Here is a 68,561-nt window from a genome sequence, read left to right on the forward strand (position 1 = left end):
GCCCTGGAACAGGACAGGAGAGCCTTTTTGCTTCTAGCCCCAGGTGTCTCCAGGCCCCCAGGGCAGCGGCAGTGGGAGAGGCTGGCTCGGGCACCCTGGTCTGAGCCCCTTGCGTTGCTGGCCCAAGAGATTTGGGGGTGGAGAGGCAGGGCAGGCACTTGGGAATGTACTCGAGGGTCCCTGACTCCTGAGACCCTGAGGCTCAGGGGGACATTTCCAGGGGTCCCTTTGGTTCTGCCTCGGAGGCTTGCATATTGGGACCTCAGCTGCCCCACGTCTCCCGGGCAGCCTCCAGAGGCACCCCCTCCAGCCACACCCGCCTTCCCGCCAGCCCCTCAGCCCCACGGACCCCAGCAGGCATGTTGGGAGGAATGCAGTCGTGTCTGGGGCTGCCTGACACGTCCCATCTCCCCAGACAGGCCCCAACAGCCCCCGCTGCAGGCTCCAACGCTCTTCCTGGGATCAACAGCTCCCAGGAGGGAAGCAAAGCCTCCCTCTCCCCGCCACTCTGGCTGCCACCAAAGCACATGCCAAGGGAGCACCCCCTCTCCGGGGCTTAGGAGCTCAGAAGACAATGCTGAGACAGACACTTGAGGCTGTGGGCTCCCCAAATCTGCCGCCCAAGGACTTGCAAGGATGAGTAAGCAAGGGCCCCGCCTTGCCCCACCCACCCCTGACGGACACTCTAATCTCCTTCCAGGGAATGGTCCCCCACCCGGCCCAGCCCTACAACTACCCCAGTGAGAGGCAGCAGGGATTTTGGCTGAGGGACAGATGCATTTGTTAGGAGGCATACTGCCCTTGGGTGGGGCAGGGGGGTACCTACCAGAGAAAAATGCAGCCTCCACAGAGACCTGTGGGACAGGAGTGGGTGCAGAGCCCAACACCAGCTTTCTCTGTGCTGCCCACCACCCTGTCTCCCTCCACGGCAGGAAGCCACGGATAAAATCCCTAGAGCACAGGACGTGGGCAAAGCTCTCCTCCCCCAACCTTCCACCTGATTCGGTGGAACCCAAAAGAGGCTCCTTCCTTGTCCACCTCCAAGGGAAATCCAAAAGTAAAGAGCACAGGGAACCAGCGACATGTACACTCACCCACACAATCTAGGAAGAGACTTTTGCCAGCCCTCCTTGTCCCTCCGGACCCCGGAACCCCAGCCTGGAACACAAGTCTGAGGTCCCCCACCCCTTTCCGGCCAGCGCCCAGGATTAGACCCCTGGCCTCGATCCTGGGACTGATCTCTGCAGACATGGAACTAGGCACAAATGGTCCAGTCTGGTGCTCATGACATTGGAGGAGAGACAGCTTTCTGGACAACAGGGATTAAAGGGATGAGGGCTTGTCCGCTGGGCCCCAGACTCTTAAACAAGCTTTAAGTGGGCACGATGACCTGGCCCTCACTCCACCTATCCCAAAGAGGAGGGGGCCAAAATGAGCCTAGGGTGGTGTCTCTTGTGGTTGGTGAGCCTTCCTGCCAGCCTATGGAGGGGAGGATCAATGCCAACCCAAACAGGTGAGGCGGAAGGGCCAAGCAGCCCCCCACAGAGCCTGCATTGTGTGCTGAGGATGGGCTGGGCACCAGGGGATGGGTTCCTAAGGAAGGAGGGGACCTAGTGACAGCCCAGTCTGAGGAGAGAGGCACAGCCCCTTGTCTTCAGAGCCCCATCTAATGGAAGAGACTGCCCCTGCCCTTAAGAAGCCCCCAGCCTGAAAGGGAAGAGAAGTACGCATCAAAAGTACTTAAGACATGGACAAGCATAAGAAAAGCACAATTCATATGTATTCGTTTCCTGGGACCGCCGTGATAAATTACCCCAAGCTTTGTGGGTTAAAACAACAGAAGTGTATTCTCTCACTGTTCTGGAAGTCCAAAATCAAGTTGTCGGCAGGGTCACACTCCGTCTGAAGGCTCCAGGGGAGAACCCTTTCTTACCTCTTCCAGCTCCCAGTGGCTCCTTGCAATCCTTGGTTTGTGGTGACACAACTCCAATCTCCGCCTCCGGCTTCACGTGGCTCTTTGTGTCTGTGTCTCTCTCTGTGTCCTTTTCTGTCTCTTCTAAGGACACGCATTGGGTTTGGTGCTCACCCTCACCCAGTGTGATCTCATCTCAATTCTTACCATAATGGCATCTGCAAAGACCTTGTTTCCCAATCAGGTCACATTCTGAGGTTCCAGTGGATGTGAATTGGCGGGGGAGCGGGGGGCACTGTCCAACCCACTACATGTGTAACGGACCAGGAACTGTCCACATCACAGCAAGAGTGGTGAAAACGTGGTGGATGAATGACTGTGATAAGATGCGGGCAGGGCCGATCTGGAAGGCTTCTGGGGGCAGCTGTTAGCTCAACATAGAAGGGTGCTGAGGAGTGGGCAGCAGAGAGACAGAATTCTCAGGTGTCCGGGCCACGGTTCCCACCACCTAGTTTCTCTGGGTCCTTTACGTATAGACAGCTGCTCTGGAGAAGAGCTTTTTTTTATTTTTGTTTTAAAATTTTTATTTTGAGATAATAAAAAGTTGTGAAAGTAATACAGAGAGTTCATATGCGCCCTTCACCCAACTTCCCCAATACAATCATGTTACATAAACATTGTACCATGATTCAAACAAGTAAATTAACATTGACCCAATGCTATTAATTAACTACAGAGTTTACTTGAATTTCACTGGTTTTTCTACTAATGTCCCTTCTCTGTTGCAAGATCCCACCCAGGACCCCACATTCCATTGGTTGTCACGTCTCCTTGGTCTCTCTCAATCTATGACAGCTCCTCAGTCCGTCCTTATCTTTCACGACCTTGACAGTTTGGAAGGCGACTAGTAGAATATCCCCCAGGTTGGGTTCTCCTGATATTTCCTCATGATCAGATTGAGGTTATGCATTTTGGCAAGATAACCACAGAAATGGTGTGTCCTTCTCAGTGCCTCAGCTCAGGTATGGAAGACATTAATTGAATGGGTCTTACTGCTGTCCATTGGCTAAGGTAGTGTTTGCTGGATTTCTCCATTGTAGCGTTACTGTTTTTCCCATTGAAATTAATAAATACCTTCAAGAAGATACTTTGAGACTATTCAACCATACTGTTTCTCCTTCAACTCCTTTTTTTTTTTTTTTTGGACTAATTCTGCATCCATTTGTGGTGGGAAAGAGCTCTTGATACCCAAGAGCTCTTCACCTTAAACTTAAGTGAGCTTAAGACCCTCATTCGCCCTGGACTCCTTGAAGGAATGTGGCTTTTAAGAAACACATTGGAGAAGGAAATCCAGCCCCAAGAAAGAACTCTTTCTTCCTTTCTAATCCAGCCCCCAAAGCCAGACTCTGTACCCTAAGATGCTCCCAGGCTACTTCCCTGGAAGACCTACCAACTATTTCTGTAGTTGTTAATGTCTAGAGTCATTCCTTAAGCCCCCACCAGCCTGGAGGAAAAAATAGGACAATCAGTGTCCTCCCCATGTCACAGGTAGGAAGTCTGAGGTCCATAGAGGCTCATAGTCAAGTGACTAATTAGAACCCCCCCCTCGTTGGTATTCTCAGACCTCTGCCAGAGGCTGGGCTCCTCCTCTCCTCCCAGCAGAGTCCTATATCCCTTGCCCTTCCTTCCCTGTCCCTCCACACCATTCCCTGCCCACCCTTCTCACTTTTGCCCATCTTTTTCTCCACCAAGTCCCAGCTAGCTGCTTGCCTGTAGCACGGGTAAAAGTCTCCTAGAGCTGAGGGCTGTCACTTCTAGAAGTGACAGACTGAGGCCTGAGCTGACCTAGAGCTCGATTTCTGCCTCCAGGAATGCTGGGCTAGCATGGGGGCAGGGAGCAGGCTGGCAGGCAGGATTGCAAACACAGGAGGCAATCGGGAGCCTAGAGTACCTCCTCGAGGCCCTGAGTCCTCTTTCCTCTAGAAAGGTCTGCCACCCACTGGTTTCCCAGGCCAGCCTGCCCATCTGGGCCTTGTCCTTGTGAGAGCCTTCACTGACACAACAGATGGGCTCAGCCAAGTGTTTCAGTGTCCATGGCCTTGTCTGTACCTGCCAGCTGCTAAGGATGACAGGACAGAAATCGACTGTCCCACATTATAGATGCAAAAGGCTCAGAGGTTGAGGAAATTTGCAAGGTCCACAGTGAGGAAGCTGCTCAGCCAGGATTCATTTCCAGCTCTTCCTGGCTGTGAGCCTCGCTTTTCAAACACAGAGAACGGTCCTTGAAAGTCAGAGCCAAAAAGGGGATCAGGGGTCATCTAAACCAACCTCTTAACTTTGCAGATGGGAAAACTAAGGCCCTGAGATGGAAAAGGTCATGTCCAAAGTCACTCATCAGAGCTTGCTTTGCAGAAATGGCAGAGGTCTGAGAATCCCAAGGGGGGACCCTAACTAGTCACCTGACTATGAAATGTGTGACAAGTGCCTCCCAGAAATCTGAGCTAGGCAGGCTGAGAATGTGTGGGCTGAAAAAAGCTGTGCCTGCACCCCAGAATCACATTTAGGTTGTTAAGAACATGAAGAGTTAGATAGCCAAAGCCCAGCAACACATGGGTTCACTAACCATCTATGAGCTACCTACTCAGGGAAAGTAAGGCTTATATTCTCTAGCCAATTACCCATAATGCTCACTGAAAACTGAACTCCACCCCCAACAACCCAGTCCCCTCACTGACCCTTACATCACCTTCCATCTTCCAGCCTCTGCCTGAATTTCCGCTTCTGTCCTCTCTTCCTGCCCCAATTTTTCATGTTCCTTAAGGCCAAGCTTCAGTTCAACACACAGATTTAATATACGATCTTCTGCAGACTGTGTGGCATAAAGTAGATGGAAAATGAACAAAAGGGAAGGAGGAGTGGGAGGAAGGAAGAGAGGAATGGGAAGATGATAAGGGAATGTGAAAGGATACTCGGGATGGATGAATGGATGGATGGATCGATGGATGGGCAGGTGGATGGACGGATGAATGAAAGGAAGGATAATGGATGGAAATAGAAGAATAGAAGGTGGATAGATGGTGGGCGGGAAGCTGGGAAAGGATGGATGGAAGACAGAGAAAGGGCGGTCATTACACCTGTCCCAGGGAGGACAAGCATCCACCTTGACTGGGGAAGGACCAGAGCCACAGGAGTTCTCAACTTAGCTGAACCTTGACAGTGAATAGATGCTGAGCAACAAAGGAAGTGAAGAGGGACATCCCATTTGCTCACCTTAGCAAAGACTCAGTAACATGCAACCCTGGTCTGAGGACAATGCAGCACCTAAGCGTCGTTAGAACACAGAGCTGAACTGCCTGGCAGAACTGAGAACAGAGGCCGGATCATACACGTGGAGCTAAGGAGCCCAGACTTTATCCTAACAACACAGGGAGGACCGAAGATTCTACACACGGGAGTTACGCTGTCAGCTGTGTTTCACAAAGGCCACTCCGGCATCCACCTGGAACGTACTTCGGGAGAAGGGACAAGAAAGGCAAAGCCAGGAAGATGTTGCCTTAGCAAGAGATGGGGTTGGCTCAGACCTCTCCTCTGCCGGGAAGCCCCCACCCCAACACCTTGGATCACCTGACCTTCCCCTTCTCAGCCTTCCTACTGCCTCTGTGATACGTGCCACCCCCCCAGGAGAGCTTACCACAGTGCCTGAGAGGGCCACAAAGTGTCTCTCACATAGTAGGTGGTCAGCACATTAAGTTGGTATAATTACCCCAGCCTGTTTGGGGAGACACAGTCCCTGTCCTTGGGGATGCCCAGTCTGATGGGGGAGGGCAAAAATGAGGGTAGAGCCTACTCTGCTCTCTGAGGGGAGCCAGGAGCCAAGAAGTCACCAGGTGGGGTGGGTAGTACACAGAAGGCTTCTTGGAAAGGGTGCGTTTGACTCAGGTTTTGAAAGAAGGAAGAGCCCTCCATGGGTGGAGTGGGGAGAGGGCATTCCCAGGCAGGGGCGTGGCTGTGGGAACTGCAGCACCAGCGGTGAGTCGAGAGGAAAGTCAGCGCCTGAGTTGGAATGGCTGTGTCAGGAGTCCCAAGCTCCGGGCCCGCAGGACAAAGGGCAGGGGCGAGATGGGAAAGAGGTCCCGGGGTGTCTTCAGCCTCACGGGCGGAAAGGAAAAGACCCCCACCAGCCAGAGGTTAGGAAGTGGTCTCAGTGCTGTGCTGCCCCAGACTGAGCCATCACGTTGGACTGGGGAAGGACCAGGGCCTCCCAAGTCAGTCAGGCCAGGGCTCTAGGCCAGGCACCCCTCAATGACGAGCCACGTGACCTTGGACAAGTCACTGCGGCCCTCCCAGCCCCGTTTCCTTTCAAATGGGCATCATAACAGTTCCTACCTTGCAGGATTATCGAAAGGACTAGATAATTCATGGCAAGCAGCCAGCAGGGTGCTCGGCACAGAGTTGACGTGTGGCAAAAAGTTATCTTAAAGTAAGCCCCAGAGTTTGACCAATGGGGGGACAGTGGGTGAGCTCAAATGGAGACCAAGTGTCACAATTCAGGCAAAGACAGAGACAAAGAACAAAGAGGGTCCAGGATAGTGGTGGGCAGTGGTGGAAGGAATGGGGAGGCCTTGGGAGGGCTGCTGAGGCCAGCAGGCCGAGGTGATGAACTGCTGAGTCTGACGGCCCGGCCAGGGCGGAGTCTATGGGAATGGGCAGGCCCGGAAGCCCCGCTGGGGAAGAGTCAGCAGGACAGTTTGGGTGTGAGGAGAGAGGGCCTGAGAGCTGGCATGGGGCCCACATTCTGCGGATGGAGGCCCAGCACTGCCTCCCCTGACTGGGAGGGAAGGGGACGAGGAAGCAGCCAGTGCAGGTGTCCCCATGAGGCCCTGAGACCCGGGGAAGCCCCACCAGCCACTCGACATCCAGGGCCTGGTTCTTCTCCCCGCCCTGGCTATCGGTGCAGCGGGGGCGACATCTGCACACACACGCACACACACACACCGATTCTAGGTCACTCACCTGCAAAAGAGGGGGAGCTGGGTCAGCTTATGATAAAAGACATGTGTATAATAAAACTGAAAATATCCAAAAAGGGTTGAAGACAAATCAAAAATTAGGTACTAGGGTATATTGATAAACATGTTTTTTTGATTGCAGGGAGCCCGGATGGCTCAGTCAGTTAAGCGTCCGGCTCTTGATTTCAGCTCAGGTCATGATCTCATGGTTCGTGAGTTCGAGCCCCACGTTGGGTGCTGTGCTGACAGCTCCTGCTTGGGATTCTCTGTATCCCTCTCTCTCTGCCCCTCCCCTGCTCTGCTCGTTCTCTCTCTCTCTTCCTCCCTCTCCTTCTCTCTCCTCTCTCTCTCTCTCTGTCTCTGCCCCTCCTGTGCACTGTCTCAAAATAAATAAATAAACTTCAAAAAAAATACATGTTTTGGTTGCAAGCAATGGAATGGCAACACTTCACAAAGAGGCAATTCATTGACTCATTGTTCTCTCCCTCTCTCCCCCTCCTGCCCCAACACAGGCATGCAAACACCCACATGCACACACACACCCCTCAGCCTTGATCTGCCTCCTGGCTTCACCTGCACAGGCCAGACACCCTCACGAGTCTGGAACCATAACTGAGGGAGCCCTGAACTCACCCTTCAGCCTCATGGCCAGAGAAGATCAGCTCAAATTTGACAAACCCCAGGGAAGGCTGATATGGCCAGTGGCCAAAATCTCATATGACCAACCCAACAGGCACATATGCCCCATGTCCGTGACCAAGGAAGAGGGATCTGGGTATTGGAAGAAGGAGAGCACAGATTTGGCCCCAACCTTTATGAGCTAAGCCCCAGTGTGTGTCTATCGCAAAACTGTACAGAAGAGGTTTCTATACCTGATCTACCTCTGGGCTTCCTGGCAGCCAAGGCAAAAAGGAAAACATGATGGAATATGAAACGTTGCTAAGACGGAGGTATATCTGACTGTCCAGAGACACAAACATCTTCTAAGTTCTGAGGTCTGAGAAGAACCTCTCTTCAGAGATTCTGAAGGTCACCAAGAGGTTCTACTCACTGAGCCCTGCCTCTATCAGACACCATACTAGACATTTCCACCGATACTCTCATTTAATCTTACAAACTCCCTTGGGGAGGGCATTACTGGGTCCATGTTATAGACACAGAGAGGTAAAAGCAAAGAAGTTCCCCACTGGACCTCAGTCTCCAAGGGCCAAGCACCTCCCAGCTGCCACTGAACGTGGAGGTGTCCCAACAGTGCCAAGGTGCTCCATAAAGCCAGATCCCCTAACCCTGGCAGCATCATGGCCTGCCTCCTATGAGCACCAAGCTCTGACCACTTCTCCTGGGCACTTACTGGCCAGACTTCAACTGTCATGACCAGAGACCTCTGCCTGAGGGTCTTCTCTGGCCATCAGAGCCCATTCTGCCTGTGCACAGGACAGGCTGTGGTGCTGGAGAATTAACACCACTCCCCTGACTAAAAGCATCCTCAGCCTATCAGGTTAGGAGGATAAATACCCCAGCTCCCTCGTCCCTTGGGAGAAACTCTGAGGTGCTTGTTCTTCACTGTCCCTAAGGATTACGCTACAGCTGTCCACAGCATTCACTTGCTTGGTCACGCACCCCTTGTTAGCTTCCTCCCCTTCCCCGTCCCAACTACCCACCCCCTAATGGGGTTTCGTGAACTCCACCCAAAAATACTTCTTGCACTCAAGTTTTTGTTGAAGGCTCTGCTTCTGGAACCCAAACCGAAGCACCTGAGATGGGAAGTATATATAATAAATAAGGTATTTTATTAATATATAAAATGTTATATACAGATTATAATAATATAATAATATATAATATATAATATAATAATAATATAAGTATTATAAATGTTACTACTATAAGGGCTATGCAGCACTTAACTCACAAATAATAAGAAGTACTCTTTGTAATAAATGCCACAGAGTCCATCGATCTTCATGGGATGCTTTTGTTGGTTTTTGCCAAGCTCTTGCAACCTGCTTCTGGTGGCAACTGACAAGCAAGTATGGTTCTGACACGAAGGCTAGTTGAAATTTTTGTTTGTGTTGAGGAGGAAGATCAATGGGAAACAGCACAGACGTATGCCCTAACTCGAGCCATTCATCAATGACACAAGTGACTTCTTTGCCGAACCAGATTGTAGATTTCAAATCCAGAAAGCACATTTTCTTGCAGGTTTTGCTATTAACAATGCAATGGCTAGAGACATGACACATTTTTTTTGAAAAAAATTTTTAATGTTTTATTTATTTTTGAGAGACAGAGACAGAGTATGAGTTGGGGAGGGGCAGAGAAAGAGGGAGACAGAGAATCCAAAGCAGCTCCAGGCTCTGAGCGGTCAGCACAGAGCTTGATGTGGAGTTCAAACCCACGAACTGTGAGATTGTGACCTGAGCTGAAGTCAGACGCTTAACCGACTGAGCCACCCAGGCACCCCTAGTCTGCATTATTTTTAACATGTTTCCTTAAAATATTTAAGTCTGGGTTTTCTTAAGTCTAGACAATCAATAAAACACAACAAATCTAGCCCTGATTCGTAGCATTTACCATTTCCATGGTGTAAATGCCCTACCAAATTACTACCTGGGGGAGAAGGGGGGGGGGGGCGGCATCGGCCAAGACAGGGCTGAGGAAGAAGAACTTGGCCACCATAGCACCACCCACCCTGAGCCCAGCACAACTCCTGGCCCAGACCAGCCCCTTTGTGGATCCAGAGCTGAGTTCACTCCTCTCCTGCGAGAACTCGCCCTTTCTGCAAACTTGACCAAGTCCAGCAAAGCCAGGATTCTGCTCATCTGGAAGATCAACACGCAGGTAGCATGAGAGGGCCCTGTTCTGATAGCTTACCTACCAGTCATGCATCCTTAAGTAGGTCGCTCAGCCTCCCTGAGCTTCGGTTTCTGCACCTGTAAGATGGACTGAGTACAGTGCAGGGACATAGCGAGGAGTCTTGGCAGAGAGCAGGCTGGGAGGAGACATTTGCTCAAACTCAACTTTAGGAAGCAGAATGCAACTGCCTTTCCCCAGCTTTGGTGTGAGAATCAAATGTAATAACGGGTCCTCTTCAGGTAAGTACTAATACCCTAAATTCGCAGAAGAAGGAACCAAAATTCAGAGATGAAGGGATCAGCCAAGGTTATGCTCCAAGTTTAACCACAGGTTGGCCTCTTGCCTCCTTCCACTATTCCACATTACCTTCTGCAAGGGACTACAGTCTTGCTTTATGGTTTTTCCCTCCTTTTGGTTATCACTTTTGATTTCTGTAGTCATATTATTATCTAAATACAAAGTTAAGTTAAAATCTATTATATGGTATCACAGGCTACAACGCAGATGAACCCTAAGGACATTATGCTACATGAAATAAGCCCATCACAAAAAGGACTAATACAAAGTATCTAAAGTAGCCAAAGGCATAGAAACAGAAAGTAGAAAGTTTGTTACCAGGAGAAAACAGAATTTGGGGTTTAGTGAGTATAGAGCTTCCATGTTGCAAGATGAAAAAAATTCTAGAGATCCGTTGAACAACATTGTGAATATATTTAACACTACTGAACTCTACACTTAAAAATTCTTAAAATGGTAAAAAAAAAAAATCTATTACAAGGTAATATAAAATTGACAGACCAGGATATTGGTGTGTGCAATCTGTTTTTAACTAGGAAGTTGATGTGGTATTCAAGATGAACTAATTTTATGGTTTTTAAATTTTCTATTTGAAAAATTTCTTTGTTCTGGGGCGCCTAGGTGGCTCAGTCAGTTGAGCGTCCAACTTCAGCTCAGGTCATGATCTCGCAATTGACGAGTTCAAGCCCCGCGTCGGGCTCTGTGCTGACAGCTCAGAGCCTGGAGCCTGCTTCTGATTCTGTGTCTCCCTCTCTCTCTGCCCCTCCCCTGCTCATGCTCTGTCTTTCTCTGCCTCAAAAATAAAGATAAACATTAAAAAATATTTTTTAAATAAAAAATGTCTTTGTTCATACACATACACAATTTTGTGTATAAAAGCAGGTGCACTCTTTTTTTTTTCTTTCCTGTTTTCTTGGATCTCTTCTTTCCCTCTACTATCCCCTACACCCACCTCAGTCTCCCACCCTACCCCCAAGGTAACCCATGTTAATAACATATGTCCCTTTCATATTTCAGGTGTGCGTGTAATTATACACACACATATGCCGTTATTTAGACAAGGGGCTGGGTTTGTTTATCCACACAAGTGATATCAGTACACTGCCTGTGTTTTTCTGCAGCGTGCATTTATTTCCCTTTCCCCGGTGCCTCCAAGAGTCCTCTTGCCATCTGACATAGTTCCAATTTGTTGATTGTAGTGGCTGCTCAATATCGCCTAGTATGAGTGGACCACAATTTACCCAGCTCTATAAGACTGACCAAGAGGTAGTCACTTTGTTTTCCTTTTTCGGTCACTATAAATAATGCACCCTCCTATGTGCAAGGTCTCTTATTTCTATTAATTTATTCTATTCTATTAATATTGAAACCCCTTAGTGATTTGAAAATCATCACTGATGTGTACTCACACATAATGAAGCCAGAAAGGAGCCCAAGAGACTAAAGACTCTGGGGACAGAACGATGGATGAATGTTTTTGGGTTTTATGTTCCTTTTCTTTTTTAATGTTTATTTTTTAATGTTTATTCATTTTTGGCAGAGAGAGAGTGAGAGCCAGGGAGGAGCGGGGTGGGTGGGGGGCGGGGAGACACAGAAACCGAAGCAGGCTCCAGGCTCTGAGCGGTCAGCACAAGACCCAACACGGGCCTTGAACTCACAAACCTTGAGATCATGACCTGAGCCGAAGTCGGACACTCAACTGACTGAGCTACCCAGGCGCCCCTGTTTTGTATATTTCTGTTTATGTTGTCACACTATTCATATGGCAGATAAAAGCTGGAAGGAACAAAACCCACCTGTTTTGTGTGTAACAATCCTATAATCGTAGGAGAGAAAGCGACCCCAGGCCCCAGCAATGTGTTCACAGGGAGTCAAGTCAGAAGAGGACTCTCTTTCTAAATAGCTGACATCTTTGCTGTAACACCCCTTGACCTGCTCAGAGCCCTTCAGGGGTCCTGGACTGTCGGGAAAAGGGGGACGCAGAGCTATATCCTCCCGTGGCAGTGACCATGCAGTACATCAGAGGAAAGGCCACATAAAGCTCTCTACTTTCTCGGTGCTTCAGCTCTTGCCGACCAGGCTCCCATCCTTCCACGGCTCAGGCGGACACTCGCCTTCTCTTCCATGCAGCTCTTCTCAACACCTACCATGGCGGCTGCCTTGTACCAACATGGCAAGGGGCACGTGGGATCAGAGAAGCCCTGTCCTCAAGACACTTGCTTCTGAGGGGCGCCTGCGTGGCTCAGTCGGTGAAGCGTCTCACTTCGACTCAGGTCATGCTCGCTCTGTTCATGAGTTCGAGCCCCACATCGGGCTTTGTGCTGACAGTGCAGAGCCTGCTTGGGATTCTCCCTCCTTCTCAATCTCTGCCTGCCCCCCACTTGCACTCTCTCTCTCTCTCTCTCTCTCTCTCCCTCTCTCTCAGTGAATGGATAAACTTTAAAAACAAGAAAGAAACCCTCTTCTGAGAAGATTCCATGAAGACCTGAAAGAGCAGAGGTCTATACCCCTAACCCATGGCTTGACTCCACAAATCCTTACTGAGTGTCCCACACGTGCAGGGTGCTAAGGGTTGTGGGAAGCAGCAAAACAAAGAGCTTCCTCTGTGTTTATGTTTCAGGGAGCTGTTGGAAGGTCTCAAACAACAAGCCTCGGAGGTGGGAAGGCAAACATAAGAAATTGCTTATCTCAGACACAAGGAGGGACGCTGTGCTTTTTATAGCTCTAGGAAACAATGGGCCCAAAGAAGGCAAAACCCGACGGGCTTACCACTCATTCATTTACATCAGCAGATACACTTTATGGGCTATCATTAATTCTCACCCCAGCCATTGTTTTAGCTCTTTATGCAATTATCGAAAACAATATTTCACAAACTTTGACACTAACTCAAGCATAAAGAATCGGAGGGTGTGTTCAAAATAAAGTTACAAGAACGTTCTGGAGCACGCCACTGACTCCTCTCAGGTGCCAGGATCTCACGGAGTGGGAAAGGCCGCCTGATTTGGGACTGAAATCTTAGCTTGGGAAATCCAGGCAGCAAGACATTTCCGAATAGAGAAGCCAGTTTGCTCATACTTCTGCCTTGACAGCATCCTTTAAGGGGGGTCATGTTTTATTTCCACAGGATATAATAATGAAAGGGAGAAACATGGTTCCTGCTCTCAGGGAATTTTACTAACTAGCTAGGAGACCCTAACAAAGGTTTTTTGGGGGGTTTTGTGTTTGGCAGCCCAGGCCAGGACGCTCTCTCTATGTGGGGGTCTTTCCATAACGTCAGGTTTAAAAGTGACAGATGAACCAATTAACCAAAAAGATTTTGGGGACACCTGGGTGGCTCAGTCCATTGAGCATCCAACTTCAGCTCAGGTCATGATCTCGAGGTTCGTAAGTTCAAGTCCCCCATCGGGCTCTGTGCTGTCAGTGCAGAGCCTGCTTCGGATCCTCTGCCCCTCCCCTGCTCATTCTCTCTCTCTCTCTCTCTCTCAAATAAACATTTTATTTTTTTAATTTTTTTTTCATTTATTTTTGAGAGAGTGAGACAAAGTGAGAGTGGGGGAGGAGCAGAGAGAGAGGGAGACACAGAATCCAAAGCAGGCTCCAGCAGGCTCAACACGGAGCTCGAACCCACAAACCGTGAGCTCATGACCTGAGCTGAAGTCAGACACTTAACTGACTGAGCCACCTGGGCGCCCCTCAAAAATAAACATTTTGAAGAAAAGAGATTTTTAAAAGATAACACCCAAAGTTGGTGAGCAGGTTTTGAAATAGGCACCCTCATTCCCTGCTGGAAAGTCCGTAAATTGGTACCACTTCTCTTTAAATCAATTTGACGGCACAAGTCAAGATCCTTAAAACATTTATCCTCTCACCTAATCATTACACTTATGAGAATTAAGCCTGAGGAAATAATGCAAAATATTTGTAAAAGCTTTATGCAGAAAGATGTCATTGCTGTATTATTTTAATTTGCCACAGCAACAACAAAAAACAGTGGAAACAGCATTACACGTATAACACTTCTCTTAAAATATTAATAAAAATCAGGGGCTCCTGGGTGGCTCAGTCGGTTAAGCACCCAACTCTTGATTTCCGGTCAGGTCATGATCTCACAGTTAGTGACTTCAGGCCCATGTCGGGAGCTCCCTGTCATCTTTCAGCACAGGGCCTGTTTGGGATTCTCTCTCCCTCTCTCTCTGCCCCTCCCCTGCTTGTGCACATGCACACATGCTCTCTTTTTCAAAATAAATAAATAAAATTCCAAAAAAAATTAATAAAAATCAAATGCAAAACAGTATAGTGTGGTTGTAGATAGATAGATAGATAGATAGATCTGTAATATATATGTGAAAGAAATTCACCAAAATGTTATTAGTGATTGCCTTTGGGTAATGGGATTTGGGGTTCAGCTGAATCATAAACTCACCTATGGCCTGGAAGACAGGATCTTTGACCATAAAAAAAGAGACATGTCTACTGAACAACAAACAATGATTATGGATTGCAGAGTGATGAATCAGACTCAGCAGCCTTGAAAGATGAAAAGTATTTTGCCATGTATAAAGCAGGGACTCCGGATGACACTGGAGGTTAAATGTATCATTTATCACCACCCCTCTAGACATCCCTAAAATTACCATAAATGGATAAAGCATGTATTAGACAAAGAGACCAGGAGAAGGGATTACGGTATGAAAGTTTTGGAATCTGGAAAACAAACAAACAAAAAATAATCTTGGCGCTTTCCCAGGGAGAAGCCAAGAAGCAAGCAGATTCACATAGCAGGACCCTGGGAAGCTTCTGGAATAGGAGGCACCAGGCACATCTGAAAGGGGAGTGCACATGGGCTGAAAGGAGGAAGACAAATGGGTCAAAAGTTCATATAAAAATCATTGAGACCTCCATAGCTCCTTTCTACCCCAACCTCTGATGCCAATAACTCCTCCTTATCCCAGGAGAAGCTGGGGGTGCACTCTGGAGAATTTACCCAAAAGGATTAAACCCTGAGAGACCAAGTGCACTCTGGAGAATTTACCCAGAAGGACTAAACCTTGAGAGACCAAGCACAGCTAACAGTGGGGGCAATAAACTGATATAAGTCAGATTAACTGAGACTGAGACTCTTTCAGTCCCCTTCCTCCACATAGCTTCCTGAAAGCTGGTAGCTCTTCCTTCCTGAGGAAGACCCTACCCAAGAGAAAAAGCCTACAGATACTGACATTTGGGGTCCCCCCCCCATAAAACAGCATATTCTGCACCAGATTATTCTATAGTGAGACTCACTGGGGGAAAGCCCCCCTACTGTACACACACACACTTACATTCCTTACCCATTCCTTACACACTTCTTACCTTACCCATAAATATTAGTAGACAACCAAGAACCCCAGACATTTGAGGGAAACCTCTGACATAAAGGACGGAGATGAGACAAACCAGGAAAAAGGCAGCTGAGAGGAAATTGAAATGATGACAGAAATGGAAGAAATGTTAAAGCCCTGATCAATAGGGTTAATGAGGTAAGAGGAAATCTTGGATCTTCAAACAAGAACAAGAGACTATTTTTAAAAAGTATCCAGAGTTATAGGGTACTAAAAATATATCTGATATTTTAAAAACTAAATCATAAGGGTGGATGGTAAAGTTTAGGAAAATTTCAGAAAGTCAAAAAAAAAGAGAAGGTAGAAGAAAAATAGAATGAAATACATAGGAAAAAGAGGAGTTCCAGAAGGAGAGAAAATGGCGGGGGGTGGGGGGATCATTAAATAAACATTCAAGAAAATTTCCCAGAAGTAAAGAACATGAATTTATATGCTGAAAGATTCTGCCAAGTGCCCAATCCAACAGATCCACACAGCCACATCGAGGGAGAACATGTGATACTGCAGCCTGCTAGAGAGAAAGAGAAGAGCCTAAAAGCTCTGGGGTGAGGAATAGGAATAGGATAGCATAAAAGATCTAGAATCAAAACAATATTAGACTTCTCAGTAGCAACACTGGAAGCCAGGATGCAGTGATACAATACCTTCAAAATGCTGAGGGAAAATTATTTGCAACCAAGAATTCCATACCCAGCCAAACTATCAGTCAAGAATGAGAGTAGACTCATGATGTTTTCAGACATGAAACGTCTGTGAATCCTTTCCCAGGAAACTGCCAGAGGATGTGTTTCACTAAAATGAAGGGGGAAGAAAAGAAAAGGGAAGACATGGGATCCAGGAAACAGGGAAGCAAGGCAGGAAGAAGGGATGTCCACAAGGACAGTGAAGGAAGATTTCGGGATGACAGGAGGCATAGAGAGCACCCAGAACATGCTGGGACAGGATGCAGGACAGCAGGCTCCAAAGAGTAATATCTTTAAGAAGATAAAACTTATGAAATACTCAGTGTTTTAACATGTTAGGAGGAGATCTATACTTCTGGCAGTGAATTAGGGAATAAATTTAGGATAAGTAATAGAAAACCTCAGCAAATTGAAAAAGAGATGTTTATCTCAAAGAAATCTAACATAGCATAAAATGTTTTTGGACTGTAAATAATAGTTAAATAGTCATGATAATGTAAAATTAAACATTTGCCTAATGAAAATAGCATATATTGAAAGTGTAGGAAGAAGTAGGGAGCGTCCATGCTGTACAAGAGAGCTGAATCCCTCTCCTTCAGAGTGGGAAGTCAAGCAATTAGAAAAAAAATTGAAAAAAAATCAAGAAATGGTAGTATAAGCCTATGGTTTAGAAATAAGGCAGTGGCTCAGTCGGTTGAGCGTCCAACTTTCGGCTCAGGTCATGATCTCATGGTTCGTGAGTTTGAGCCTCGCGTCAGGCTCTGTGCTGACAGCTCAGAGCCTGGAGCCAGCTTCGGATTCTGTGTCTCCTCTCTCTGCCTCTCCCCAGCTTGTGCTCTCTCTCAATAATAAATAAATACACTTTAAAAAATTATAGAAATAAGGCAAACGGGCACCTGGGTGGCTCAGTTGGTTGAGCATCCAACTTCAGTTCAGGTCATGATCTCAAGGTTTGTGAGTTCAAGCCCCACACCGGGCTCTGTGCTGACAGCTCAGAGCCTGGAGCCTGCTTCGGATTCTGTGTCTCCCTCTCTCTCTCCGCCCCTCTCCTGCTCATGCTCTGTCTCTCTCTGTCCTTCAAAAATAAAATAAACATTAAAAAATTTTTTTAAGAAATAAGGCAAATGCTGGGGCACTTGGGTGTCTCAGTTGGTTGAGCATCTGACTTCGGCTCAGGTCATGATCTCACAGTTCATGGGTTTGAGCCCTGCGTCGGGCTCTGTGCTGACAGCTCAGAGCCTGGAGCCTGCTTCGGATTCTGTGTCTCCCTCTCTCTGCCCCTTCCCCAGCTCCCACTCTTGCCCCTTCTCCGGTTCACTTTCTCTCTCTCTCTCTCTCTCTCTTTCTCAAAAATAAATAAAAATTTAAAAAATTAATTTAAAGAAATTAGGCAAATGCCAAAAGTAATAGCTAAGAGTTGAAAGTGAGAAGTGGAAATGGAGGCATGGGACACAGCCTCGGGATGGCTCTTTTTTATAGAAAGACTTATGTGATACATACATAACATTGGTTTTGTAAATTAAATTTTTTAAATATGGAAAGCACCCATGGTGTGGGACAGGATGATTGACTCAAGGATACAGAGCAGGGCCAGACAGAAAAGCACCCAAGTGGGTTGAGACAGAGGGTCAAGCATTGGAGGGGAAAGAGAACATCACAGGTGATTAAACAGTAGAGTCCTGATCGTGTCCGCGTACTTGAACTTGGCCATATTCTTTCTAGAGAGCCCAGCAGGTAGAAATGGGGCTGGGAGAGATGGACAGCAAGGGGCCCAGTCAGTTATCCGTACCCAGCTCTAGGGAGAGAGGCAGCACGTCTGAACATGGGGGGGTGGAGGGTGGTGATGAAGCAGGGCGAGGGTGACAGATGTTTCCCAGGGGACCCCTTTCACTCAGTCTCCTGCCTGATGAGAAGCAGGGGCTGATAAGGGGTGAAGAAGAGGACAGGTTGGGAAAAAAAAGTTCAGTCCTAACCACGGACACCATCCCCAAGGCGAAGGCTCTCTCTTCTACTGCCCAACACAAAACTTGTGTAATGTGAGGAGCCAAAGGGTAGAGTTAAGAGCTCAAGCTTTGGAGTCTTTGGGTTAAAATACCTAAAACGAGAGAGCGGCATTTTAAAAAAAAAAAAAAAAAAAAAAAAAAAAAGCATGGCCTCTGTAACCAGACAGCAGGGCTTAAACCACAATCATGCCTCTTAGGATCCACATGACTTTGCGAAAGTTACTTAACCCCTCTGAATGGCAGAGCTGTCTCCATTCCAAACCCAGCCTCACCACACCCACCTCACAGGGTGACTGTCAACACGTGGGAGCTCCTTCCCCTCCTGCGTCCCACCTCCCACGCCCACGATGGCGGGGGGGGGGGCGCGAGGCGGCAGGGGAGTCTTCGAGAAAGACCCCACCAGTATTACTGAGCTTTGCTGTTTCCTGGACCCGTCAGGCTGTGGGGTCCGAGAAGGCCTCAGGGAGACACCTTCAACCCCCTCCCATTTGTTCAAGAACAGACACCACACAGGTTTGCGTCAACCGGAAAGTCAGCTTTATTAGCCCACCACCAGCAGAGGGGGAGGGGAGACAGCTTGGGGACTGCGCTGGGAGGACAGGGCCCTGACGCAGGCCTTCAGGAGGTTGGGGCCGGCGGGCGGGCGGGAGGCTCCGGAAGAGGCAGCTCAGTGCTTGGAGTTCTGGCCCTGGCTGAAGCTGGACGAGCCCTGCTCCTTGAGGATGGGCCGGGTCTGGTGGCCAGAGGGGGACGAGGAGGAGGAGAAGACTGTGGGGGAGAGGCGAGGGGGTGAGAAGGGTTCTGGGAGCTTAGAGGCCCCACACAGGGAGAATGGAAGGCTGGGGGCTCAGGGGCACCCAAGAGCCTCAAGGGCCTTACCAGAAAAGGACTGGCTGGACGCTTGCTGGGAGGAGAGGCTGCAGGGGAGAAAAGGCAGAGCAGTTAGACGCGCTGGGAGTGGCGGGGCTGCAGGGGCTGCAGGGCAGGACCCGGAAGGAAGGCAGTGCACTCACTGAGCATCCTCGCCCTCCAGCAGGCGGCGGTAGGTGGCGATCTCCTGCTCCAGCCGCGTCTTCACGTCCAGCAGGATCTTGTACTCCTGGTTCTGCTGCTCCATCTCGCAGCGCAGCTGGGCCAGCTGCTCCTCCACACTGCCGATCAGGTCCTGGATCTGGGCCAGCTGCATGCAGTAGCGGCCTTTGGTCTCCTCCAGGCTGCTCTCCAGGGATGCTTTCTGTGAGTGGGGGAAAGGGAAAGAGTCAACAGAGGTGATCATTGCTCCCCCCCACCCCAGGCCTCTGGGCATGTTCCTGAGAGGTACGTGGATTTTGGTCCCAGCTGGGCTACTGATGGGCCAGACGATGTGGAGAAAAGTCACTCCGTTGTTCTGGGACTTAATTTCTGTGTCTATATAATGGGTACAATGACCCCTCCATCCCACTCCTGGGAAAAGAGGGGCAGAACTGTATTGTGGCAACATTGAGGGGCCGGCGGCATCACTGGTGACTTGGGGACTGCGGCGAGCCGGGGTCCTTCATACCATGCTGAGCTGGGACTGCAGTTCAATCTCCAGGCCCTGGAGCACCCTCCGGAGCTCGGTCACCTCCGTGCGACCACTCTGCACCAGTTCGCTGTTTGAGGCCACTTCCTTGTTCAGCTCCTCGGTCTGAGACAGGAAAAGAGGAGCAGGCGTGAGGCACCCTAGAGGTGGCCCCTGCCTGGGAAGTCCTGCAGGAGAGCTGAGCGCCTGAGCCCCACCTTGCTCAGGAACCAGGCCTCCGCGTCTCTGCGGTTCTTCTCCGCCATCTGCTCGTACTGGTCGCGCATCTCGTTCAGGATGCGGCTCAGGTCCACACCGGGGGCGGCGTCCATCTCCACACTGACGTCCCCGCCAGTCTGACCCCGCAGGGCAAGCATCTCCTAGGAAGGGATGGCGGGAGACGACCAGCTCAGCTGAGCCCTTTCCTGGCCCCTGAACCGGCCTCCCGCTGCCAACACCAGCAGCGACCTCACCTCCTCGTGGTTCTTCTTCAGGAAGGCCAGCTCCTCCTTCAGCCCTTCGATCTGCATCTCCAGGTCAGTCCTGGCCAGGGTCAGCTCGTCCAGCACCCTGCGCAGGCCGTTGATGTCGGCCTCCACGCTCTGGCGCAGGGCCAGCTCGTGCTCATACCTGGCAGGACAGAGGTCGAGGCATCAGGCTCCATCTGCGAGGCCTCTGAGGTTCAAAACCAACAGCCCCACCGCTTGCCCACCCCCCCCAACCCCCGCCCTCTGCACCACACTCCGCCCACCACAGCGGTGGCTCACTTGGTCCTAAAGTCATCGGCTGCCAGCCTGGCATTGTCAATCTGCAGAATGGGCTGAGCGTTCTCGATGGTGGCCGCGATGATCTACAGAGAAGGTAAAAGGGCAGGCCTCGTTAGCCAAGACCCCAAAGCCCGGGGGTGAAGAGCAGAGAGGAGCGGATACGGTGTCCCCAAACTTGAGGGTCGCCTGGCTGGCGAGTCAGGCCCTACACTCTTCCATCCAGCCAGCCTGGGTGTCTTTTGCAGCCGGCTCAGGGTGTGCGGAGGGAGGCCCCCCGGCTCCTACCACCCCATCCTCGGCCCCAGGCTGAGAGAAGCTGAGGGAGCAACGCAAAAATCACTTGCAGGGAATAAGAGAGTCAGGGCTCCAGCCAAACTCGGACAGCTGGATGCTGAAAAGGGACCCTCTGCCAGCAATGCAGAGCGGCCTCTGTCTACTCCCCCAAGGTGGCCTCACTCTCCCAGTTTGTGAAACAAAGATGCTAGAAAGTGATTTCTAAGGGCCGCTGAAGCCATGGCCTGTCGCAACCACCAGGGTCGCCCGCCTGGCCCACACACCTTGTTCCTCAGGTCCTCGATGGTCTTGAAGTAGGGGCTGTAGTCCTTGACCTCACTGGGCCGCTGCCTCTGGTACCAGTCACGGATCTTCACCTCCAGTTCAGCGTTGGCCTCCTCCAGGGCACGCACCTTGTCCAGGTAGGAGGCCAGCCGGTCGTTGAGGTTCTGCATGGTGAGCTTCTCGTTGCCGGAGAGGAGGCCGCCATCACCCCCTCCAAAGCCAGCGCCGAAGCCACCACCGAAGCCAGCACCAAGGCCACCTCCAAAGCCACCTCCAAGGCCACCACCATATCCTCCACCGAAGCCGCTACCCAGGGCCCCACCAAAGCTGCTGCTGCTGCTGAAGCCGCCGCCGTAGCCACCCCCCAGGCCGCAGGCCCCCCCGGAGGAGTAGCGGGAGGAGGAGACCGACAGGCCCCCGTAGGCGCTGGGGGCCCGGCAGGACCCTCCGGCCAGCACGGAGGACATGCGGCTGGAGCCGCCCCCGATGCCGCAGGAGCCCTTCATGGAGCTGGAGGAGGTGAACTGGCGGCTGCAGGTGGTCATGATGCCAGGAGGAAGGTGAGTGAGCGAGCGAGCGAGGCAGCAGAGAGGAGAGATTGGTGCTCAGGGAGGCTGGGAGGATGCTGGGGAAGCTCAAACCCCCCGAACCTTTATAGGCGCCGGGGAGGGCGGGGCCTCCCGACTGCTGACGGAGGGTTCCCCTGCCCGTTTCATCACACCAGGTCCCGTCCAACTCCCCACTCCGGATCAGGATTATTCAACCCGGGGTCGACTCACTTCGCTGGGTGCTGCTCGGAGTTCCCACCCAGCTCCGGGGGTGTGGGGCCGAGAGAAAAACTCACAAACACCAGTCGGCCGTGACTCAGGCTGGGCGGCGGGAACCGGCTCTCGTTCCCGGAGCCTAAGGGGCCAGCGGGGCCTTGGCACAGGCAGTTTTGTGGCGGCTGCGTCCCCAGGCGGTGAGTCAGCCCATGAAGGACTCCCTGCCCCACGGTGACAGCCTTGGCTGAGAAAGGCCTCACCGATGCCGGCCTGGGGCCGCCTCAGGATGTGCTGTGGGGATCCTGCCTGCCCAGCTCTGGACAAGGAGAGCTGGGTTCATGGTCTAACTTTGCTTTGCTCTCTGTGTGACCTGAGGCCCCCTTGCCTCCCCTCTCTGGGCCTCTGTGTCCCCTCAGTAAAGTGACAAGGCTGGACTGCCTGATCGTGGAGTCCTTTCTAGTTCTAAAAATTCTCGGGGCGCCTGGGTGGCTCAGTCGGTTAAGTGTCCGACTTCGGCTCAGGTCATGATCTCACGGTCCGTGGGTTCGAGGCGCACGTCAGGCACTGTGCTAACATCTCAGAGCCTGGAGACTCCTTCAGACTCCGTGTCTCCCTCTCTCTCTCTGCCCCTCCCCTGTGTGCTCTTTCTCTCTCTCAAAAATAAATAAACATTTTTTTAAAGTAGTTGTTGTTTTTTTTTAATTCTCTGACTCTCTTTCCCTTATTGGATTGGATCCAGTGTCAGAGGCTGCCTTTGAGCCCCCAGAGTCGTCAGAAGCATTGGGTACCATGGGACCAGTATGTACCATTGAGCCAGGCGGGTGTCGGCTCGAATCCCCGCTCTGCCCCTTACAAGCTATGCAGCGTAAGCCATCCTTTAGCCCCTCTGGGTCTCAGTTTTCTCATCTGTAGAAGTGGAGGACACAACACAGAAGGACCTACACACAGAACCCCACTGGCCACTCCCCAATGGTGGCCCGGCCCCTCAGTTCCCGATGCCTCCTTTGCAGCTAGGTGCCCCCTCACCTGCCTCCTCACACCCACCTCTGCCCTCTGGCACCTCCCTCCCACAACCTCACCCTCTCTTCTTTACCCCAACACTCCCACCCTTTGAGCAGCCCACCCCCAATGCATTGCTCTACCTAGTCATGGATGCCCATCATGAACTGTGGTGGGAGGGAGTCCCCGTCCTGCCATTAGTGCCGTGTGTGACCCCTGACCCCACCAGGAGCCTCTGAGTCCCCACACTGCATCCAAGGCTCTGTTCCCAAAGCTTTCCTTTCGAATGTCCATAGATTCCAGGCTGGGCTAGACAGCTTCCTTCGTTCAGTTGAGAAGAGGGGGAAGGTGACCTCTCTGGTCACATCTGCCATGCTCCAGTATTGTATGGAGTGCCCTACACGTGCCACACAGTTTGTGAGAGGCAATGTTCCCGCCACAGGTTCACAGACGAGGGAGCTGGTAGGTTAAGTGGGCTTCCCAAGGCACCAGTCAACGGCGAGCTGAGGTTTGAACCCCTGGCCGTCTGCTGGCCCAGTCCGAGCCCTTCCCGCCATCCTCAACCACCCTCTCTGTGCATCTCCAACGTGCATCATTGTCTTGAATTCACCTTGCGAAGTCAGGAGGAGAGAGGGAGACCCAGAGGGAGGGAGTGATTCCCCCAACGTCACTCAGCTTTAAGTTGTAGAGCCAGGATTAGAACCCAGGCTCAGGGCATCTCCACTCACCCACGATGCCTTGCAGGCTGGGACCAGGTACATCCATTCTCATTTACCTCCCACAGTACCTGGAACGAGCTCTTCCCACAGTGGGCATGACCTTGGCCTCAGGGCTGGAGGCAGGATTGGGGAGCTCTGAACCCAAAAGCTGAGGATTCTTCAGGGTGCTCTGGGGGGTGACACACAGAACTGGCCACTGTCCTTGTTCTCAAGTGCCTCCGTGGCCCCCAGAGGAGCCAGAAGAAGGCTTGCCTCGGCCTGAGCACTGCTGGGTGATATTACTGGAACCTAGGAACAGGAAATTCTGTCTCAGCCTAACCAGGACTTTGCTGCTGCCATATCGCACCCCATCAGTCACTCGGCTTGTAGGAACAGGGCCCAGAGGTCTGAGCAGAGCTGGCACCCAACACACGCCTTCAGGGCCAGGCCTGGGAGACAGAACCCGATGCTCCTGCTCCCCTCTCCCAACACCAAACATGGGCAAAGTGGGTCCTGGAATCTTGGACAAAAACCTTGCCATCCCAGGTGTCAGGATGGGCCTAGAGTTCAGGTCCAACCACAGACTCATTACCCTCGGAACTAAAAATGACTCTGAGGGGTGCCTGGGTGGCTCAGTTGGTTGAGTGTCCAGCTCTTGATTCCAGCTCAGGTCATGATCCCGGGTCATGGGATCGAACCTCATGTCGGGCTCTGAGCGGATTGTGGAGCCTGCTTAAGATTCTCTCTCAAGAAAGAAAGAAAGAAAGAAAGAAAGAAAGAAAGAAAGAAAAGGAAAAAGATATTTTCTCTCTCTCTCTCTCTCTCTCTGTCTCGCAGCAACATAGATGGACCTAGAGAACATTATGCTGCTAAGTCAGACTGAGAAAGAAAAAAAAAAAGATTTTTTTTCTCTCTCTCTCCCTCTGCCCGCTCCCCTGGTCACATTTTCTCTCTCTTTAAAACAAATAAAAATAAAAATCACCTTTGAGGCCACCAAGCCCCATGCAGAGAGAGAGACTTGTCCCAGGTTAAATAGAAGCAGAAACTCGAACCCGGCACCAGCACTGTTCCTGAGCTTTACACGGACTCTCCCTGTGGTCTCTGGGATGTCCTCCTTCTCTGCCTCAGCCCACCCTCCACCACCCTCCCTTCTTTTTTTTTTTTTTAATGTTTATATATTTCTGAGAGAGAGAGAGAGAGAGCTTGTGCAAGCAGGGATGGGGCAGAGACAGAGACACAGAATCCAAAGCAGGCTCCAGGCTCTGAGCTATCATCACAGAGCCCGACGGGGGCTTGAACTCACAAACCATGAGATCATGACGTGAGCTGAAGCTGGACGCTTAACCGACTGAGCCACCCAGGCGCCCCCACCTCCCTCCCTTCTAATTGGATCCCTGTCCCTCCACCATTCCTAGAGTCAGTGTGGGGTTGCACATGAGCCCAGCACTGATGCTTGGGGATCTGCATGGGCTGAGAAGCTACAGGAAGTTACCAACCAACCCATCAACCCACTCAGTCAACACTGCAGACCAAGCACCCACCGTGTGCCTGGCACCCAGGGCATGGGGGTTGGGGAAGATGATGACATAGTTTCTGACCTTGGAACCTATCATTTGGTCCCAGACAGAAGACTAAGGCCGGGAATACAGCACCGCATGGCAGGAAGCCCTGGGGTGTTTGGCCCACAGGATGCCACTGGGTAAGTGTTACCCAACGCTAAGCCTCAGCAGTAAAGGAGGGAATATCAACAGAGGCTCCATCTGGGCCTCAGAAGATCTGAATTGGCAGAGAAAGACCAAGGGGCACATTTCCGGCGTGCCAGCGAGGCAAACCTACCCAAGGTTGCTGAGAGCCAGGAGCACTAGGTCTGTGGGCACAGAGCACAGACTCCAACCAAACTGACATGTCTCCAGGCAGCGGGTTCCTTCCCCCACCCAGGCCTCTTCCCTCTCTCCTTCACCTACCCCGTCTCAGGTATGATGAGGTCATCTCATACCTGAGTTGGCCAGGAAATATCATTGGCCAATGCACGCCTCGACATGCAATGACTCCCCAACCCGGCTGATCACCAGGATCCCCACACAGATTCCCGACCCTGCTCTGACCCACTGTATCAGCATCGCCCAGGACAAGCCTGATCGTGGGGACGTTTTACGAGCTCATAGGGAATTCTGGAGACCAGCCAGGCTGGGAAGCAGGAGACGGCCTGGGGGAAGAAGGGAAGGAGGGGAGGCCCTCAGGGGACTGAGGGGAGAGAGGGGGCTGCTGCAGGGCCCCCAGCCCATCCATGGCGGCAGCCAGAACCACAGGCTTCAGGGCAGGGTGAAGAAAGAGAAGGTCCCCAGTGAGCTCGGACAGAGCAGCGTGCAGTCAAGCAGGCGCCAGATCTGTGCTGGGCACTCAGATAAAAAGAACAAGGCAGAAAAGCCCTCGGGGCATACTAAGAGACAACCCCGCTACCGCTACCATGTGGTCAGGCCGTGACGGGGGTGCAGGGGGCCTGCAGGGAGGGGGCAGGCTCCCTGGGAGTGAACACGTGTTTCCAGTCCAGGCTCTGGCCCCGCCACTGCTCCCAGCATCTGGATGAATCTGTGAGAGCCAGATGGTAGGTGGTCCTCCCACTCCCCCGTGTTTCACGCCCCCCTTCCGAGGGTGGGCCCTCTCACAGCCTGTCACACTGGTCTGCACAACCAAGGGGCCCTCAGGGGACCATGTGGCTGGATCAAGCTCTGTTAACAGCCTTGGCTCTGAACCGCCCTCTGTTCTCCTCAACCTCGCCCCTACCCACACCACATAAGGACTGAAGGAGTATTGTCAGCCCCAACACTGTGCCCTGCCCGCCACCCCTAAACCGGAGCCCTTCAGGGTCCCTCCAGGCCAGGGCCTGTGTCTCCTCCTTCCCCCAGGCCCGGTGCAGAAGAGGCGCAGACAGACGCCACGCCACAGACAGAGTGTTCCTGCCACATTGTCTCCTTGCAGAAAGCACTGCCAGTCATACTTTCGGGGCGTGGGCGTGGCAGAGGAAGAGTCACAAGGGCTGGCGACTGCTGTCCCTGGCCTGGGCCTGGACATCAGGCCCATCACGCGTGTCCATCACATGAGAGTGTGTAAGGCGGCACCGAGGTTGGTTACAGACCGGTTCGCGGAGGTGGGGGGGGGGGGTGAAGTGTTTGGTGCTGGGGTTGGGAGGGGGAGGGTACGTGGATGAACTGTGGAGTCCCACAGCTGGGCCGCCCAATCCAGCCACAGGCACGCGTCCTCAGCACCCCGGGTTGGCTTGGGGGTGCGACAAGAGAGTCCAACCACCAAAATTCCCCAAGGGGACCACAGGTCTCAGCCCCCCATCGCTCCCTCCTGTGGTCCTACCTTCCCAGGCATGGGCTGAGCACTCCAGGAAAGGGTAGGGCTTTCCCTGTCTGGGCCCAGGACCATCCCCTAAGGACCCCCACCCCCAGCAGGCACCACTGCCTCTGGCGCAGCTCTCCACACTTGGCTTCTCTCCACTCCGGCCTCCTGAGCCACCCACCCACTCACTTTGTGGGCAGAAGCTTCTTCCCCAGCAGAGGGGCGCAGTCCAGGGCTATCTGTGGCCACCCCACCCTATGACCCCTCCTCAGTCACCCCAACAGTAGGGGTGGGCCCCCAGGATCTGCAGGGAGAGAATCTGCAGAATCTGCCTAAGAACCTGGGGCGGGGCAGGGGGTGGGGCCCCTCTTCCTAGCATAACCCCGACGAGAGCTGAGTCACTGCTCCTTGAAGCCTCAGTGTCCCTATCCACACAATGGGGCGCCTCTTCCCAGACCCTCCCTGCTTCCTGGGGCTGCCATTTGGATAAATGAGATCACCATCCAAATGAGCCACCCTCAACCCAGGGCTGGTTCTTCTGGTTGTGGCTGGAAGTGTGGCGGGGCCTGGTGGGCACAGGGCCTCCCCTGCCTCCATCCGTCATTGCTGGTCAGGCAGCTGGGAGACACCAGCCTCTGATGGAGCGGAGGCTGCGCTCCCAGCCTGCTCTGGTTCCGGCTCTGCACTCCAGCCAGTGGTCCCTGTCTCGACTAGGAACTCACTGTCCTCAGCGGCCCCTGGATCAGGGCTGGAAGGACCATCAGTTGAGTCTCATCCCTCTCCTCAGCGACCGCAGCCTCTGAGACCCAGAGAAGGCCTGGGAACTGTCCAAAGACGCACAGCCACCTGCTCACCTCGTAGACCATGCTCTTACCACCACCCTTCGCGCTCCTCCCTGGTTTTCACTAGTCCCAAGCCTTGCACCCCGCCAGGCCTCGGGGGCTCTGGCTGCTCAGGCGCAGGCCCCGCCTTCAGTGTCCGGGCACTAGGAAAGTGTTTGATGGACCCTGGTCTGATTTCACAGCAGCAAACAGTCCCAGGCCTGTCAGCAAATTGAGGCAGGGGCGCCCTTCCTCTCATTAACCTCTTCAATCCCTTCTCATTTCCTGAAGAAAACCAGGAAGGCCTGCCCCGCCCAGTGGTTTCCAGATTTACTCAAAGGAAGACTTCCTTCCAGGTGTCGGGGCTCCTCCCCACCTGGCTCATTGCCTGCCACCAGAATGAAAGGGGCTGAAGCCCGGAGGGTCCTGGGAGTGGCTAGGGAGGGACTGCCCCCCTTCCCCAGGATGCACTTCTCCACCTTCCCCACCTCCAGGCTCCTGGGGAGGGTGGTGCTGCTCCACCTCACCGCCCCGCCCCCCCCCCCCCCCCCCCCCCCCCCCCGCCCCGGCAATCCTGGCACTCTCCCCGGGCCCCATCCTGAGCAGCAGCTGACCATTTGAGGAAACGTCCCTGAGAGAGGACCCACCCTTTCTCCCACACCTGCCTGGGGCCCTCAGCCTTCTCTAGAAGCCTAGACTACAGTTCATATTCCTGGGGTGAGGCAGTAGGAGTACCCCAGGGGTGCCCACAACCCCTTTTGGGGATTTCCTGAGACTCACAAAGGAACGTGGGCCCTAACCACCCCGCCTGCCTCCCCCACCTTCCTTATGCTCCTGCCTCTTCCAGGAGGATCCTGATTCCTGTTCCACCCACCCCCTGCCCCCTCTTGGAGAAGGGCATGTCCCTCTTGGAGCAATTGACTGAATGCGTCGTCCTTTAGGACTCTGGCTCCCACCTGACATCTCCTCAGCCATTTATGGATGAGAAAACCTACTTACAGGGCAAGAAGAGGCCACCTAAGACCTCCCCGGGTATGCTGGCCTGACCCTGGGTCTGGCACTGCCTGGACCACCCTCCCAAGGATCACTGACCCTTCGGAGATGCAAAGTGCCCCCCTAAGCCCTGCCCAGACCTACTCTTTATCCCGATCCTAGACCACCCTTGACCTCCAAGTCAACAACAGTTGGTGTCCACGGACTTTTCCCCCAGTTCACCCATTGCTCACTAGGGCCACCTCAGTGGCTACAATCAGGATGAATTCCATATGAGTCAACAAGCTTTATTGGTCAGGCAAGGGGTTATGGAAAAGGGACTAAGCCAGGAGTTGAGGCTGGGGAATCCAGAGGCTACAGGGTCAGTGGGGGAGCCTGGGGGGCTGGCCAGGAGGAGCAGAGTTCTCAGCGGGTGGTCTGGTGGACCTGCTCGCGGGAGGAGATGACCTTGCCATCCTGGACCTCTTCCACAATGGTGCGCACCTGGCGTGTGGTCACGGCTGCAGGAGACAGACACTCCGAGGTGGGGTGGGGGCCGAGGAACCCTGGCTCAGCCCCCAGTTCCCTGAGCAGAGCTAGCTCTCCCGTCATAGCCATTTGCAGTCCCTGCCTCTTCTCACCTCTCAATATCACATCCAGACACTCGTCCCTCCTGCTCTTGCCACTCCCTGTCCCATCCCCTCCCTGTGGCAGTGCCCCTGTAGGAGTCCAGCTTCCCAGATGGGAGGTTTGATCCTGACCCACTGTGTCCTTCTGCAAGACTGGGTGCTACCCAATGGGGTCTATCTCTATTTCTCTGCAGTCTCCAGGGCATGGGCTAGGCTCCTGTCTCCTTCATCTCCAGACTGGGATCTCCAAGACAAGAACCAGGTCCGCATCACCCCCATTAGACTAGATTCCCTGGGGCCAGGACCTTATCTTTCCCATCACACTGGGATCTAGAAGGCAAGGACCATGTCCCTTTCTCCCTTCAGACTACAAATCCCACGGTCAGGACTGCTCATCTGTAAGGTTCTCAAGAACAAAGACCACGAGAGACCATGTCCCTAATCTCCCCGTCAGAGGAGAGTCTCCAGGGCTAGGACCAGTTCTGCCCCAATCAAACTAGGATCTCTAGGGTAAGAACCATCTCTCTGCTCTGCCCCCATCAGACTAGTGTCTCCCTCATCTGATTCCCTTGAGCATCAGTCCTGAGCCCTAACAGGTCCCTTTCTACACACACTCCTACTGAGGATCAGCCGTCACTCCCTGCAGGTCCTGGGACTCTCCCCAGCAATGAGCAGATGGGTTGCCTGCCCCGTGCACCCCCACCCTCAGCTACCGAGATCCTTACGTTCTTTGGGCTTGTAGTGAGTCAGGCTGGAGAAAAAAAAAAGAGAGAGAGAGAAAGAGGAGATTAGATTTGGGTCTGAGAGTTCCACCCCCACTCCAGACCCCCAGCCCCTGGCCCCTGGCCCCCCGCCCCCACTCACTGGGCATCCTCGCCCTCCAGCAGGCGGCGGTAGGTGGCGATCTCCTGCTCCAGCCGCGTCTTCACGTCCAGCAGGATCTTGTACTCCTGGTTCTGCTGCTCCATCTCGCAGCGCAGCTGGGCCAGCTGCTCCTCCACGCTGCCGATCAGCCCCTGGATCTGGGCCAGCTGCACGCAGTAGCGGTTCTCTGTCTCAGCCAGGCTACCTTCCAGGGATGCTTTCTGCAGGAGGGCAGGAGGCTCAGGGGTCAGCAAGGGGGGTCAGGGCCCCCTCCAGGGTCCCTGGTGCACCCCAGGCCTGGCAGCTCCCCTACCATGCTGAGCTGGGACTGCAGCTCGATCTCCAAGGCCTGCATGGTGCGCCGGAGCTCGGAGATCTCGCTCTTGCCGCTCTGCACCAGCTCGCTGTTGGTGGCCACCTCGCGGTTCAGCTCCTCGGTCTGCAGACAGGACACAGGAGAGTGCAGCGTGAGCTTGGGATCCCTTCTCCAAGTCAGATGACACCCACGGCCTCCGTATGATCAGCCCAGGGCCCATGCTGTGCCCACACGGGCACCTGGGGCTCTCCCCACCCCCCATAACTCCCCTGGACACGGTCCCCTTCCTGATCTCCGCTGGGCCTCTCAGCCCCCTCCCAAACCTAACTGTAGGGGCAGTGTGCCTTCTCACCAGCATCCCACTTTCCAAAGCCCAGAAACCTCCTGGCCTGTTGATGCAATGGGTGACCCTGATCCCATAGGGTCGATATGGCTCACTGAGGATAGGGCACCCCCAAGATGCCAGGTACCGGGCATCAGTCGGGATTCAGTCCTTGCCCCCCATTCACTGGGATAGGCCTCCGGGCCGCAGCAGCCCCCACCTTGCTGAAGAACCAGTCCTCGGCGTCCTTGCGGTTCTTCTCCGCCATCTTCTCGTACTGGTCGCGCATCTCAGACAGGATGCGGCTCAGGTCCACGCCGGGGGCGGCGTCCATCTCCACGTTGATCTCACCACCCACCTGGCCTCGCAGGGCGTTCATCTCCTGTGAGGGAGGGGGGTGTGGGTGTGGGCATGCGGAGCTGTCCTGCTCTCTTATCTCCAGACCCCTCCCAAGGAGCCCCCCTTCATTCTGCCTCTACCCCCGGCCCCTCCTGTTGACTCTTGTTCATCTGCCCTGCATGGGCTCTGCCTCCGCCATCAGACTGGAGGTTCCCTAAGGACAGGTTCTATGCCCCCCCCCATTAGACTCTCCAAAGGGCTCTCCAAAAATAAAATCTAATTCTTAGGCCAGTACACCTAAGACATCCCCTTGAATTCCCAAACTTCCACATAGGGTCCAGGTTCAAGGGTTTGGGCTAGAACAAGGAGACCTCCTCCCCGACCCCTTGTCCTCTTGAGGGAGGCCAGGATGGGGAGAAGGGGCCTCTGCGGACCCTGGGAGGGTCCCCAGATTCAGGGAAACAAGGTGGTACATGGAAGGGACTAGGGGTCAGGGCTCCACAAACAGGGCTGCCCCATAAGGTGACCAGCCCTGGAGCACCTGCTCTGTGCTCTTCCCTCGGTCCCGGCCCTGGCACAGCCCCAGAGCACTGCCACCCCCTCCGCAGCCTTTTTGACCTGCTGCCCCACCACCTCACCTCCTCGTGGTTCTTCCGCAGGTAGGCCAGCTCCTCCTTGAGGTTTTCGATCTGCATCTCCAGGTCGGCCCTGGCCAGGGTCAGCTCGTCCAACACCCTGCGCAGGCCATTGGTGTCGGCCTCCACACTCACCCGCAGGGCCTGCTCCGTCTCAAACCTGCAAAAGGAAACAGAGACTTAGTCTCGATGCTTGGACCCACAGGCAGGCCCAGGTCCTGGCCAGCATCCGGCCTCTGCTGGTGAGGCACCGTGGAGGTGGGGGTGTGGAGCGGAAGCAGAATGCCGCCTCAGGGCCCTGGGACCCTGCGGGGCCAAGCCCCACCCCCACCGGGCTTCTAGCTTCTCTCTTCTCTGCCTCCTGCCTCGCCTCCCTCTCCCTGCCTAAGCCCAGCGGCCTTCAGAATTTGCTGCATTTGCCACATCCATGACTAAGCGGTGGACTCCCCCACCCCAGCTCCTGGCCTTTGCCATAGCAACTGCGGTCTTGGGGTGGGGAGGGGGACCCCGGTTCCTCCCAGCCCCCTGGCCAGGGCTCACTTGGTGCGGAAGTCATCAGCTGCCAGGCGGGCGTTGTCAATCTGCAGCAGGATGTTGGCATTGTCCACGGTGGCCGTGAGGATCTGGGGAGACGGGAAAGCGGTAAGGCCGTCGGTAGGGAGTAGCTCAGCCCAGACCAGGGTTCTGAGATGGATCTTCCTGCCTGGAGGCCAGGATGTGGCTGTCTTCAGGAAGGCTCTCTTCCTGCCCAGCCGCTCACCTTTCCCAGGCAGTAATTGTTGGCAGAGGAGGGGCCGGCAGGGGTCTGAGGCACTGCAGCTTGCCTCCTCTCCCCACCCCCAGACCTGCCTCCTCCCACAAGGACCCCCATGCCAGGCTCCCTTCCACCAGAGCAGGCAGCCAGCTGGGAGTGCCCAGCTGGGAAGAGAAGAATGGGAGAGATCCCCTGGGGCAGAAGGTGTCCCAGAATCCCAGGCAGAGCGACAGATGTGAACAACGCCCTCATTTTACAACTGGGGAGATGGTGCCCCTGAGAGGCTCCCCCAAAAGGCCCCTGCAAGAGCCCTCACCAACGAGTAGCTCCAAATCAGAAGTCACGACCCCTGTTGGGCCCAAACCCCAGACTCCAGCAGGCAGCTCTGCCCTTGGGAGGTCTGCTGAACCCCATTCTCGAGGGGACAGTGGGAGGGATGGGGAAGCCAGAAAAATCCCCAAGTAAGACACACAGAGGCCTTCCTGAGGTCCCGCCCCCTGTCTCCACCTCCCCCTCCCAGCAGGTGCCGTCTTGAACTCACTAGATCCCTCACCCCACCATCACCCAAAATCCCCCTCTTGCTTCGAGAAGAGAGATGCCCACGTATCTGGCAGCCCATGGGCCCAGCCTCTACGCGCATCCACTCATCTTATCCTCCAAAGACATGAGGTGGCGGCAACAAGCTCTGTGATGAGGAAACTGAGGCTCAGAGGAGCTCCATGAGGCTCACTTGTCCCTGGCCCAGACTGCTGCCCCCCCCGTAAAGGGGAATGTGGGCCACACAGTGGCTCCAAGGTGGGTTCCCAGAGGCCAACCCAGAGCCAAGCTGTCCTCGGCTCCCTGAGAGCCCGTGGCAGCCCCCTAGGCTGACTCCAGGCCATGGTCAAGGATACCAGATGGGGGGGAGGAGAGGCCATGCCCCCCAAAGGCTCTGTCCCACCAGCAAGCCCTACCTTGTTCTTCAGGTCCTCGATGGTCTGGTAGTAGTGGCTGTAGTCACGGGCGGGCCCCGGGGCCTGCTTCTGGTACCAGTCCCGGATCTTCACCTCCAGCTCAGTGTTGGCCTCCTCCAGGGCGCGCACCTTGTCCAGGTAGGAGGCCAGCCGGTCGTTGAGGTTCTGCATGGTGGCCTTCTCCCCACCCGCCAGCAGCCCGTCCACGGCCCCAAAGCTGCTGCCGTAACCACTGCCAGAGCCAAAGCTGTAGCAGCTCGAATAGCTGCTGCCCCCGAGGGCACTGCCCAGGCCCCCCGCAGACCCCAGCCTGCAGGAGCCAGGGCCCAGGCTGCCAGACAGCCGGCAGGAGGTGCGGGACGAGCCGCCCCCCAGGCCAGAGGAGCCCTTGATGGAGCTGGAGGAGGTGAACTGGCGGATGGTGGTGGTCATGGTGGCAGCGGCGGGTGGCAGGCAGGCACAGAGCAAGAGGGCGAGAGAGGAGAGAGGTCCGAGGTGCGTGTGGCTGCCGGGACTCGCCCGCCGCCTTTATAGATCGACAAGTGGGCGTAGCGATTACAACAGGCTCGCTCCTCTGTTTCCATTCTCCTGGGCTTTCATCACTGCTGGCTGCCTGCCAGCTCCCAGGTGGCTGCCGGCCCCCTCCCCTCCCACCATCGGGGCTTTGCCTCATTTCCCCGAACCCCCGTGCTGGGTGTCTGCGCGAGTGCATGTCTCTGGTCTCAGGCCTGTCACCTGTGATTCAGGCAGGCCCTCCAGCTATGCTTTCCCATGACCTAATACGGAGAAGAGGAGAAGCAGGACGTCACCGTCACCGGGCCCTCCCAGGCAGCTGCCACCCCAGCCCAGCCCACCGGGCCCCCGTGTCTGGCAGGGAAACCGGTCGGGGAACCAGGCAGACCCCAGCCTGAGGCCGGTCTCCTTCACCACATGCCACACCACAGTCCTGGCCCGGGGCTGGGTGCTGGGGAGAGGGTGAGGGCTGAGACCCTGTCCCACCTTGGACACTGGACTTAAGCCCACTAGGCTCACCACACAACACAGCGACTCTCAGGTTACCACCCCATTTTACAGATAAGGAAACTTCGAGAGGGATAGTGTCCCGCTGGCCCATCTGACCGCAGAACCGGGCTGGCAGGGCTCCTGCTTCCTTCATCCCCAGTGTGCCACAGAGCCCAACACTTCCCACAGCCCCCGACACGCTGCCCCCGCCCTCTGCAGAGCCCTGGCACCAGCTCCAGGAGCTGTGATTCCATCTGGCCACACTGCCCCTATCCCTGGAAACCCCAGGGACCCAGCCTGCCCCCCCTCTAACCTTTCCCCACCTCCCTCCTGGGCCAGGGTGGGCAAGGAAGAGCTTAAGAAGAGAGCTTAAGTGGCGAGCCGGGGGGGGAGGGGGGGGGTTGGGGGGGAGACCCTCCCTGTGAAAGGACGGCTGTGCCCCTGGCCACTCTCCTTATCCCTCCGGTACCCAAAGAGGCCTCAGGGTGAGGTGAGGGGCAGCCACCTCAAGTGCCGGCCAGATGGAAATATAAAGGACACTGCCTAAGGGTCTTCCTGAGAACCCCCAGCGAGTCCTTCCCACCCCGAAGCCTCCCCCAAAAGCCCACCCCAGTCCTCTCATGGGGCCCCCACCCGCCCTGCCCACCACCCTCAGCCTAGCCCTGGGTCCCAGGGTCCCAGCAGGCTCGCTGAATGGAATGTGGCCGTGTCCCAGATTGCTGATGGCTTCCACTTCCCAGGCAGGCCCAGACATCCCCTCCTAGCAGCTGAGAGAGATTCCCCAACAGCCCGGCAGCTGCCAAGCCACCAGAGCAAACAGGACGCCCCCCACGCTCACACACACAGCAGCCACCCCGCCCCACAGACTCCCCGAGCTGGGCCAAGCTGGTTTCCTGGGCTGGCCGTGCCACCGCCACCCCCTCTCACCCATCAACACCTTGGACCATGCCTTTAGAAAGCCCCCCTGCCCAGCCCTTCTCCCTCTGATCTTGAACCCAGACCTGCCCCAGGCTGAGGCAGGGAGTTCTCTAGAAGGGGTGTGGTTCCCCAGAAAGTCTATGGGGCCCTCCTGCGGACCAGCCCATGGGGACCCACGGGCTGATTCTTAGAAACTTTCCCAGCTCGATGTGCTCTCCCATCCCTTTGCCCTCAATCTCCTGCCTTCTTCCCTCTGGCCTCCCGGGAGCCCCCCAGGCCTGGATGAGGCGGACAGAACAGGTTTGCAGGTGACAAGTGTCACCCAAGCCCTCAAACTGTCCTCCTCCCCAGTCCCTCAGCACACACCACCCCAAGCCAATGACTGGACCAGATCACACGAGGCATTGAACTTCAGGCAAAGCTTTAATAGCAGACACTGGGGCAATTCTAGGAGGACCCTCGGTGAGGGGCTGCAGGAAACAGATACAGAAAGGCAACAGCTCTTGGCCGGTGGCCCAGATGGGCACTCAGGGTGCGGCACTAGCATGCTGGGAGCCCAAGGCGATGGCTCCCCCGTGACCCTCGAGGCTGGGCTGTCACAGGTGGAAAGGGGCCTCAGTGTGTGGAGCGGTGGACCTGCTCGCGGGAGGAGACCACCTTGCCATCCTGGACTTCCTCCATAATGGTGCGCACCTGGCGGGTGGTCACTGTGGCTGCAGGCGGTGGAGGAGGGGGCACAGGAAATCTCAGGCCCGAGCCCCTCCCCCAGTCTCCCGCACAGACGGGTCCCCGGCCTCTCCCCACTCCCTTCGGGCCAGACAGGGCAGGCTCTTACCTTCCCGGGTGGGCTGTGAGATCAGGGAAGAGGAGTACTGGGTGGCCAGGCTGCAGGGAGGGAGAGGGAGACCTGTCAGTGCAGAGGTGCGGGCCAGGAGCCCGGCCCCGTGGAGAAGGAGTGGCTGGGGAGGACTAGGGCGAGGGGAGAGAGGTCCCAGCAAACCAGAGAGAAATCACAGCTGAGAATACCACAAGGGTCAAAGGGCATCGGCCCCGTGGGCAGGACTGAGGAAAGGGGACACCCCCACAGGAGGCCCAGAGGCACTTTGTGGCTAACCAGGGATTTACAAGGAGAAGCTGAGCAAGTGGTTTTTCCATATCCCAAAGGGCCCAACAAACAGACTCTCTTAAAGCGGGAGAGAGAGTGGTCAGACTATAGGTGCACTTTGCCATCGTCAGGGAGCAAAAAGCTGGAATGTGTGACTTAGCATGGAGATTCCAGGACATTCTCAGCCCCTTTACACTGGGGCCCGGATGTACCCTCCCAGCTCCAAGCCAGATCACCACCCACCCGGCTCCTTATCCCATCCCGGGTAATGGCATCACCAGCCAGTCATCAGAACCAGAAACCCAGGGTCATCGTCCTCCGCTCCTTCGTGGGCTCACTCAACACGTGTTGCGTCCCGCCAGGGAGCCACGCTCGCCCCCACGTCCAGGCATCTAGCGCTGCTGTTTTTAACTACAACACATCCTCTCCACACACCACCTGCCTCTCCCTGCCCTCCACCCCCGCCTTACAGCAGGGCTTCTCTGGCCCGACTCCCTGCTCCTGCCTCCTGACAGACAGGTCTCCCTGCCCCCACCGGGGCCCTTCTGATGCATTTCTCCCTATGCAGCCAGAGCGAACGTTCTAAGACATCTCGATGATAGTACCACTCCTCTGTGCAAAATCCCTGCGTGGCTCCCCGTTTCCCACACCGTCTAGTCCAGACGCTTTCATTCGGCCTTCAATGCTCCTCACAGCGGGACCCCTGCCAGTATCTGCCAGTGTCACCTCCTGCAGACCTCTGCACCTCCCCAGCACAAACGTCCCTGCCTGGATGCAGCGGCCCCCGACCGACCCAAGCGTGTGCCCCAGTGCCCCCACTCACTGGGCGTCCTCGCCCTCCAGCAGGCGGCGGTAGGTGGCGATCTCTTGCTCCAGCCGTGTCTTCACGTCCAGCAGTACCTGGTACTCGTTGTTCTGGCGCTCCATGTCACAGCGGAGCTCACACAGCTGCTGCTCGATGTTGCTGATGAGCCCCTGCAACTGGGCCAGCTGGGCCCCGTAGCGGGCCTCGGTCTCCGCCAGGCTGCCCTCCAGCGATGCTTTCTGTGGGCCAAAGCACGGGTGGCTGGGTGAGACCCAGCTGGGACCCTTCTCCAGGGCGCAGCACCCAGAAGGGGGACGCATCCGCGTGGGTTTGCGGGTGCCGCCAGCACCATGGGGCAGTAACAGAGGCAGAGAGGGACCCATGTGAAGTGACAGGCTGGGTGGGGATTTCGGGTCCTCCGAATGGAAGTCTAGGAGGCTGGGCCCACCCTGGGGTGACAGGTACAGGCCAGGGAGGGGGTCGGAGGCCCTACCATGCTGAGCTGGGACTGCAGCTCAATCTCCAGATTCTGCACGGAGCGGCGGAGCTCTGTGATCTCCGTCCTGCTGCTCTGCAGGGCCTCGGTGTTGGTGGCCACCTCACGGTTCAGCTCCTCCGTCTGGAAGGCGGGGGGGAGCGGGGGGGCACAGGGGCTTGAGAAGGCTTGCAGAGGTGGGGCAGAGGACAGGGTCCACCTCCGAGCCCTGACCTCCCCGACCTGCTCCCCAGCCCCTCCCTGGCTCTGGGGGCTGCAAACACACCCGCACACAGACACCCTCTGTGCCCACCCTGGGACTCAGTGGACGCACCGTGCTTTGCACTCAATAGTCCTACTGAGCACTGCGCAAAAACAGCTTTTACTCTCTTTGTGCCTGTTACTGTCCTGGGTACTGTAGCTGCTAGGTGTGTGTTTACTAAGGGCATGAGGTATTCATCCGAACACACACATACCTACAAATATGCTGGGGGAAGCCCCAGACAGGGATGACGGGCCCTGGATCCGTTCCCCAGGCCGCAGCATGGCTTGTGTGAGCCTGAGGCCCCTCTGAGCCCCACAATCTGCATCTGGACATGAGCAGTGGGTCCAACTGGTTTCCAAAGGTCCTTCCAGCTGGGACAGCTGTGATCTACAAGTTTTCCAGCCTGTTCTCAGGACCCAGCACACGTGTGGAGCAAGTTCACACTTGCTCACGCACGGCCACCCACCTTGCTGAAGAACCAGTCCTCGGCATCCTTGCGGTTCTTCTCCGCCATCTTCTCGTACTGGTCGCGCATCTCGTTCAGGATGCGGCTCAGGTCCACGCCGGGGGCGGCGTCCATCTCCACGCTGACGTCCCCGCCCACCTGGCCTCTCAGAGCGTTCATTTCCTGGGCAAGAGGAGAACAGGAGCTCACCAGGGCCATCCCAGGGAGAGACCCTGGGGCCGGGCCTCTCTCCCTCAGGGAGATGGGTACTGATGACCGACAGACACAGACAGACAGCCCAATGGCTCCTCCCCTTGAAGATGGAGGTGGATGTGATCCTGTCTTGAACATGCAGGGCTGTGAATATGGACCATCTCCCCCAACTCTCACTCAGAGATGGACTTTGTCCAGTTCCAATGTGTGCGGGGCGAGGAGAGACGGTAACTCCCCAGCCCATCAGGGGATGAGCCGGGACAGCCTCACTCAGCTCCCTGACCACCCGCCTCGTCCCCTGCCCCCAACCGCACAGGGGAAGCAGTCCCGTGCTGGCATCTGCAGAACCAGAACTTGTTAGGAGATGTTAATCTGCTGGGGCGGGGACGCAATCTGTATGACCAGCCTCAAAGCCAAGTGGAGACGCTTTCTAGGCTCCTGCTTCTCCAAGATTAGACTCCCCTAGCGTGGGCCAGCCCAGAGGTTGGCCCAGAAGGAAGCCGGAGGCTCATTAGTCCCCCTACAGGGTCTGGGATCCTGACCCTTGGGCTGAGCCTTAGGGTCTGTAGGACTCCAAGACTCTCTGAAAAAGGGAGGTGGGAGAAGGTGGCAAAGCGGTGGCGTCAGACGTGGGTGTGGCTATGGGTCAGAAAGACCTGTGCAGCTCTGGATAAATCCCTTCACCTCTCTGAGCCTCAGTCTCTTCACTGGTGAGGGAAGGAAAGAGCACCCTTCTCCCAGGGCCACTGTCAGTATCAGCTGAGATAATTGCCATGAATCACTTGTAATGTGCTGAGCAGATTTTGGTTGTTGTTATGACTATCACTATTACAATTAATTAGGGTAATTAGCATGCGTGTTCTTAGACTGATTTGCTCATCAGATAGTTAACTGCCACCACTCAATAGGTCGTGCCTTGAGGGACAAGGGAAGTATCTTCGGGAGGAGAGGGTCCTCCAGGCCTCGTGCAGGGCCCCCTGAGGGTCTCCCAGGTTCAGGGCCAGAACTAGACTGAGAGCATGGCCTTGGCCCAGGAAGATTTGGGAGCCCCAGCCTTGCTTGTTCCCAGGTGAGTTTCTCCTACACTTCCAGGACAGCCTCACCTCCTCGTGGTTCTTCTTCAGGAAGGCCAGCTCCTCCTTGAGGTTCTCGATCTGCATCTCCAGGTCGGCCCTGGCCAGGGTCAGCTCATCCAGCACCCTGCGCAGGCCATTGGTGTCGGCCTCCACGGTCATCCGCAGGTTCAGCTCAGTCTCGTACCTGGAAAGGGTGGAAGCATGAGCCAAGGAGCGCCCCAGGACACCCCCTTGTACGCACAGAGAGCTCTGGTGTGCAGAGCCGGGCCCAACACCCGCCCCCGGGGACAGCCCTGGAGGCGCAGGCTCACTTGTTGCGGAAGTCATCAGCTGCCAGACGGGCGTTGTCGATCTGCAGCACCAAGCTGGCATTGTCGATGGTGGCCGCCAGGATCTGGGAGGCACAGTGGGCTGGGTGAGCAAGCACCCTGGGAAGGCCCCGCAACACCCTTCTTGCAGCCCCTTTGGAGAGTGGACCAGATAGAGGAGATGAGGGCCCCGCAATCTCCCCCTCGGGGCACCCTGCGAGAGGGCCCACAGAGTGGTGGGGGCGCAGTGCCCAGGCACAGGTAACCGTGAGGTCAGGAGAGACCCATAATATTCCTGTGGACCTCACTCTCTCTTCCCCAACTGAGATCACCTCTAGGCTCGGTTGCCCCCTCCTCCAGGAAGCCCTCCTCCACACACCCCATGTGTGTCCCTCCTTCCGGTCACACCTCCTCCCTGCCCATCTCCTTCACAACACTTCTCCCAACTGTGATTTTCTCCACAACTTTTTTGGTCATTTCCTCCACTGGACTCAGCTCCAGGGGGACAAGGCCATATCTGTATCACTCTCTTCGGAATCCCTAGCCCTGGGCAAAGTACCTGGCCCAGAGTCAGCCCCCAAGAAACATTGGTTTAATTAGGCAATTAATTAATTAATTAATTAACAAGATTATGACCAGCCCCACCTCAAACCTAAAGCAAAGTTCTCTCTTCCCCCAGGGTCACCTGAGTGGTTGAAATGAGAGCAGGGAAGGGGCTCTGGAGGGGGCAGAAGGTCAGTTATTATTACTGCTGCTGTCACTGTTATCGTCAGAAAAGCTGAGAGGCTGTACTCCAGAGCCACGTGGGCGGAAGGAGAGGGAGGCCCCTAAATGCTGCCCAGAGGGAGGAGAGAGGAGGTCTTAGTGGAGGTGGCAGATGAGCTGGGAAGAATCTGGAAGCTTTTAAGGCTGAGGGCTGATGTGCAGAAGGTGTAAGAGGAAGCAGCCTCAGCAGCCGAAAAGTAGCTCCAATGGCCTCGTTCTGGGCCTCAGAGTCCCCTTCGGGGCCCTGTGAAGTGACCCTGGGTCTCCGTTTCCAGAGTGAGCCCAAGGGCCAATTTGTTACCCATCCTTGGCCTCAGTGGCCTACAGACCCGTCTCCTACCCACCTCCCTGCTCAGGAGGCTGATTGGGCCTAGCAAGGGGCCCTTGTGAAAACCCCCGAGGGCCGCAGTGACTCAGAGGGGCGGAGGCCTGATGCTCGGGCACAGGGGGGTTGTGGTGAGGAGCTGGCTGACCCCGAAGCTTGGAACGCTGACTCACCAGGGCTCCCCTGGGTTCCCTGCTGCTCAGACCAAGGCCCATATCTGATCTGGCACTCCCAGTCATTCTGCTTCCAGGGGGCAATTGCAGGAATTCCCTTCCTGGCCGAGGTCCCGGGAAGGAGCAGACAAAGCCCCTCACAGGGCAGCACCAGACCTGGCTCCCTACCAGGAAAGAGCAGGCCCCAGCCTGGCCTCCCCTAAACATCCCGGCATTTCTTTTAGCTCTCACCTGCCTCGGGGTGGCGCGGGCTGCAGCACCAAAGGACCCTCCGGGGCGGGTCTCGTGCAGAAGACCCAGGCACCCCGTTCACGGAATGCCAAGGCCGTGCTCTTAGAGGTCATGAGCATGTGGGTATGTGTTGTGTTCTCCTTCAGACTCACTTAATCCCTTCCCTTGGGAGCTTCCAGTCTGAGCAGGAAGACATAGCTCCTTCCCTCAGGGACCCCCAGAGTGACTTCCCATGGTCATGCCAGTGAGAGAGTGAATGAAGGAAGGAACCAATGAATGATGGAGACCCAGGGCAGAGAAGAAATGTTGGAAAAGGTCCAAAGTTGGGAGGGAGGGAGGGAGTCAGAAGCAGGTAGTAAGGACACAAGGCAGAGGGCAGGGAGCTGGCTGGTCCACACACCTTGTTCCTCAGGTCCTCGATGGTCTTGAAGTAGGGGCTGTAGTCGCGGGCGGGCCCCGGCCCCTGCTTCTGGTACCAGTCCCGGATCTTCACCTCCAGGTCGGCGTTGGCCTCCTCCAGGGCGCGCACCTTGTCCAGGTAGGAGGCCAGCCGGTCGTTGAGGTTCTGCATGGTCTCCTTCTCGCTGCCCCCCAGCAGGGCGTCCGCGGCACCAAAGCCGGAGCCGAAGCCCGCACCGAAGCCGGAGCCGAAGCCCGCGCCGAAGCCGGAGCCGGAGCCGAAGCCCCCGCCCAGGCTGCAGGTGTAGCCCCCGCCGTAGCCGCCCCCCAAGCCCGCCGAGAAGCGGGATGAGGTGACCGACATGTTGCCACAGCTGCCGGCTCCCAAGAGGCTGGGGGCCCGGCAGGCGCCCCCCACACGAACCGAGGACACCCGAGAGAACCCCCCACCCGGCACACACAGGCCCTTGACGGAGCCGGAGGTTGAGAACTGGCGGATGCTGGTGGTGGTGGCAGCCATGGTGTCCACAAGTCAGGAGCAGGGTCTGGTCTGGACAGAGACCCCAGGCAGCTCTTTATAGCCAGGCTAAAACGGGGCTGGGCCCCCGGCCCTTGAAGTCAGAGCCAAAACCCCAGCCATGTAATTTATTTCCGTACCGGCCGCCCAGGGCCTGGGGCTCAGGCTGGACATGCCGAGTGCATCCCCTGGGCCCCATCCCCTGCCAGCGCCTGGCCTGGACAGGTGGCCTCTTAGCAGCCCATTGTCTGTTGGGAAACAAAGGTGGCGTTGGAGCCGCAGCCCCGGGGTAGGGTGAACCTCCATTCTCGGCCACAATTAGGCAGCTGAGCTCATCCTTGGGGGCAGTCTGGAGAACCCAGCCCTGGGAGCCAGACAGGGCCTAGAACAAGGCTCCACAAGCCTGGAGCACGGAGGCTGGTCTGGCCCCCCAACCAGCATTCCTGAGCCCCAGGGAGAGGGTGGAAAGATTTGGGATGACACCCTCTCCTAGGTACAATGTGGCCCTGAGAGAGCACACGCACCGCCCCCCCCCCCCCCGGCCCCAGACCGAAGGAGAGAATCAGCCTCTACTTGAGGGATTCCCCCAGCTGATCAATCCACGTCTGCGGGAGGGGACACAGCCCCTGGCCTGGGGGATTGGGATCTGAGGGGAATAGACACTGCCGTTGGCCTGAGGAAGCTTTGGATCCAAGCTTCACAGGAAGTCAATTCACAAGCCTGTTCCCTCCTTTGTAAAATGGGGGTCATTCCTGCCTCCCATGGTCTTTGAGGGAATCTGGAGAGGTGGTGGCATCAGTGAAGCTGGGGGTGGACTCAGGAGTTTGAGAGCAGAGGAAGAAAAACGAAGCAGAGAGTTAGGGTGACCGCTCCCGCTCATCCCCCCAGGAGCAAAGGAAGGCCACTCTGGAAGGGCTCCCTGGAGGAGGCGAAGCCAGATCTGTCTGTGCGGCTGGGCGTGTCCGCTAGCACTGCACCCAGGGGAGGGCCACCCCTGCGAGGGAGCAGAGCTGTCCCATTTCCTGGCGGCTGGCACCCGCCCGCCGCCCAACAAGAGATTACAGCCTAATCTCCTCGGCGCTAATGATTTAGGCACTGCCAGGACACTGGCGTCTACACCGGGCCTGTCTGAATGGGGAGCTTCCTGGGGTGGCCAGGGCCTGAGGGATGGGCAGGTGAGGGCGAACCTGGCTCCCATGCGGGTGGCCCGGGCTCTCAGCCCACACACGGGGACACAGAGGGAGTCAGGTTTTCCATGCAGGCCTCAGCAACGGGGCTGAGGCAGGCTGCTAGAAGGACTTCCTGCTTAGAAAGTGGGTGGCCTCCCAGGCGGCGGTGTCTCCTTGCTTGGGAAGTGGGGACAGCACAAGCTGTCTGGGAGAGAAGGGATGAACCCCAGCCTAACCCTGCTCCAGCCCTGCCTGCGAAGTCCAGGGGTGCCCAGGGCTGCTGGAGGAGGATGGAGAGGGGGCTCAAAATCAAGGCGGGGGAGCAAGGTCAGACCTCCAGGGTTCTCTCACAAGGTTAGACATCAGGGAGGACTTCCTGGCAATCCAGGATGGTCTCTAGGAAGGACCTGGGGTCACCTGAGTGGGCCAGAGACAGGCCCTATCCCAGCCGATCACCCTGTCACAGAAGGACATGCAGTGAGACCCTCCCCATCCCTGCTGGAGCCACCCTCCCAAGAACACCCCCTCCCCCAGGAGCTAAGTGCCTTCCTCCCTCCAAGCAGCCTCGCTGGGTTGTCTGCCTTCCACACTGAATCTGGAGCATGGCCAGGGGCCCTTCAGTGCCTCTCCCTAAAGCCCACAGCCCAGCCTTCACCCTACCTCCAAAGCTCCCAGACCCTAGTCTTGAGGTCCAGCTTCAGGGGGCAGAGAGTTTATTAACCTTCCTTCCTCCCTTCAAAATCACCAAGGCCCCATCTACCATCACCACCATTTGACCCCCCTCAAGCTCCCTCAGCCCTGACATCAGACCACATGCCAAGGTCTGGGCTTGCTTCCCCACACTGGTGATTCCCAGGCCTTCTGTCTCTGATCTTTGGAGACTCTACTGTCTGTGGATCCCCCTAAGGCACCCCAACCCAGAAAGGATTCACATGCTGAGGGATGGGCCCAGCCAGCCCCTATCCTTGAGTGAAAGGGCAGAGTTAGACCCCAGGAAGCTTCCCTGGCCCTCTGGAATGCATGACTATCCCTGGCCTAAGAAGACCTGGACATTCCACCCACACAGCTCAGGGACAGCCCTCGCCACATCTTCCCAGCAGTGCTATGAGGAAACTGAGGCACATGGCACTTGAGTGGCCAACACGCAGGTGGGGCAGGGCAGGGGGGCCCGGCATTAGCAGCAGAGTTGGGCCTGGGGCCGGGGCCGCAGCAGCTCCCACTCTCCCTGCCAGTTGGGGAAGGAAGGTCTGACAGGAGCCAGCCGGAGGGCTGCACAGAGGTCCTCTCGGCCGTGACTCCTCCTGCCCGGGCCTGTCCTCCACCCCCGGCAGGGAGAGGCCCCTGGCAGCCAAGCGGGCAGCACCAGACCCGCAGCCCCCGCAGTCGTCAGCAGCTTGGCCCACATGGAAGATGAGAAGAAAAGGAGGAAGGGATCCAGCCCCAGAGGCTTCTGGGAGTCAAGCACAGTGGGAGAGGGGACCCGTGGACCCAGGGAATGACTGGGACAACTCCCCTCGTCCCCCACTGCCTTCACGCCAGCCCTAGGCTTGACTAACCCCACAGGCCCAGGGCCTCCTCTCCAGGGGTTGCTGAAAAGCCAGCAGGCTCAAGGGAGTAGAGACAGGCCTCGCCTCGGATCTGAGTGGGACCAGTGTGTGGGGAGAGGGTCCCTGAAACCACACCCACCCCTCTGATGTTGCTGGAAGGCTCAGAATGGAGAGTAACCTGAGGGCGCGGTATACAATTGATGTTCAATAAACACATATTAATAGGGAGCACAGGCTGACTCAGACGAACATGTGACTCTGATCTTTGGGTCATGAGTTCAAGCCCCATGTTGGGTGTAGAGATTCCTTAAATATATAAATAAACTTAAAAAATAATGGGTGTGTATTAATACTGATAGAGGTCACGCCACATCTGCCCGGCTTCTTGGTTCCTCCAGGCTCCCAGCATTAACTGTCACCCCCGAGGACAGTGCCTGCACTTCACCCCCACCCAGAACCCAGAGCCCAGCTAGTACACAGCAGATGCTTTCTTTTTTTTTTTTTTAATTTTTTTTAATGTTTATTTTTGAGAGAGATAGAGACATACAGTGCGAGTGGAGGAGGGGCAGAGAGAGAGGGAGACACAGAATCCGAAGCAGGCTCCAGGCTCCCAGCTGTCAGCACAGAGCCCGACGCGGGGCTCAAACCCACGAACTGTGAGATCGTGACCTGAGCCGAAGTCGGACGCTTAACCGACTGAGCCACCCAGGTGCCCCACACAGCAGATGCTTTCAAGTGCTTATTGAATCACTAGGGACATGGAGCCTGGGCCATGACTGGGGTGGAGACAGGGACCCAAATAGGAGACACACGATCACCTACCCTCTCCACCAAGGAAAAAGGTCCATATCAGGTGAGGTCGGGGAAGTGAGAGGTCCAGGAGCCCAGGGTGGGGGGGTGATGCACCCAGCTGGAACCTTGGCTTGGCTGATGAGGAGAAGACCCCATATCCTTCAGGAATCCCAAAGATCTTCCTTCCACCTGTGACACCTGCCACTGGGGTACCTGTCTGCCCCTTTCCATATTCTACAGACACTGAGGCTTTATCACCTCTCCTCTGGGGGACCTTTGTCTGCAACGGGATAGGCAGAGCCACCAAGCAGCTCACAGGTCCCCCGCCTGGCCAGCCTGTCCTCAGAAGTGCACCTGCACCTAGCCACACCTGCCCTCAGCTGGAACCCTCCTCTTCCTCTATTGTTTCCTCAGCCTCTGTCCCGAGGCCCAAGGCCCCAGGACCACCCCCACCCAGATCCACCCACTGAGGACTTTTGTCCAGCTCCAAAGAGAGCCCCACCCTCCACTCCCGGGACTGTGGGACATGCAGAACATTCTTGGGGCTCCCGAGAGTCTCCTCCCAGTTAGGAGAGTCAGAGGTGGGTGTCCCTCAATGCCCCCTTACACACCAGGAGTCTCTGGGTGCTTTCTTGTCTCCCCAGGGACAAGCAGACTCAGCCACCTCCCTCTGACTGGTTTCCAGGAACCATCAGCCTGGAATGGACCCAACACATGAGATACAGCACCCAGAACACCTCACCCTTTCAGGCAGAGCCACCTCGGCTGCCGAGGGCTCCTCCCCTAAAAGGACCCAGAGGTCTGAGTGCCCCCAGTGAGACGCAGGCAGGAAGACAGGGCAGGGGAGGGAGGGGGTGGAAATGGATGGAGAGGAAGTCTGGGAGGGAAACCCAGGCCTGAGGGAGGCATGCATGGGAACTCTTGCTGCCTTCTGCCTTCCCTCCCCCTTCCCTCCTCTTCCTCCTTCTTTCCACTCCCCCTTCCCTGGCCTGAGGGCAGCATCCCAGCTGGGTTCCTCTTTCAGGCCTGGGGCTCACACCCCCTCCCCACCTGGCCTGGCAAACTGGCTTGAGGACCCTAGAGCCTGGGGGACAGAAGCCAGAGACCCTGAAGGGACTCTAGGCTCCTTCCAGCCTTCCAGGCCCCACAAGTCCAGGACCCTCAGGCCCTGCCGCACCTGCCCTCCGCTCTTCACCTGAGAGGCCAGATGCTCCCTGTTAATCTGCACCCATTTGTACCTGCTTTTCAATGCTCTAGAGTGATCTCCTCCAGGGGCAAGTGTGGCCCAGGCTCCTGGGGAGAGGCTTTATCTCTCCCCTCAGATTTTTAATTAAATTTTTAATTAAAAAATTACAGCAGCAGCTGTGTCTCCCAGGAGGCCCAGGGGAGGGAGGATGAGGGAAGGAGGACTCAAGGAGAGAAGAGCAGGAGAGGAAGGATTATGGAAAGGCAGAGAGAAAGCAGGCAGGAGGAGGCCGAGGGGGCCTTCAATCCCCCTGTTCCCAACTAAGGAGGTCCACAATGGAAAGAGAGGTCGTCTGTCCTTCCCACTGGCAAAACAGGAGGACAGAGCGGGAGCACACCTGTGCAGAGGCCTGTGCTGCGTGGAATACTCTGACCCACCGACCTCCCACCAACTCCTCCCATCAAGGCCTGCCTGGCCCCTGAAGCTGCCCCAGCCTGCTGGCCAGAAGCCAGCTCCCTCTGCTAAACTTCACAGCCCCCTTGTCCTGCTGCCCAGCCTCAGGCTCTGGAGGCCCTGGGGGCTTGTTACTTAACATCAGAGAGGAACCCTGTCATCAGGTAGGAACCACAGCTCCTATTCGGTCCAGGGTCAGGCACACATTATCTGTGATCAGAAGCCCAAATCCAGGGGTGGCTCAGTCGGTTAGGTGTCCGACTCTTGGTTTCAGCTCAGGTCATGATCTTGCAGTTCGTGAGTTCGAGCCCCGCATCGGGCTCTGTGCTGACAGTGTGGAGCCTGCTTGGGATTCTCTGTCTCCCTCTCTCTCTGTCCTCCCCTCCTCAAAAATAAATAAATAAACATTTTAAAAAAAGAAGAAGCCCAAGTCCAAGCTCCTGAGGCCAGTGGAAACTCTGTGTAGCCTTGGGCATCTCACATCCCTTCTCTCAGCCTCAGCTCCCTCCCTCATCTGTAAAATGGGGCCACTGGACTTCCATGACAAATTCATGAGGCTGAAGCAAGACAGTTTGTCAAGGCAGCCGGTGCTACGCCTTCTTCGTACTGGGGATCCAGGAAAGGGTCAATGACTCCAAAGTTGGTTGGGTGAAGCATCCCAGCAGGGACATAGAATCCTTCCCTCCCCAGGCTAGGCAGAGTAACAAACCCCAAAGATGTCCACATCCTAATCCCCAGAACCTGGGAATGTGCACCGAACGTGGCAAAGGGGACTTTGCACGTGTGGTTGAGAAACCTGCAATGGGGAGATTAGTCTGGATTATCTGGTTGAGCCCACTATCATCACAAGAGTCATTTATAAGAGGGAGGCAGGAGGGTCAGAGTCAGAGGAGATGGGACAATAGAAGCAGCGGTCCAAGTGATGAGGCCACGAGCCAGGGAACGTGGGCAGCCACTAAAAGCTGAAAAAGGCAAGAAACAGGGACGCCTGGGTGGCTCAGTCGGTTAAGTGTCCGACTTTGGCTCAGATCATGATCTCACGGTTCATGGGTTCAAGCCCTGAGTCAGGCTCTGTGCTCACAGCTCAGAGCCTGGAGCCTGCTTCGGATTCCATGTCTCTCTGACCCTCCCCCACTCACAAACTGTCTGTCTGTCTCTCTCTCTCTCTCTCTCTCTCTCAAAAATAAATAAACATTAAAAAAAATTTTTTTTAGGGGCGCCTAGGTGGCTCAGTCGGTTAAGTGGCCGACTTCGGCTCAGGTCATGATCTCGCGGTCCGTGAGTTCGAGCCCCGCGTCGGGCTCTGTGCTGACAGCTCAGAGCCTAGAGCCTGTTTCGGATTCTGTGTCTCCCTCTCTCTGACCCTCCCCTGTTCATGCTCTGTCTCTCTCTGTCTCAAAAATAAATAAATGTTAAAAAAAAAATTTTTTTTAATTTTTTTTAATTAAAAAAAGGGAGGGCAAAGAATAGATTCTCCCCTAGAACCTCCAGAAGAAGCACAGCCCTACTGACACCTCACAGAACCCATTTAAGACCTCTGACTTCCAGAACTGTGAGATGACAAATACGTGTTGCTTTAAGCCCCCAAGTTTGTGGTGATTTGTTACAGCAGCACTTGGAAACTAATACACTCCCCTGGCCCATTCTAACACCACTGAGTGCTAGCCACTCTCACTTGTGTGAGAATTATTTGGAGGTGGACCTTTCTAGAATCATCATCCTTTACAGCCAAAAGATGGCTTTTTGTTCATCTCTGGACCCAACGCAAGGTCTAACTCAGCACTTTGCATACACAGCGGGTGCCCGGCTGATGCTTGCTGAATGGATGCAGGCCATAAGAACCCAAAGTTGGATTTCATTCAGCACTATTCATCACATTCGTTGTGTGGCAGTCAGCAGGCTGGGTGCTGAGAATTCAGCACTGAGTCAGCCAAGCCCTGCCCTTAATGAGCGCAGGCCGATGAGCGAGAGACGCACAAACAGTCCATCGCGGCACGGTGTTTTCTGTGTGGTGATAAAGGTATGTATGTACAAGCACCTTGGGAGGAGGAGAAGGAAGAGACTCATTCAGACCGGGCCGCTGAAGACAGTTTCACAGGGAGGGACGAAAAGCTGGGTCTCGAAGCCAGGGCAGGGCTTTGCCAGGCAGAGAGGACAAGGGGAGAGATCATCCAGGCACAGGCGGGAAGGCACCGGGTGTGCTGGGGAACACCCAGAGGCCACAGCTGCCTCAGTATTTCCAGGAAGGTGCAATAGCAATGTTCAGGAAGATGGATCTCACAAGGAAATGCCTTCGTTCAGCTACTATTGGTAGAGTACCTGCTGCGTGCGGGACATCGTCCCAGGCTCCAGCGATACGGTCGTGAGCACAGCAGACAACACCCTTGCTCTTAGGGAGCAGACCTTCTAGCGAGAGAGATGGGCAACCATCAAACCAGAGAATGGTATGTTCTCCAGGGAAACACAAAAGGGATATGAGAGTTTCAGGCGGCCAAGGAGGGCCTCTTCTAAGTGACATTCAAGGAGGAAACTGAATGAAGGAAGGAGCCAGCCGTGTACAGGAAGGGCATTCCCGGCCGAGGTAACAGCTAGTGCAGAAGCCCTGAGGCAGGACCAAGGTACACATCTTTGGGGACTAGAAAGAAGGGCCAGTGTGGCTGGCGTGGGGTGAGCAAGGGAGAGGGTGGAGCCACCTCAGGCCAAAAGGGGGCAGGGCCGACCCCACCGAGCAGCGGTTCTCATCCAGGATCCACCAGAGCTGGGCCCAGCCGGGCCTCATGAGAGATGGGTGGGCTGAGCGTCCGGTAGACCAGGGCAAGGCACGTCCTTGTCAGTTTTTGTTTGTTTGTGTGTTTTACTGCAGACTTCCCAGAATCCTTAGCAAGCCGATGCGCATTGCGACTGTCCAGGGAGGGGATAAAGTGCTAAGCATTTCTCAAACTTACCCAGGGTTAGCGGGTGGCACTAGGGTTCCATGGAACCCACTTTGGGAATCTCTGGGCCAATGCCTAGGTCAGGGAAGTGGGGAGAAATGGCTAAACAGAGGCTGGAAAGGGAGACGGCCATGAAAAGACATGCTAAAAAGTTTGGACTTGGGGCGCCTGGTGGTGGCTCAGTCGGTTAAGCGGCCAACTTCAGCTCAGGTCACGATCTCACGGTTCGTGGGTTCGAGCCCCACGTCGGGCTCTGTGCTGACGCCTGGAGCCTGCTTCGGATTCTGTGTCTCCCTCTCTCTCTGCTCCTCCCCTGCTCGTGCTCTGTCTCTCTCTCAAAAATAAAATAAACATTAAAAAAATTTTTTTTAAAGTTCGGACTTCATCTGCAGCACTAGAGAGTCTTTCAAGCTTTGCTGTGCTGTTTTATTTTTAATGTGTCTATTTATGGAGATTCTAATTCTATAAAAGGGATAGTATCGATCTCGTGGATGCCTCAGTTTCCCAGTTAATCATATCTCTCGGAGAGCCACCTCGTTCTGTTTAATGCATCATGACCATGAGCTGTAATTGACTTACTCCTGACCCTACCAAACACTTCTCTGGTCTCCAGGTTCTTGCTTTTACCCACGACAGTGAAATAAGCCTCCTCGAACATACACGACAGTGAACTTCTGCATACACCTCCATAAGGCCAATCTTAGCGGTGGGATTACTGGGGTAAAGGGTGAATCCAGGGACGCCTGGGTGACTCAGTCTGTTGGATGTCTGGCTCTTGATTTCAACTCAGGTCATGATCTCACAGTTGGTGAGTTCGAGCCCCACATCGGGCTCTGTGCTGACAGTGGGGAGCCTGCTTGGGATTCTCTCTCTCTCTCTCTCTCTGACCCTCCCCTGCTCTCTCTCTCTCTCTCTCCCTCTCTCTCTCAAAATGAATAAACTTTAAAAAATAAGTTGTTTTTTTTTTTTTTTTTTTAAAAAAAAAAAAGGTAAATCCAGAGCACCTGGGTGGCTCAGTCATTTAAGCGTCTGACTTTGGCTCAGGTCATGATCTCGCGGTTCGTGGGTTCCAGCCCCGCGTCGGGCTCTGTGCTGACAGCTCAGAGCCTGGAGCCTGCTTCGGATCCTGTGTCTCCCTCTCTGCCCCTCCCCCATTCGTGCTCCGCCTGTCTCTGTCTCTCAAAAATGAGTAAACATTTTTTTTTTAATTTTTTAAGGGTAAATGCATTGTTCACTTTGATAGCTACTGCCAGATTTTCTTCCAGTGCGAACTGAAATGACGGAGAGAGTCTGCTTGAAGATACTCTGGTCCCCTCCACAACAGATGGTAGCCGGAGAGAGAGAAGGGACAAGAGCAACAACACGAGGACAATTAGCACACCGGGCAATGGACGTCCGGCAGTCTGTTTCACTATTCTCTCCCTGCTTTTGTGTACGTTCCAAATTTTTCACAGTAAAGAGCGAAGTCTCCTCGGGAAGCTCTACACACTCTCACCTGCTCCGCCGGCACTGGGTCTCATCACGGCTGGAAGCTTTGTCTGGTGCTGCTGTTTTCCGAGTTTTGTCTTTTTGACAGCTGGAGGCCCCCTGCTTCATGCTCCCTTTCTTTAATCACGACTGAGACTGGACATCCTTCCCCAAGTTTCTTGGTCCCTCCTTGTTTTCCTTCTTTCTTATGAACCCACGGTTCCTATCCTTTACCTAGTTTTCCGGTGGGGTCTTTTCCTTCCCAACTTGTGTGAGCTTTTGGCAAATGTGGGAAGGAGGCCTGTGGCACATGGGTTACACACAGGTTTCCCCAGTTGGCCATTGGTCTTCCAACTTTGCCCACAGCGTCTCTTCCCCAACAGATTATCTCACAGTCGATGGTTGTTTCTCAAATGCACCCAGGCACCAGGCGCACTGCAGCGGGGGTGTGAAAGCTGGACAGGGGCGAGGGCGGGCCTGGGGCTGAAGTGATGGCCCGGGAGAGAGACGGTGAGGGTGAGGACAGGACACGGTGGCCAACCGGGAGGCCTGAGCCGAGTAGGCAGCAAGATGACTCAGCATTTTCTGGGCTGAGCAGGTGGGCGGGTAACGATGCCACTGACTGGGACAGTCAGAGCGAAACGCAAGGTTCAGAGGAAGAAAACAATTCTCTACTCTCAAAGCACTTACCACCCTATGTGGTCACACCTATTTGCCTGTCTCCTCCTCTAGACGAGGGCAGAGACCCTCCCCTGTCCCCAGAAATGGAAACAGCAATGGCGCCTGAGAACTGTAGAAGTTAACGAATAAATGAATGACCTGAGTGCGAAGTTCCTCTCAGAGCAGAGATGTCAGGAAGTGAAAGGAGGCATTCACAACTCAAGGGACTTTTTCCTCCACAATGCCTCCCTCCCCAGGAGTTGATGGGGATGATGGCCACGCCTTGTGTGAGCCAACCAGACCCGGCTGTGCCCACCAACCGGTACCAAAAGACAAGGGGCTGCATGTGGTCCTGAGAACTCCAGAATCCACAGGCTCCTTGGATATGACAGGCTGAGGGACCTCTCTGGACACCAGGCCAGGAAGGCCTCCACCTAGAGGTGAACCAGGGAAACAGGAAACCAGTGAGGTCACGACAGAGACCGCAGAGGCAGAACCCTGGGCCTAGAACCTTGGAGAACCTTCTAGAAAGACTGGCTGGCTCCAACAGACCACAGTGGCCCAGGGGAAGACCTCCAGGGCAGATGAGGCAGGCCGGTCACATTTCTGGGGGTGATTTCAAGTTCACCACCTGGAGACACTTGTCAGGGCTGGAAACCCTGGCAGTGCCTGACCAGGGAGCAGAGGGAGGGAAAAATAGAGGACACTATGGGGTTCCCACCGCATGTAGGCATCTCATCTGACCCTTACGCTTGGTAGCTCCCAAAGGAGAAGCCAGAATGCTTGCATCAGAACTCCAGGCCCTGCTCTTTCCAAGAACCTCCCGGATTAAACCCGGACTCCCGAGAGCGCAGGCTGGAGCCTCAAATCTGTACCTGGAGCGCCCTCTGCTGGCCACCCCGGGTCACGCGCCTCTGCTTCGCAATCCTCCCCCGGCTCCTCACACCCGCCCCTTCTCACCATCTTCGCCTCCTCCTTCTAGTCCCATGACCCTCACAGCCCCTGGCGCCCAGGTTGGGCCGTGTGTCCATTCCCCTGCCTCCAGGCCGAAGGACACGAAACTCCTTTCTGCAGCCGACCTGTACATTGGTCCTGCCCATCCTTCCGTTCTCCATCTCAAAACACGGCCCCGAATCTGGCCCAAAGCCCTCCTCCCCACCCCCAGTTCAAGTGGTTCTATTAAACCGCTTGCCCCAAAGTCAATCCTCCTACCCAGCCTCTCCCAGCGCCGACTGTGACGTTCTCTAAGGTAGGCCACGCTCTACTCTGTGGGGACCACCTCCTACCTGAGGCCAGCTCCCGAGAGACAGCAGGTGTCCTTGGTTCGCCCTCCTTGGAATACCCCACACAGAGTATGACCCCCCCACTCCGTTCACAAAAGATGGAACGCGTCTATGTGCGAACCGTTGTGAGTGCCCAGTGTGCATATCTGTGTCCAGGGCGGCCCGTGCGTGTGGCACAGGGAGTGGGGCCCCCTCTGTGAGGTCTCTGCAGGGGACCTGGGTGGGGCCGCCCCCCGCCCCACCCCTGCCGCCTGGCTCAGAGCGGAAAGAACCTGGCGTCCTGCGCCCGCAGGGGGCAGCACCGAGCCGCTCTGGCCCCGCCGCGTACTCGATCGGAAGGAGTCCCGGCGGCGTCACCGGCCAAGAAGGGCTTCAGATCTACAAAGAAAGCAAAGAAACCCTGTGGGTCTAAGGGATGGCATGGGAAGGGGCACCTGGCAAAGTTTCCAGAACTTTGAGTGGCGGGTTCACAGGTGTTTGTTGTACCTTAATTTTTAAATCCTGCCCATATGTTGTAGGTGTTATTTTAAATCTATTCAGAACTACTTTTTTTTTTTTTAATAATCATCTTCGGGCTCTCTCTAGGACAGGAAAGACCCCTCACTCCTCTGAGTAAGCCGCCGAGGGCAAAATTGAGCCTTCCAGCCCCCTGGGACTCCCCAGAAAGCCTGCCGAGGCTCTGAGTTTCCCTGGGGTTGACCATGGCCTTGGGGGAGGGCGGAGCAAAGCTTCTACAGCCCCGGGTCCCACCAGCCTCCCTCCAGGATACGCATTTACACACAGCTCACACGCACATCCACACACTCACTCACCCACACCCACAGCTCACACGCACAGTCACGTGTTCACAAGCCGGCCTAGTCACTCAGACTCGGCACACACACGCTAATTCACACTCACACATTTACACACAGCCCACACTCATTCACACTTTCCTTCTCGCACAAATCACACTCACTAACTCCCCCTTGCGCACGCGTGCATTCACACCCACCCAGACTCCCACATTCACACACTCACAGCTCTAACATACTCACACTCACATACTCTCACAGACTCACACACTCATAATCACCGACACATACACTCACACTCACAGATTCATACACCCCCCACACCTTATGTACACACTTATAGACTCCCATACTCATACTTCCGGTCAGCTTGCACGCACATTCGCACAGACTCTCATGCCTTCCCACTCACGGACACACACCCTCGGGCTCACAAACCCTTACACACACACACCCACTCAGATCCACAGTCACACATTCAGGCAGGCTTCACAGCCTTATACACCCGTACGCATTCACAGACTCCCGCGCTCACATTCTCACATACTCGCGGACATACCTGTGTGCCTTCACACGTGTGCACACTCAGCCTCTCGCTGCTTGCGCTTTGCACACTCATTCACACACTCACACAGAGCAGCCGGTTCCCACTCACGCTCTGGCCCAGTGACCTTGAGTCATCACAGGCAGAGAGAAGGAGCTGGATCTCAAGAGAGTTCTGGGATCTTCCCAGGAGGCCCAGTCCCAAGGTAGTGAGAGGTTTCTCCTCAGACTGAAGGAAGCAGTTCATGTGACAGCCCTGTGTGAGTCCACATGCCTCAGAGGGAGTCCCCAAACTTCCTGCACTCATTTGCTAGCTCGTTCTCTCGCTCCCTGACCTACCTGAGGGCGAGCCCGGGGACACGACACAGACACATAGCGAGCCCTGATCTTGGGGAGCTCTGTCTCCAGGGGAGATACCTGGACTTCACGAGCTGGCTGAGCAGGGCATCATGGGGGCCTGCGCGGGTGGAGCTGTGGAAACATCTAGGAGGGGCCCCTGTCCCAGCGCAAGGGGCAGGACAGCTGGAGAAGGGGTCTGAACAGGACCTGCACACATAGGGGTCACAGGTAGACACCGGCCTCCCAGGCCTGGGGCCTGGCACCCTCGGGAAAGAGCGAGACCTCCTGGACGAGGGGAGTTAGCCAGGGAAGCAGAGATAGGGACTGGGCCTGGAGAGGCTGAAGGGGCCACCTCTTTAAGAGAAAGGCCACAGGGAGCCCTGATCAACTGTGCAGAACGGGAGAGGACGCTCCACAGAGGCTGACAGTGCGAGTCCAGAACTGGCAGGTGCCCTCAGCCCCCAACCCAGGAACAGAGCTGACCCAGAGAGCAGAGCCACTGGTCCATGAATGCCCACAGATGCTTCCCTAACTTGTCAGAATGAGTGCCCCGTGAGTGACAGACGGTCTGTCTATACAAAGGGTCAGAAGCAAACACACAGCCCTGAGAACCTGGTGATCTTCAGGAAGAGTTGCCAGCTTCTCCCAAAAAGCCCGCCCCCACCAGGCCACTGGCTCTAGACCAGCCAGAAGCGAAGGGGTGCGGGGGGGCACCCCACCGCAGGGAGCAGGGTCCGGGAGGCCTGGCAAAGCAGAGCTGGGGATAGTTCGGGGAGGGTGCTGTGCCCTGGGTCCCCAGCCGGGACCCATTCCTGGACGAGGGAGGGCAGGACTGCTCCGACCCACACATTCCAGCTGCTGCCACACCCTTCCAGCCTGTTCTCACCTGTTCCCACGGTTTCCCAGACTGCCCTGGGCCCGGCTCTCACTGCCAACTCCCAGAATCCTTCAAGGCTCAGAATCCAACTACAGGGACTTTGGTCTAAGTGTCCAGAAACCCACTTTCACTGGGCCAACTGCCTCCCCACCAAAACACACACACACACACACACATACACACACACACACACACATTGAACCATTCTCAGCCCCAGGACACAAACAGGGCTTTCAGGGAGTTGAGGCACTACTTTCCACTGCAAACAGCACCACCCTCTGGGACACAGTGCTGCCCTCTTGCCACAAGGCCCTGGGCTATACCTCCTCTACACCCCCTCTCCCCGACCCAGGTTCCCTGGCTGCCTGGAGCTCAGCCTGCCGCTCTTCACAGGTGCAGGCACAACATCCCTGCTCATCCCCCAGCCTCTCCTCCCACCGCCCCGGTGTCACCCTTGCTGATTTTGCATGCAGGACGGAATTCCCACGCCCCCCTACCTGGGCCCAGGGCCAGGGCCCGTGTGTTCCCACCAAAGCCTGGGAAGTGATCTCTGCAGCCCGAGCTGCCCTGGGTCCTCCCAAGAAACAGCCAAGCCCTGCCTGCTGCAGGGGCCTGACGGAGGACGCCCAGGTCTCACAGGCTGAGCTCCAAGCTGCTGAGGCTGCAGAACAGGGTGACGGGCGGGCAAAGGGTGCCCTTCAGCCACTCACGGGGGGTTTGAAATGCCATCTTCACCAGCAGACGTCCGAGGAAGAGGGTAAACAGTGGCCAGAGTCCCCAGATCCCAGACTTGAGGTCCTCCCCCCACCCACCCCCAATCAGGAGCCTGGCCTGACCTGCAGGGACTCATGGGGAAGCTGGAGAGCTGACCTGGCCTGGGCTGGGCCTGCAGAGCTCCGCTGGGCCGAGATACCAGCAGGGCTTCCCCCTGGTGGGAAAGAGGTGGGATCCCAGCAGAACCCACCTCGGATCCCGAGCCACTTCTTCAGTCTCAAGGCCACCTTCCATCCACCAAGAGCCCCGGGGTTTTGTGCTCCTTTTATAGGAAGGGAAACTCAGGCCCAGAGAGAGGCAGTGGACTGTGGGAAGAATTTTACCACAAGTGAGGGGTGGGGACTGACCTCCGCGGACCCCCATATGTCTCCCTCCCTGTCCCAGATGCCGACGCAGGGGTGCGGAGGAAGCAGGGCCCCCACAGGCACACGACCCCACTCATAGCCTCTGTCCCCGGCCCCCAGAGCTCCAAGCTAGTGAGGACAAAGTCTTCCCTGAGAAACTGGGGACAACAAACAGAATGGGACCCAGCTGCTCAAGGGGGGGGGGCCTTGCCACCCCCAGCTTTCAGACACCCTTCACTGTTCCACCAACATTTGCTGAGCGACAAGCAAGACTAAGGCCCAGCCCACAGACTGTCTTAAGCCTCAGCCTCCAGCTCTCCAAGCACAGAGGACATGAGTAGGGGCACCCCGAGAGCCCAGGCCATTGTGGGGGCTGCGCTTTAGCAGGCCGTCCCCGCCAGGCTGCACCCCACCCAGCAAGGACACGCAAGGCAAGCAGTTCCCGATACCGCCATTCCGAGTGGGTGCCAGACGTGTTCCTTACAAGGCTGCAGAGCTGAGCTGGCTCAGACAGGTGGGGGCCCGGGAGGGGCACAGAACACCTGGCTGGGCCAAGCCCGGACGCACCCCACTCGTGAGGAATGTGGACGCCGCCCGGGCCAGCCCTGGGAAAGTTGCCACCCCCCTGGCTCCCGCCCGGCCCTGACTCAGCCTGGGTGGGCCGGGAAGGTGCAGCCTCAGCAGGACCTGAGTCTCTCCCACCCCACCCTCCCCGCTGGCCCACTGGGGACTGAAGCCGGGGGACGGGGCCTGAGAGAGGGGCCAAGAGCCGAGACGGCACCCACCGAGCCTCAGGATGTGGAGGAAAGGCAGGGACTCTGTCAGACCTGTCCCTCTCCTGCTCTGCCCAGGGGCGTGCCCCCTTGAGAGTCCCCCACATGTCAGGAGAGCCAGATGCTCTAAACACAGTGGTCTGCACCCGTGTGACTCTAGCATGAGACTTGTCATTTTTCTGAGCCTCAGTTTCCTCATCTGTAAAAGGGGCCAGCGATGGCTCCTCCCCACAGTGCAGGGCTGAGGTGGTGGGGAAGCTACGGCTGAACCAGGAAGCATCGGACAAGCAGTGATAAATTAACCAGGACTTTGACCAGGCCTGGGAACTTGGGGGAGGGTCCCGCCAGCTCTGGCAGGGTGCTTTCACTCTCAGAGGAAAAGCAGAAAGACCCTGGGGCCCCACCTCCCCCTGAGTCACAGAAGCATCTGCTGAGCCCCCCAGGGAGCTTGATTAGGTCGGTGCTCCCTGCAGAGCTGAGTGATTCCATGGGTCCTCCGTCCCCATCATCCACTATGGATATGCTGAACTCCCCAGGACACGGGCTGTGTCTCTCCCTCAGCTACGAGATCCCCCACGGCTGCGGCCACGTTTCTCCCCCAGAGGGGATCCCCAGGGACTGAGACCCTGTCTGCCTTTCTCTGTCTCCCCACATTCTCTGACCTGCTCCACAGAGACCAAAGACCAGTGAAGATCCAAAAACCTGTCCTTCCCCACCCGGTGCTGCCTCGACTTCCCCAAGCCCTGACAATTCCTCTGCTCAACCACCAGCCAGCTCCCAAACACCATGCTGGGCCTGCCTCACGGTCAGTGCCTGCCTTCACCCCCAACCTGGGGGCCGGCCAACCGGCCACCCCTCCTGTGCTGGGGAGGAGGCCGCCTGTCCCCAGCCGGGACAGATGGGCCCTGTCAGACCCTCCCTCCCTGGAACTCTTCCCACTGCCCGGCTGGCCCAGGAGAACTTTCTTCCTCAGACCCACACTTCTCTCCTGTGACTCAGGCACAGCCCCTGTCACCTGACCATTCTCCCAAGCCCTGCTAAGTCCAGGGCTGGCAGCAGGGGCTGGGGTTGGGGGCCACACAGTCAAAGGCAGCTGGGCAGCAGTCCTGGCTGGCCTGGGAAGGGGAAGGGGAAGGGAGGGGAGGGGTCTCCAGACCCATGGGGCCCCACCACCTCCTGCCCAGCTCCCCTACCCTTCACCCCCAGCCAGGCTTTGGCCAGGCGTGCAGGCCCGGGTTGGGGTGCTGCGTTGGCAGGACAAACAGTCTCTAGTGTTGGGTGTTGTGCCTCGGTTACCAAGGAGGGAGGCTGGCTCCCTGCCGTGTTTGGGCCCCAGGCTGAATGCGTGGGTGGGGAAGGAAGGCAGGGGATTTGGGGTGTGGAGCCCTGGCTTTCCGCTCCCAGGGCCTGTGGGCAGGGAGGGCCCGCTGAGACTCGCAGCTCGCTGGGCCGACTCAGACTTGCTCCCGCCCTACCTTTTGCTGGCTCGGGGACACGCCAGGCCAGGTGAAGCCTGCTGGGGGGAGGACGGGCTCCTCTGCCGCTCAGATTTGGGGCTGGGGGGCTGGAGCCCCAATAGGGCAAGCACTGCAATGTCCCAGGACTGACCACACCACAGTCTGGCTCAGGAAACCCAGGAGAGGGTCCCAAGACCAGGCCAAGTCACTTGGGCCTCAGCTTCCCCACCTGTAAAGTATCAAGAGCTAGCGTGGGTCGTCCCTGAGGGGCCCACCCGGTTCTGCTCTTCCCTCATGAGCTGAGAGACTGGGGAGTCAGGCTATGAGCTGGGAGCCCCTGGCCCTGAGGGCTCCTCCCACATCTGTGCAGGCCCACTGCCCAGGCAGGGGCTGGTGCCCATGAGTGCCAAGGGGTGGCTGAGCACAGGAGCCCAGGGCTGTGACCAGGAATGGCTCTAGAGAGGAGGGGCCTCCCTCTCTGCTGGCCCTGATGGTAGGGGCTAGTCTTTCCCTCTCTCCCAGTAATGGCCGACCGACAGCCCAAAGAATCTGGGCCTGACCCCCGCGACTTCTCGCCCGCTCCCTGTCATAGTCTCAGTCCCCTGCCTGTGTACCTGGCTCTCTGCTGGACACTAGGGAGGCAAGACCAAGGCCCTATCCCAGTGCTGGGGACACAGGCTGGTGCAGGAGGCCCTGGACAGCAGCAAGGCAGTCCCCAAGAAGACAGCGCTGGGAACGTTTCCAGGGGAAGTGGAGAAGCTGAGTCTAAGGCTGGGGTCGGGGGGAGGGGAGGCTGCCAGGGGAAGAAGGGGAAGGGAGTTGAGCATGCCACAAGAAAACACAATGAGCGTGGGCATTGGGGGTGGGAGCCTAGAGGTAAGGCCAAGATGGGCAACGAGCTAGTCTGTAATGGCCTTGTGGCCTGGATGAGACACTAGAAATAGGGTTCATCACAGGCGGGGGGGGGGGGGGGTGGACATGACCCCAGATGGGAGAAAGCCATCTCCCACAAGCAGACACTATCACTCAGCTCCAACTGAGACTCTGGGCACCCCACCCCCACCCCCCCCCGCCGCGGGAAATCCCAAGACCTAGACCTCTGCTTTGGATAAACACATGAGCTAATAATGCCAATCCAAGCCAGACCTACCCTCCAAAGCCTTCAGTTGGCAAAACAAAAGAGAAAAGAGGCCTGCCTGTGCAAGTGCTGGGCTAGGCCGCTGGGCATGGGGAGGGGGCATGCACGGGACTGGCGGGGCTGGGAGCTGACGGTCCCGGGCAGGAATGGCCCCCGGTGTGTGGCCCCCCAGGGGGAAGGAGGCCCCTTCCTAAGGAGCCACCCCAGTTTGTGCCTGCAAATGTGGGAATCCCAAAACGGACAGATCTCATCTGTGCTCAGGAAGACGGAGGAAGCCTCTCCGTCTTTAAGGTTTAGAAACTGATTCCAAAATAACACCCGTGCAGGCCAAACAGAACATGGAAGTAAGAGAGCCTCGAAACTCATGGGGGACTTGAGGGCAAATGGCCCCCTTGACAAAAGAGTAAACTGAGGCCCAGAGGGGCAATAGGCCTGCAGACAGGATCAAGTCAGACCAAACCTTATGACTTTCCTATGCACCACCCAGACCACACCACCTCCCGGAAACCCCCAGAACAGCCGCACAGACAGTTCCCACCCACTCACCTGCCCCTACCATGCAGTCCACACCACAGCTAAAGGGGATGGGCCGTGTGGCCCCCTCACTGACCACGCTCCGTCCCCAAGAGGCCTTTGCTCCCCACACTTATTCGTCCCAAGTTCTCCCATATCCTCTGACCTATCTGACCTCACAGCAGCCAGAATTGTTCTCCCACTGTGCAGAAAAGGGAAACCAAGGCCGGAAAGGCCAAGCCATTGCCCAAAGTCTTTCTATGACAAGTTCTAGAATGTGGGGAGGGGGCTCTGTGCCTGCGTGCAGGTCCCTGTAACTCAGACGGCAGCAGGGAGGCCCCAGCTTGCAAGGCAGGGAGGGCAGGGGTGAGTCAGGTGCAGGACCGGGCAGGTTCAGAGCAGCCCCAACACAGAGCCAAGTCCAGAGAAGCCAAGCCTCAGGAGCCGTCCCTGAGTCTGAAGCAGGGGCTCAGCAGGAGCCCAGGTGGCCTCAGGGTCAGGGCTGAACACACCCAGGGAAAAAAGGAGCAGCAGAGAGAAGCCAGGGTGCTGAAGACCCAGAATGTCAGCAGCCCCCACACCCAGGCCCGCACAGGGACCACTGCGTCCCACCTCTCTCTCTCTCTGGCACATTCTGCTGTCCCATCCCTTAGCCCACTTCTAGCCCTAGGCCACAGCTAGGTGTTTTAAGGCCAGCCTTGGGGACAGGGGTCACGTAGTAAGAAGAAGCACCCCCTTCTAGGTTGGTTGGTGCCCCAGAGCCTCTTGGGCCATCCATATGTTCAGCTCTGGGCCAATCCCGTGCCCCAGGGACACAGGATCAGCAGGACGCGGACCTGACTTCAGGTAGGTCACAGCTCAGTGGGAGACGAGGAAGGGGGCAAGTCAGGAGCCGCTGGGGCCTTAATAGAGAGAGGCATCCTGGGAGGGTCTCCTAGCAGTGGAATGTGCATAGGATTCTTCTCGAAATTTAAATCTGGTCTTTTCTTAACTTTTTATTTGTATACAGAAAAACGCACACATAATTCACGACTATACAACTCAATGACTCTTCGTAGAGCGAACGCACCCATGTGACCAGCACCCGTATCACAAAACAATTCGAGTGGCCTCCCGGGGGGTGCCCCCTTCCAGGGGGTGACTTGTTTCTGGCAGCATAGATTCTTTTGGCACAGTGTGGGCTTTATTTAAGTAGCCCATATAATATGGCTTCTTTTGTCTTCTTGCTCAACCTTACAACTGCAAGATTCTCTCACTGCTATAGAAAGTCCTGCCAAGTGACTAGCACATTCCAGACAGGGAACCTTGGGGAGCCCAGCCGACGCTTGCAAGCGTCCAGAGCTTGGAGGACCTAGCAGCCCTTCCTCCTCATCCAAAAAGGGTCAGGGCTTAACTTCAGACCCGCTCCCAGCATGGGCATCAGCAAGGAGTTGGGCTCCATAGCCCAAGGCCTCCCTCAACAGCCCGAGTCTTCTGTCCTGTTCACCCGAGTCCCCAAATCCAGCCTGCTCCTCCTCCCCCATCAGGAGAAGAGGAAAGGCATCAGAGGGATATGCTAAGGATATGCAAATTATACACAAATATACCCAGGCTCCTTGAGTCCATTTGGACAGTGGCCAGAGTGCGTGGAGACCCAGACCTCCAAACACCAGGTGGAGAGATCACCTTCCTGCTCACTCCTGACCACAGTCCTCCCATGAGTCCCTAAGATACACAGCGCCCCCCTCCCAAACCTTCACCCTGCCTGCTGCCCTCCTGCTCTTACTAATTCAACTTAGTGGGGGCTGCAGGGTGGAGGTCCTGAGATGGTCACAGCCCCTGACCTCCAGGAACTCACAGTGTGGCAGGGAAGGGCACACAAATGCAGCCACCACTGCCCGCTAAGAGGCGGATGGGACCTGGGGGCTCAGTATTTCTGGGCATGGCTCGAGCCTGCATTTCTGGCCAGCTCCCTGGGCATGCTGGGATACTCCTGCCCCAGGCCACACTGCGAGTGGTTGGGAGTACAGGCAGTGTGCGCACAGTGCCTGAGAACATGAAGGGAGCTGGGGGGAACCAGGCAGGAGAGGGGTTAGGGATGCAATTGCAAACCGGCAGTCCAGGATCAAATCCCTGCTCTGCCCTTTACTCATGGTGGGTACGTGGGCTCCCATCCCAGAGCTTGGGGTCCTGAGCTGAGAGGTGCCCACCAATAACAATCGCCCCCCCCCAACCCCACCAGGTTCTGGAGGCTTCCGTGAGTCAGAACTTGCCAAACACCTCCCCGTGGAGCCTGGCATAGTGATCATTGGGAGAGTTTTTGTTAAAGCCAGCGTCGATTAGGAAAGGGCACGAGGGAAGTTTTGGGGGGTGAAAGAAATGTTCTCCATCTTGACGGTAGTGGTTCCTTGGACATACATTTGTCAAACCCATGAACTCCACACTTAGATGAATATCTCAATACCTCAATAAAGTTGAATTTTTACACAGTGACCCATGAGATTGGGCATCATTAGATGAAAAGGACTGGGGTGTCATTAGGAGGACAGAAATGCCAAGGCACGAGTGGGAAAATGCAGCCAGCATATTGCCAAGGAAGAGACGTTACAGGTACCGTTCTCTGGGTGCTTCTGTGAGGCGTGGAGAAGATTCAGGGACTAAAACTGGAAGGAGAGTGTCCTGCCCCACTGCGAGGGTTGTTGGACACCGGGGTTCACGGAGCCCCTACTGACTGCTCCCGAATGGCTGACACCAGTCAGCACTAATTGAGCACCTACTATATGCAAGGCACTGGTTTGGGACTTTACCTAGTCGAGGGGTGACCCCACCTAAGGGCAAAGAATGGTTTTTACTTAAAAGTAAAAAATAAATCTTTTTTATTTTATTTATAAAAAATAAAAAAGAACAATATTTTGTGACACATGAAAATTGCCTGAAATTCAAATTTCAACGTCCATAAAGATTTATCGGGCCGTGGCCACACACCCATTTGTCCATGAATTAATGGTTTCACGCTTCAAGGACAGAGTTGAGGACTTGCAACAAAGACCACATGGCCAGCAAAACCTAAAATACTTGCCATCTGGCTCCTTCCAAATCAAGTTTGCCTATAAAGCCCATAAAGCAGAGATTAAGGACGCACTGTACAAAACAACGAGGAAGAATGAGGGTGCCACACAGCCTTCCTCCAGGGCTGCGGTTTGGACCCACTCCCGGCGAACCCCGCCTCCCTCTCCCAGCTGGTAAACCGGGGCCACCTCCGCCGCGCGCTTGGCCGAGCAGCAGTGCCCCCTGCCGGCGGTCAAGGGCTGGCCGGCGCGCGCTGAGCCCCGACTCTTCGCATCTGCCGCCATCTGGTGGCCTTCTCCGGAAGTGCACCCAGGAGCGCAGAGGGCGTGGAGTCTGAGAGAGGGCGGGGTCGCTGTAGCAATTTCCCAGACCAACGTGCAAACTATTCCAGGCAGGGGTCTAAGCCTGCAAGCCAGTGTCCGCTGAAAACGTTTCCCTTGTCCCTGCTTATTTGATGGTTGAGAATACAGGTGGCCGTGCCCAGCAGCGTGCCTAGGGGCTTAACAAATGTTTGCTGACTGTGGCTCTGAATCTCCAGTTCCTGGGGAGCTGAGCAAAGAACTTGAGCTGTCGCCACGGGGTGATAGGAGAGGACTTGAAGGTCTGCTGACCCAACTCCCCCTGCCTATGCATTTGCCTTTGCATGCTTCCTTCATCCTTTCCTACCTTCATTAGTTATTCATTCTTTCTTTCTTTTTTTTAATTTTTACTTTTGAGAGAGAGAGAGAGCAAGTGCGAGCAGAGTAGGAGCAAAGAGAGAGGGAGACAGAGGATCCGAAGCAGGCGCCACGCCAGCAGCAGCCAGCCGGATGTGGGGCTCAAACCCACAAACCGCGAGATCATGACCTGAGCCGAAATCTGACAACCAATGAAGCTACCCAGGCGCCCCTCGTTTTTCATTTTTTCTTTCAACAAACTTTTCTTGAGCACCGAGGGAGTCACTTTGCCAGACTGCGGGACGATGGAGAAACAACTGAGAACAAAACAGTGTGGTCCCTGCCACGTGGAGCTGACAGTCTGGTAGAAGAGACCAGTAATTTCAATATAACATGACAAGGCACAAGCCGAGAAACCTACAAGAGCAGCACATAAGGTGGCCCGACCTTGTGAGATGTCAGGAAAGGTTTCTAGTGCCTGCAGAACGGATGAGCTTGCCAGACAGAGAGGGGATATGCATGTGCAAAGGCCCAGAGATAACGAGTATCCCCAGCAAGTTGCTGAAAGAAGCCTGAGAGGCAGGAACACAGAAGGGAATGAGGACAGGGGGCAAGAGGAGGCTGGAGGGAGAAAGGGATTGTGCCAGAAAAACTTCCACACTGAGTGAATGCCAAGTTCAACTGGGAGCCGCTGCAACATCTGGGCAGAGGCAGCGCACTTCTGCTTCCTGGGCTCACCCATTCTATGCCTGGGCAGCGATGGTTGCTGGAAAGTTTTCCCTCATTCTGGGATGAAATCAGCCACCCTGGAACCTCCCCTGCCCACAAGCCCCCTGTCCTGCTGGGGGCACGCACAGAAGGATCAGGCTCCCTGCCCCCAGGCCAACCCCTCCCCTTGTCACAGCCTCACTGGCTACATTCCGTGGCAGAGGCAAGTGGGAGGGCTGGACCTGGGCTCTGGGTGCATTCTCGCTCATCCCTTTACCTACTGTGTGGCCTTGGGCTGGTTCCTTAACCTCTCTGAACACTGCTCAGCTCGGAGATGCTGCCCGAGAGCAGGATGGTGGTGGGAAGCGCTCCACCCCTCATCTGTGCTCCCCAGCGCCCTGAGCTGACCGCTGCCACCAATCGCACGGGAGCTGGTGATCGGGGCGCGCTATTTATTTGCGGGTTTACTCGCCCTACAGGGCCCGTTACTTGGTAGGCACTCAACAGCGTTCGCTAAATGCACGAGTGATTACTGCGACGATTACAAGCAAGCCGGCGATCGCCACTCGGGACGCAGGCCAACAATTACAAATGGTGACGATACCCACAGCTCCCCAAGTCGGCCGGCAGTACCCTCACCCCCACAACTCAGGAAGACGAATCCATTCGAGTAAGGAGCGGGAAGAAACCCTTAGACGGGGCCCGGCGCGCTCGCTGCGCCCTCTGCTGGCGGGGCCTGCAGCCGCCTCTCCCTCTCTTCCCCACCATCTCCGCCCCGCCGGGGAGAGGGGCTCCAGCTCCGCGCGCACCCCCTTCCCCACACGCCCAGGGAAGCCCCAAACCATCCCCGGCCCTCCACGGACACCTTTGTCCTTCCTTTCTTCTCTCTCCTGCTCTGCAGCAAACATAGTTCAGGCATCCCTAAATCCCCACCATCCCTCCCCTGCTATCTCAGTCTCAAATTAGAATAGTCCAATGTTGGAGCAAGAAGGGACATATTATTATTATTATTATTATTATTTGCCGCTACCATTGACTAGGCACTGGTGATTTGCCAGGCCCCATCACCTTACAGCCTTCCCCCATCTAGGAAGTGCAAGAGGTAGGTGGCTGTAGCCATTGGTGTGAAACAGCTTACTCAAGATCACAGCGCAAGAATTTGAAGAAGCCTGGGGTCTTGGGGGGCGCCTGGATGGCTCAGTCCGTTAAGCGTGGGACTCCTGATTTCGGCGCAGGTGGTGATCTCCAGTTGGTGGAATGAGCCCCACGTGGGGCTCCGCACTGAGTGCTCGGAGCCTGCTTGGGATTCTCTGTCCCTCCCCCACTCGCAAGCACACACACACACACACACACTCTCTCTCTCTCAAATAAATAAACTTTAAAAATAAAAGAAACCTAGTGTTTTTCATCAGCCTGGGTGGGGCTCCTCCTGCCTCGATAAGGGGATAGGTGGGCCTTGAGACGGGGCAGGGCCCTCTGGGACCCCATGAACCTCACCTTGCCCCTTATCCGGGCGATAATGAATCCCAGGAAGGGATACAATGTGGTCAACGTCCCATCATCAGTGCAACCCTCGGGAAAACTGCAGGGAGGCTGGGAGAGAACAGAAAAAGGAAGCTTTATGTGCATTTGAACTCTGTAATCGACCCTTTCCTGGTACACAGACGACACTTGCCCAAGGCTTGGGTGCAGGACCAGGACCCAAACCTGCCGACTCCCTGCCCAGGGCTCCCTCCACCCCATCAGGTATCTGCTGGAAAGGAACCACAGAGTAAACCTTGGGAGGGGCCAGCACAGGAAACATACGTGATCACTCACTACAAGCCACCAGCTGGTGCCCCTCCCCCCCGCCCCCTCCCGCCGCCCCAGACCTACCGCTCCCAGCCCTAGAGAGAGGACCCACTGCAGCGCTTCAAGGTCCCGGATCACTTGTTAGGACTTTGGCCCCTGGGAAGATGCGAGGAACTTGGGGCCTCGCCTGCGTCCCGAAGCCCGGTCTCTGCTGCCATCTTGTGGCCACTTCAGGAAGTGCGCCCGTTCCGCCGCTCTGCATTCCACCCCGTATTGGAGGTAACCGGGGTTGAGCGAAACTGGGCGTTGTTCTGGGACTTCGTGGGATGTAGAACGGAACAAAGCACAGCCCGTGCCCTGAAAAAGCTCACGCTCTGGCAGAGGGGTCTCCAAATGACTTGTCCCAAACTGAACTCAGCGCCGGATACCCACCAGAATAAGTCATGCAAAAGGTTCCAAAGGATGGAGGGAGGGAGCGTGCCCCAGGGAGGCATCCGGAAGGGGCTGCAGACACAGGTAGGACTTGACACGAGCAGATGTGGAGGAGGCACTGCAGGTGGAGGAACCGGCCTGAGCAAAGTCCCGGAGGCAGGAAAACATCCGTTCTAAGGACTCCAGTCTGTCCCAAGCCTAGGTCAGATGTGGAGAGTAGAGGTAAAGTCACTTGGGAGCCGAATGGACCAGTCTTTGGACATCAGTCTAGGGACTTGGTACTTCATTCCTTAGGCGCTGGGGAGCCAATGAAGGTCTTAGAGCAAGGGTGGAGCTTGAGCAGGGGGTCTCTTCAGGAAAAACAACAACAACAACAACAACAACAACATAACAGCTGCAGGGGACAGAAGTGATCCAGGCAAATGGGAGATGCTTCAGGGCAACC

At 55.8% G+C, this 68,561-nt stretch overlaps 3 protein-coding genes across 4 annotated transcripts; all 3 read right to left on the reverse strand.

Annotated features, from left to right (window-relative positions):
• Positions 1–18,655: 18,655 nt before the first annotated feature.
• Positions 18,656–21,740, reverse strand: KRT16 (keratin 16). Its single transcript, XM_043584456.1, has 8 exons — positions 21,006–21,740; positions 20,449–20,531; positions 20,155–20,311; positions 19,900–20,061; positions 19,682–19,807; positions 19,155–19,375; positions 19,022–19,058; positions 18,656–18,919 (listed from the first exon to the last, which is right to left on the reverse strand). The coding sequence occupies exons 1-8, from the start codon at positions 21,549–21,551 to the stop codon at positions 18,809–18,811; spliced, it is 1,443 nt and encodes a 480-aa protein (XP_043440391.1). The 5' UTR covers positions 21,552–21,740; the 3' UTR covers positions 18,656–18,808.
• A 7,157-nt stretch (positions 21,741–28,897) lies between these two features.
• KRT17 (keratin 17) lies at positions 28,898–33,917 on the reverse strand. The gene is made up of 8 exons (XM_043584463.1): positions 33,418–33,917; positions 32,251–32,333; positions 31,714–31,870; positions 30,957–31,118; positions 30,412–30,537; positions 30,099–30,319; positions 29,960–29,985; positions 28,898–29,126 (listed from the first exon to the last, which is right to left on the reverse strand). The coding sequence occupies exons 1-8, from the start codon at positions 33,847–33,849 to the stop codon at positions 29,032–29,034; spliced, it is 1,302 nt and encodes a 433-aa protein (XP_043440398.1). The 5' UTR covers positions 33,850–33,917; the 3' UTR covers positions 28,898–29,031.
• A 1,824-nt stretch (positions 33,918–35,741) lies between these two features.
• LOC122485574 (keratin, type I cytoskeletal 42) lies at positions 35,742–42,619 on the reverse strand. Of its 2 annotated transcripts, XM_043584458.1 has the most exons (8): positions 41,924–42,619; positions 40,033–40,115; positions 39,749–39,905; positions 38,454–38,615; positions 37,741–37,866; positions 37,266–37,486; positions 36,173–36,222; positions 35,742–36,050 (listed from the first exon to the last, which is right to left on the reverse strand). In XM_043584458.1, the coding sequence occupies exons 1-8, from the start codon at positions 42,440–42,442 to the stop codon at positions 35,953–35,955; spliced, it is 1,416 nt and encodes a 471-aa protein (XP_043440393.1). In that variant the 5' UTR covers positions 42,443–42,619; the 3' UTR covers positions 35,742–35,952. The 2 variants fall into 2 exon arrangements, with proteins under 2 accessions (XP_043440393.1, XP_043440394.1); XM_043584459.1 differs by lacking the exon at positions 37,741–37,866 and having other exon boundaries at positions 37,266–37,456; positions 41,924–42,615.
• Positions 42,620–68,561: the final 25,942 nt, after the last annotated feature.

This window comes from Prionailurus bengalensis, chromosome E1 (genome assembly GCF_016509475.1).
Source record: "Prionailurus bengalensis isolate Pbe53 chromosome E1, Fcat_Pben_1.1_paternal_pri, whole genome shotgun sequence".
Lineage (NCBI taxonomy): Eukaryota > Metazoa > Chordata > Mammalia > Carnivora > Felidae > Prionailurus > Prionailurus bengalensis.

What these genes read in the sequence shown, in the direction of transcription:
- LOC122485574 (XM_043584458.1), bottom strand. Translation starts at nt 42,442, where the DNA reads ATGGCTGCCACCACCACCAGCATCCGCCAGTTCTCAACCTCCGGCTCC. An exon ending in TGAAGAAGAACCACGAGGAG is followed by an intron (nt 38,616 to 39,748) that starts GTGAGGCTGTCC and finishes CCTCTTGCCCAG; the next exon opens with GAAATGAACGCTCTGAGAGG. An exon ending in CTCACAGCCCACCCGGGAAG is followed by an intron (nt 36,051 to 36,172) that starts GTAAGAGCCTGC and finishes CACCGCCTGCAG; the next exon opens with CCACAGTGACCACCCGCCAG.
- KRT16 (XM_043584456.1), bottom strand. Translation starts at nt 21,551, where the DNA reads ATGACCACCTGCAGCCGCCAGTTCACCTCCTCCAGCTCCATGAAGGGC. An exon ending in TGCAGTCCCAGCTCAGCATG is followed by an intron (nt 19,376 to 19,681) that starts GTATGAAGGACC and finishes CCCCACTCACAG; the next exon opens with AAAGCATCCCTGGAGAGCAG. An exon ending in CGTCCAGCCAGTCCTTTTCT is followed by an intron (nt 18,920 to 19,021) that starts GGTAAGGCCCTT and finishes CCCCCTCGCCTC; the next exon opens with TCCCCCACAGTCTTCTCCTC.
- KRT17 (XM_043584463.1), bottom strand. Translation starts at nt 33,849, where the DNA reads ATGACCACCACCATCCGCCAGTTCACCTCCTCCAGCTCCATCAAGGGC. An exon ending in TGCGGAAGAACCACGAGGAG is followed by an intron (nt 31,119 to 31,713) that starts GTGAGGTGGTGG and finishes CCTCCCTCACAG; the next exon opens with GAGATGAACGCCCTGCGAGG. An exon ending in TGCAGTCCCAGCTCAGCATG is followed by an intron (nt 30,320 to 30,411) that starts GTAGGGGAGCTG and finishes GCCCTCCTGCAG; the next exon opens with AAAGCATCCCTGGAAGGTAG.